This window comes from Nelumbo lutea, chromosome 6, assembly GCF_056320005.1.
Source record: "Nelumbo lutea isolate HS-2025 chromosome 6, American lotus-T2T, whole genome shotgun sequence".
NCBI lineage: Eukaryota > Viridiplantae > Streptophyta > Magnoliopsida > Proteales > Nelumbonaceae > Nelumbo > Nelumbo lutea.
In genome coordinates, this window is record NC_142689.1 from 18,460,529 (window position 1) to 18,532,617 (window position 72,089).

At 38.9% G+C, this 72,089-nt stretch overlaps 3 protein-coding genes across 6 annotated transcripts; 1 reads left to right on the top strand and 2 right to left on the bottom strand.

Moving 5' to 3' along the window:
- Positions 1-414: 414 nt before the first annotated feature.
- Positions 415-47,471, bottom strand: LOC148847699 (mitogen-activated protein kinase kinase kinase 5-like). 2 transcript variants are annotated; one of them, XM_088950300.1, is made up of 11 exons: positions 46,533-47,471; positions 41,044-41,700; positions 40,872-40,959; positions 26,951-27,013; positions 26,314-26,477; positions 19,220-19,295; positions 18,172-18,231; positions 17,964-18,089; positions 1,457-1,666; positions 1,257-1,357; positions 415-1,087 (listed from the first exon to the last, which is right to left on the bottom strand). In XM_088950300.1, exons 1-11 carry the CDS (start codon positions 47,012-47,014, stop codon positions 1,045-1,047), a joined length of 2,070 nt encoding a protein of 689 aa, XP_088806426.1. In that variant the 5' UTR covers positions 47,015-47,471; the 3' UTR covers positions 415-1,044. The 2 variants fall into 2 exon arrangements, with proteins under 2 accessions (XP_088806426.1, XP_088806425.1); XM_088950299.1 differs by having other exon boundaries at positions 415-1,128.
- A 9,903-nt stretch (positions 47,472-57,374) lies between these two features.
- Positions 57,375-63,408, top strand: LOC148847700 (cytochrome c oxidase subunit 6a, mitochondrial-like). Of its 3 annotated transcripts, none has more exons than XM_088951102.1 (4): positions 57,375-57,658; positions 58,083-58,189; positions 58,411-58,453; positions 63,129-63,408. In XM_088951102.1, exons 1-4 carry the CDS (start codon positions 57,550-57,552, stop codon positions 63,167-63,169), a joined length of 300 nt encoding a protein of 99 aa, XP_088807228.1. In that variant the 5' UTR covers positions 57,375-57,549; the 3' UTR covers positions 63,170-63,408. The 3 variants fall into 3 exon arrangements, with proteins under 3 accessions (XP_088807228.1, XP_088807226.1, XP_088807227.1); XM_088951100.1 differs by having other exon boundaries at positions 57,467-57,658; positions 62,764-63,230; XM_088951101.1 differs by lacking the exon at positions 63,129-63,408 and adding an exon at positions 61,635-61,931 and having other exon boundaries at positions 57,467-57,658.
- Positions 63,409-65,723: 2,315 nt separating this feature from the next.
- On the bottom strand, positions 65,724-69,039 carry LOC148847701 (uncharacterized). The gene is made up of 2 exons (XM_088949121.1): positions 68,603-69,039; positions 65,724-67,534 (listed from the first exon to the last, which is right to left on the bottom strand). Exon 2 carries the CDS (start codon positions 67,469-67,471, stop codon positions 65,975-65,977), a length of 1,497 nt encoding a protein of 498 aa, XP_088805247.1. The 5' UTR covers positions 67,472-67,534; positions 68,603-69,039; the 3' UTR covers positions 65,724-65,974.
- Positions 69,040-72,089: the final 3,050 nt, after the last annotated feature.

Consider the following 72,089-nt stretch of genomic DNA (forward strand, 5'->3'; position numbering starts at 1 on the left):
TTCAATAGTGATTTCATTTTTTTATTTTTAAATTTGAGTGTGGTGTAATTATACTTTGTTAACTTTTCCCAATATTTTATACATAATTTTTCATATTTTAGTATTTTCACAATATTTATATTTCTTCCCTATTTTTTTCATATTGCTAAGCAAAATTCTTAAACTTACTCCAAAATTTTCCCCATCCACCAATGACAACATTCTAATACTGAAATTTCAAATATGCATGCCATATGTTTGGCTCATTTTGTTTCAGATTTGCATCTCTTAGTGTCAGATTCTGTGGTCCTTTTTTTTTTTCTTGAGAAACTTTAATAATTGGGTCGGAAAACATGTATGCAAGTGGGGAAATCAAAAGGCAATTATTTCGATTGCCCTTCCTCCTATACACGAACAAGAAGATAAACTGCAAGCTTTTCCACAACTAGACAGACTACCATTAACATTCTAAATATCTACAACAAATTCAATTTGATACCATCATATCATACAAGAAAAGTGGTACAAATGTGAAAATCTTCTCCCCCATATGTATAAAGAACTTTCAGTTTATGCTTAAGATAAATGAACAGGGATGTACAACCTGCTCACCAATCCCATGGCATACTTGATTAAAGGCCAGAGATCGAAATATCAAAGTGTAAGGAGGCCTTGAAGCTTCAAGAGGTTTCAACAATGAGGGTATAGTGAAGAACTTATATTTTATTTCATTTTTTTTTTTTACATATGCTCCTCTTTGTTGTCGACGTCACGTGGGACCTAATGAACATTAAGTGCCAAATGCAAATATCACCATTCTATGCAGTTTCAATGCTGGCTCCTCTACACAATTGTCTTCTAGTCTCCCTGGCTCCACATGAGAAACAAACCACCCTATTTTCTGAATCTGATCAACCTGTTTCAGAAGTATTTGGTTTTCTTCCATGAGCTCTTGCAAAAGCATATCGATGATAGATGTCCCGGGCACTCTGGTCTGCACTGTGAAGGATGTTCGGAGATTGGCTGGAATTATGTATGCTTCTATTTGAGTGTGGAGGAGACAGACTAGGAATAAACTCCAGGGTGGACCGAGGAGAATGCCGAGAAGCTGTTGTGGAGTCGCAAGTTTCAGCATGAGATTTTTTATCACTGGAGCAAAACAATAGTCTTGCATGAAGCCGGATGTGGTGGTCATGCAAAGTAAAAGTACCAATTGGAAAATCGTGATTAGTGCTTGTGACCCGGGAGGGGAAAGGTGATCATCCACAATAACTTACCCATTAGATGGCCCTTTTCCTATTGTAGATTGTGTGCCAGGAGATGTTGGTACTGGGTCGGATTTGTATTTATTCAACTCTTTTGGACTATGTGCTTTATCCTGTAATAGTATATTTTTGTAAAATATTAGATGATCACATAACCAGTCGCTTAGAAGTTTAGATGGGTAATAACAAATTGTTTCATGTCTGAGAGTTACCACTAATTTTGTTGTAGATAATGCTTGCAGACAAGCTGAACATTCCAAATGGGTTGAGTTCCTTAGGAAAGGATGTTCTAACAACTTGCTTGCTGATGGCCTGTCAGCAGGATTTCTTTTAAAGCAGTGCCTGAGGAAATCCTTGCCCTCAGCTGATAATGTTTCCGGTATTGGTGGAGATTCTCTCAAAACCTTAAACATAGCTCCAGCCTGCAATGGCACAAGGTAAAATAACCAATTAAGAAATAGATATTTATGCATTACATTGGGAGTGAGGGGATACAAGGAACGAAACAGAAATGGGGTAGGGGATTGGAATACTGACAAGAAGCACCAGGATGCATCAACCAACTTCGAAGCTGCTATGTACATGGTAGGAGTGTAGGACCAATGAATAGACACAAAGTTGGCCGGTCTTTTTAATGGGTCCCAACATTCTATAGCAATGCACCCTGGATTTCTTGTTAATATTCCTAAATAAAATTTAAGTAAAACAACAAAAGCAAAATATATGTTTCTAATCAGATCTAAGTCATAACAAGGTAGTCCTACATTCAGACCAAAAGTCAAAGCCAATTGGTCCTAATGCATAGTCAGCATACTCATCATCATCATCATCATCCATGCCTTATCCCAACTATATATTTTTTTGATAGTAACATAAAGGAAAGATTTATTAAAAGACCACAAATTACATCAAGGTGTAGGGATTACGCCATCAGACATTACAAAAAGCTAATCCAGATTACATTCTTGGATCTCAAGACCACTCCAAAAGGAGGACCCAAAATCTGATACAGAGGTTTGAGCAAAATCTCAAAGGATGAGCACCCAGCCAGAAATAGCCCTTCCAATAGACTCCACCACCTTCTCTAACTCTCATTGACTATCCTCAAATACTCTTATGTTTCTTTCTCTCCAAATTCACCAACACACAGCAAAAGGAATAAAGCTCCACACAATTCTGGCTTTTTTGCTGCCCTTGTAGGAAGACCATTTGGAAAAGATTTTTGCCGGAGACTCGGGGAGGAACAGCTGCATGCCAAACAGATCTGACTAATAACTCCAGCAGTCTCAGCCATTGAGCACAAGAACAAATGAAGTACTGTTTCCTCACAAGGACCATATGTTCGGCTACATGAATCCTGTTTTGCCAATCAGTTCTATTTAAAGACATCCACTTTTTTTTAGAAGAGGTAAAGTATTGTATACGATTCAAAAGTATAAGGTCCTGTACAAAGAGAATATGTACAAGCATGACCAGAACTAGGAATCCCCAAAAAAAGTCCACCCTCAAAAAAGAACCAGAACTATAAACATCTCTAATACATCAGAAAGAAGTAACCAGCTCCTAAGCTCTTCTATTATAAAATTAATAACCCCAGCCTCAGTCTTGGCTTTTTGCTCAAAATCCTATTGTTTCTGTCCAGCCAGACAGCCCACAACACTGCAGATGGGATGACAGACCACACTTGTTTCCCCTTTTAGACATGCCAGGGACTCTCCATCCAGCTAGCACAGAAGAGACTGATTTTGGCTAGCACCAACTGGTCCAACTCAGATTAATGGCCCTAAGAAAATTTGGCCAAACTCCCGCCAAGAACTTGCAGTGGATAAACAGATGACTTGAAGACTCAGTTTGCTGATTGCACAAGGGGCAAAGCAAGTCCAGTAAGGTGAAGCCTCTTCTCATCAGCATCTGTTCGGTAAAGCTTTCTCCTTGGCATCCACACAAGTCAAAAACTTGACTTGAGAAGTTACTCTCCATATGGCCTTGAAAGGGAAGGGCTGTTGAACTTCACCCAAGAGACCCCAGTAGCAGGATCTGACTGAAAAGCTACCAGATTTTGACCATTTCCAGCATCTAGAGTCCTCGGAATGCAACTCAGGGTGTTGATTATGAAGCAAAGACAAGCTCAGCCACCTGATCCAATTCCCAAACATTGAAATTCTTTCTGAAAACTGGAGACCAAACTAAGCTGTCCCCTTCCTAAACGAGGAAATCAGCCACATAAATCTAAGGATCATCAGCCTCCGCAAACAGAGGAAAACTCTCTTTCAAAACAGTATTACCACACTAAGAATCCAGCCAAAACTTCAGTCTTCTTCAATTTCCAACTCTATAGGAAATGTCATTCATGAAATGAGGGTAAGCTCTAAAATTCCTTTCAAAAAACCCTATAGGAAATGCCATTCATGCTATCTTATGTTTTTTAACATGGTATCAGAGCTATTTTCTGTGTTTAACAGTATTGAACCTTGCTGAATACCCATAGTAATTGTAAAATCTGAAGTCTCTCCCACTGCAAAGCCTAATTGCAACCATATGGGCTGGCTACATGATTCCTGTATTCAACCCTATGATAGAAACAAGACATGATTCCTGCTACATGATTCTTGTGTGTGTGTGTATAGTCTACCAAACCAAGGGTGATATAATGTATTATATATTATCCCTATTATATATATAAGTATCATATTATATAACACAAATTTTATATGCACAAACACATACACACATATATATGCATTGAAGATTTCATATTTTTTGCTTTGAGATGCTTTGAGATTTGGAAACCACCATTACACAAGTACTACTACCAAGATCGCTTCAAGAAAAAACCGCCTGTTTCATTAGATGCCCTAAAATCTTAAAGAAACTTGATCTGGATCCAACTTCTTGTATAAACCTGCATATTTCATCACATTTTTGTGCTATTTTGACATAGTTACACTGCTTCATTAGTTTTCTAAAATTTCCCCTTTCTTATACCCAAGGTTCTTACCCTAATTTTCTATGCCAATCTATATTCTTCATAAATTTCACTAGGAATCACTTTGTTACTTTTTTCAACTAGACTTACTACTATCCCTTTGCAACCCCTTTTTCATCAATTCTCCTAACCTCTCCTACCCATGACTTCTTCAAGACAGGTCAATGAGTGCCTTATGCACCCTAAATCTCTTAGTGAAGTCAATCCCCCCCCACCCCGGTTCTCCCTTTGGCTTTAAACTGGGATTTTGGGTTTCGAAGACGGTTAAGGGATGAAGAATTTCCTTGTGTTTCAAAGCTCTTATTGCTTCTAGACTCAATGTGTTTGGACCAACCCGAATAAAAGGGTTTGGTCTCTAACCCTGGCTGGGTCCTTCACTTGTGCATCTTTCTTTAAATCCCTTTGCTCCAACCCCTCCTTTCAGGTCTTCCCCATTAAAGGGGTTGCAGTGTTCTGTTGGGAAGCCTATTATGGTAAGATCAATACTGTGGAAAACTTGCAAAAAAATAAACCTTATGTGTTTGTCCCCAAATTGGTGCTTTATGTGTAAAGTGAAGGGTGAGGACTGTAACCATTTGCTGATATCGTTCTCTTTTGCTGCCAATATTTGGAACTGGGTTGTTTCATTATTTGGGTGCAGGTGGAACTTGCCCTCCAAAGTAAAGCTATTGTTCACTCCATCTGCCTTTGGCAGATTGACAAAAAGAGGGAAGCTAATGTGGAAATGTATCAGAGCCGCTACCTTGTGAACGTTATGGGAGGAGAGAAATGCTAGAATATTTCAAGAAAAGGAAAGAAGTCTCGCTGAAATCAAGGAGTGCATAATGACAAAGACAGCCTCATGGCTGAAATCTTCACACTTGTTGGTAGATTACTCCTTTGACGACTAAAGGAGAAATTGGGCAGCAGTGGCTTCCACAATCTCCGCAAGGAACAAACCACAAGTTGAATGGAAACCCCCACCGAATGGAGTGGTAAAATTGAATTTTGATGGTAGCTGCCAAGGTAACCCAGGGCCATCTGGAATAGGAGGGATTCTGAGAGACAAAGACAGCAACATGTTGTCTTTATTTTCAGGACCAGTGCGTGTTGGTGATTCTGTAAGGGCCAAGATACTAGCAGCGGTACAAGGTATACACCTGGCCAGTCAACTTGGAGTGAACAATTTGATAGTAGAAGGGGATTCCAAGGTAGTAGTCGGCTGGCTGACAAGTCCAGAAACAGCTTGTTGGGGCTACAGGGATTTGTTAAAGAAAGTCAAATGGCTGACAAGAAATACGACAGTCAGGATTCAGTGGGTCAGCAAATCTGCAAATGCAATGGCTGATTCACTGGCCAAGCAAGGGTGTTAAGAGGAGATCTGTTTCGGGCCACTTTGTAATTGTGTTTCAGGCTTGTGTATGTTTAGTGTTTATGGTTCAGTCCTCGGGGGAGGTAACACCTCGTGCCTCCTCCTAGGCTGACTGTACTTTCTTTATTTGAATTAATAGAAGTACTCTCATTTATCAAAAAAAAAAAAAAGAATATAGGGGCACTTTCTTCATAGTATTGTTGCCTATGATGTATAGAGCTTCCTTTTCTCTCTTCTGGAGCGTGCCATTTGCAGCCCCATTGAGGTGTTTATGGCATGGCCCAAAGTGATTTTTCTTGCCTTTTTAAGTGTTCCAAAATTTTACAACTCTATAAATTAGAAGCTGAGAGCCCTTATTAACTTTCTTGAATTTCATTATTTTCTTACATTTTAATTAAAATGGAAATATTTATGAAATTGTAATTTATTTATTTTTTAAAGGGCAGTAAATTCATTAAAGATTATAATGACGAAAATAGGACTGTGGAGGGAGAGGTCTTCTCAACAGCCTAGTACAATGAGGCAAAAGAAATAGCAAAATACAAAGGCATTACAAAGTAAAGCTATCATCCCACAAAACAGTCTTTGTAGTGTGTTATTTATTTGTTTGTTAATGGGCTTGTCTTTATGGGCCTGTTGCTTTTTTTTATAAGTTTATTTTAAGTTCTTTCTTATCCGGCTGCCAACTGAAGGGCATACTTATAATTAACTTAGATAATGAAGATTAGCAAAAGGATTAGAGAGGGGAGAGAGGAGATTATCGAACTTTTCTTCTTCTTCCTCTTCTTTTCTCCATCTTCTTCCTTTGTACTGCTGTCTTCTACCTTTCTTTTACTTTTCTCTCTAATTTTAATCAAGTTTATATCATTTTTAGAGGACTGATTTACTTCTTGGTATCAAAGCAGGTTCCTCCCTTCTCGTTTTTTCTTTTTCTCTTTTCCCATACACCCTTCGATTAGGAGAGTGTATTGAGAGATAAGTTCCCTACAGTTCAGAGGATCTTTTGCCTAGTTGGTAGAGGGTTTGGAAAGTTAAAGTCTGGCCGAAAACTGCCAAGAAGTGATGCTGTATTTTTTCTGCCCAAAACCCTAGCCGATTAGAGAGTTTTGAAGTTACAAGGAGAAGCTTTTGGTGTGGCGCTCAATGCTTGGGAGGTGTATTTTGACTTCTAGAAGTGTGTGGTTTAGTCTTGAAATAGGTTGGGAAGCTTTGGTAGGAGCGGCTGCATCTTCTCTCTTTCTCCCCAACAGTCGAGTGCAATGAAACCCTAGTTGTCAAGTATCCAGGTACTATTTTAACTTCAAGTAAGTTTATAAAGACTGAAAATCTAGTTTTTTTATTTTTGTTTGATCAATGGAGCAATACAGAAGTGAGTCCAAGCAAATGCCGGTATCCGGGCTTGGCTCAGTAGATTCCGTTTTGACTGGAGGGATCACAATTAACTTGGATGGAACCAATTACCTAGCTTGGGCACAGTCTATACGGATTTATGTCTGTAGTAGAAGTAAATTAGGGTATCTCACAAGTAGTAAGGTGAAAACCGCAAAGACAGACCCTGCATTTGAAAAATGGATGCAGGAGAACTATATAGTAATCGGATGGTTGGTCAACTCTATGCAGCCTCATATAAGTCAGAATTATCTTTGGATGTCTTCAGCCAAGGAGATTTGGGACAGTGTTACGAAAACCTATTCACAGAAGCTGAATGTGGCAAGAGTTTATAAGCTGAAGAGTGATGTGAAGAGTCTGAGACAGGGGGAGAAGAGTGTGGCAATCTACTACTCTATGTTGAAATCTCTATGGCAGGAAATTGATGTTATGGAGACAGTTGTACGGGCGAGTACAAAGGATGCAGAGACTTTTAGGAAATTGGTGGAATGAAATAAGGTGTTTGAGTTTCTTACTGGACTCAACCCTGAGTTCAACATTATTAGGCAGAATATTCTAGCCAAGGATGAGGTCACTCTTGCCCAGGCATATGCTATAGTAAGCAGTGAAGAGAGTAGGCGGTAGGTTCAATTATAGAGTTCACCTACAGAACACTTTGCACATGCTAGAATAAAGCCAAAGGGTCCGACTGAGAAGAAAAAGATTATATGTGAATATTGCAAGAAACCAAGGCATATTAAGGACACTTGCTGGAAGCTTCATCCAAATCTTCTACCGGATAGGTTTAGGAATAACAACAATTTTAAGAAGATTGGTCAGATAGGAAAGCCTAAGAATGCTAGTGTTGCCACAGTTCCCAAAGGAGGGAATAAGGAGAGTGAAGAAAAGTCATCCATGGAACAGTTGGCAGCAATGAAAGCAGAGTTTGAAAAGTATGGAAGGTTATTGAATCACTTGAAAACCACTATCTCAACACCTCACTCTTCAAGCAACACATCATCATCCGCATTTGCTCACTCAGGTATCCGTACTTCTGCAAATCATGCTTCTGTTTCAAGTAATCATAAAATCCCTTGGATCATTGATTCCGGTGCATCAGATCATATGACTAGTTTGTTGATGGGTCTCTTGCTCCCATCTCTGGCAAGGGGGATATCAAGACCTCTATTATGATTCGGCCTACCCTTGAGTTTTGTTAGTTTGATAACAGCCAAGAAGAGAGAAGAAGAAAGAAGAAAGAAAGAGAGAGTAAGGAGGAGAAAAGGAGAGAAGAAAAGTCTAGTTCGAATGAGAGAAAAATTACCTCTTCCATTCGGCCAGACATGTTTTATATTACTAACATAATGGGAAAAACACATGTGCCCTTACTTAAGTGAGGGACACTAGTTCTAATATAATATTACAGATTAGTAACCTCAACATAAGTATAAAGACAGAAATACCCCTACATACTCGACACTAACACTCCCCCTCAAGCTGGTGAGTATATATCATATAGTCCCAGCTTGTTACATATGTAGTCCACTCTTCCCCGACTTAACCCTTTAGTAAATAAATCTGCCCACAGGTTCCCTGTGTTAACATATGCAATGTCTATCACTCCATTTAGCACCTTCTCTCTCACAAAGTGACAGTCAACCTCTATGTGCTTGGTTCTTTCATGAAACACCGGATTAGAAGAAATATGAGCTACAACCTGATTGTCACAGTAGAGCTTCATTGGAGTGTTAATATTGTATCCTATCTCCTGTAGAAGGCTCCTTAGCCACACTAATTCACAAGTAGTATGTGCCATAGCTCTATATTTTGTCTCTGCACTGCTTCTCGCCAAGACTGTCTGCTTCTTACTTTTCCATGTCACCAGATTACCCCCAAGAAAAGTGCAATAGCTTGTGGTAGACCTCCTATCAGACATAGAACCGGCCCAGTCAACATCAGTATATCCTTCTATTTCAAGTTTTCCACCGCTTTTGTACATCAAACCACGACCAGGAGCCCCTTCTAAATACCTCACAATTCTTAGAACCACATCCCAATGAGGAACAAGAAGTTTTTGCATGAACTGACTTACCACACTAACCGCAAATGAAATATCTGGCCGAGTAATGGTTAGGTAGTTCAGTTTACCTACAAGTCGCCGGTATCTGCCAAGGTCTTCAAACACCTCACCCATATCACTACTCAGCTTACTATTTGTTTCCATAGGTGTTTCAACTAGTTTAGCACCTAACAAACTTGTTTCCTCCAGCAAATCAAGCACATATTTCCTTTGACACAAATTAATACCATGCTTAGACCTTGCTACTTCTATCCCCAAGAAATATTTCAATTTACCAAGGTCCTTTGTTTGAAAATGTTCCTGTAGAAAAGTCTTCAACCTGTCAATGCCCGTTTTATCATTCCCGGTAATAACAATATCATCTACTTACCACACTAACCGCAAATGAAATATCTGGCCGAGTAATGGTTAGGTAGTTCAGTTTACCTACAAGTCGCCGGTATCTGCCAAGGTCTTCAAACACCTCACCCATATCACTACTCAGCTTACTATTTGTTTCCATAGGTGTTTCAACTAGTTTAGCACCTAACAAACTTGTTTCCTCTAGCAAATCAAGCACATATTTCCTTTGACACAAATTAATACCATGCTTAGACCTTGCTACTTCCATCCCCAAGAAATATTTCAATTTACCAAGGTCCTTTGTTTGAAAATGTTCCTGTAGAAAAGTCTTCAACCTGTCAATGCCCGTTTTATCATTCCCGGTAATAACAATATCATCTACATACACCACCAATAGGATTTTTCTTGCCTGAGAGTCATAACTAAAAACTGAATGATCAACTTGGCACTGTTTCATACCAAACTTCTTTACCACCTCACAGAACCTATCAAACCATGCTCAAGGAGACTACTTAAGCCCATAAATAGCCTTCTTTAGTCTGCATACCTTACCATCCTCCCCCTGAGCAACAAACCCTAGTGGTTGCTCCATATAGACCTCCTCGAGCAAATCACCATGCAAGAAAGCATTCTTGATATCAAGCTAATAGAGGGGCCAATCATACAAAGCAGAAAGAGATATCACAACACGAACCGAACCTATCTTAGCAACTGGGGAGAAGGTCTATGTGTAGTCAATACCATAGGTTTGGGAGTACCCTTTTGCAACCAATCTAGCTTTCAGGCGCTCTACACTACCATCAGGTAAATACTTAACAGTATAAACCCACTTACAACCGACAGCCTGCTTCACAAGAGGAAGAGTGGTGAGGTCCCAAGTATGATTATGATTTAGAGCTGAGAGTTCTTCTTCCATTGCACGGAACCACCCTGGAGAGGCAAGGGCTTCCTAGACATCCTTAGGGACAACAACTGAGAATAACAAAGAGATAAACTAGCGATGGGAAGCAGAAAAATGAGTAAATGAAACATAATTAGAAATAGGATGAAGGGTACAAGTGCGTTTACCTTTCCGCAAGGCAATGGGAAGACCAAGATCAAATGCTGGGTTTGGGGGTGGTGTGGAGACAACTGTCGGATCTTCGGCGTTGATGGAGCTGGAGTAGAAGCCGATACATGTGGGCGATGTGTATACACTTGACGGATAGGTGGCCGTTCAACAGGTGGTGGCATTGGAGGCAAGGACTTGGTCACAGCTGAAACAAGGGGAACAGAATCCACAACTGAAAGTGGAAAAGAAGGAGGTGATGAGGAGGAACAAACATCACCGGACCCCAAGAAAAACGGAGTAGACTCAAAGAATGTAACATCAGCACACAAAGGAATGTCGAGAACTAGGATGATAACACTTATACCCTTCCTTGATCCAAGAATTGCCAAGGAAGATGCACTCAATGGATCGTGCATCTAACTTGTCCTTCCCAGGGCCCAGATTATAGACAAAGCAAACACACCCAAAAACCCGAGGAGAAAGAGGAAACGGAGACAAGGTGGGAAACAAGGTAGTGAATGGGGAATGACCATCAAGGATAGACGTGGGCATCCGACCAATCAAGAAGCAAGAAGTAAGCACCACACCACTCCAAAAGGGTTTGGGAACATTCATGTGATGCATGACGGATCGAGTTGTTTCCAAAAGATGACGATTCTTTCTCTCAGCCACCCCATTTTGTTGTGAGGTGTAGATACATGAGGTCTGATGTATAATGCCATGTTGGTCCAAGTATTCTTGAAATGATGAAGAGAAATATTCACAGCTATTATCGGAACGAAAAATTTTAATGTGAACACCAAATTGGTTGCGAATCTCAGCATAAAATTTTTGGAAGATGGTAAACAATTCACTCCTTTCTTTCATTAAATAGAGCCATGTCATCCTTGAATAATCATCAACAAAAATGACAAAATATCTATATCCATTGTATGACATCACTTTATAAGGACCCCAAACATCTGAATGAACCAAAGAAAAAGGACTTGACACATGATTATCAACCCTAGGACTAAAGGGAACACGATGATGTTTCCCTAACTGACACGACTCAATCTAAAACAGAAAGTTGACTCAACGAAGGAACCAAAGACTTCAAAACTTTCAGCGAAGGATGACCAAATCGACAGTGCCACTGGAGAGGAGAGAGAGATGACTAGAGAGTTGTTGATGTTCTTCCACCACTGTCAAGATAACACAATCCACTAGCTTCATGCCCTCCACCAATCTTCGTCCCCGTCTTGAGATCCTGAAAAACACACGAAGAAGGGTAAAAAGTAATAGAGCAATTCAGTGACTTGATCAACTTACTAACAGACATAAGGTTAAACGGAAATTTAGGGGCATACAAAACTGAGGATTAAAGATAAGGGGGTCATGTTAACATTGACAACACCACAATCTATTACCCTTGCTAATGGAGGATGTGGAACCATTAGCAAGGGTAACTGATTGTGATGTTGAGCAATGAGAGAGGGAAGAAAACACATCTGGAGTTCCAGTCATATGATCGAAGGCTCCAGAGTCAATAATCCAGGGATTGGGTGTGGATGCCAAACAAGCCATACCTGAGTGTGCGAGAGTAGTCGTGTTCTACTGATATGTGGATTGGACAAACCACTCATACTCATCATGGGGAACACTCACCATCTCCTTCCCGGGAACATCTGTGGATGTAGGAGGCATCTGATCAGCTGAACGACTCTCCTATCTGAAACTGGTGGCACTAATCATGGCATGATTGGCCCAAGTTGGGGGTGGACCATGCAAGTCATAACAATAATTAATGGTATGTCCATCCATACCACAATGAGTACACCTCCTCGGACCCGAGCCACGTCCTCTGCGACGGGCTCCCCCTGAATCTCTACCTCCAGTATGACCACCACCATGGTTATATGTAGGTCCACCACCACCACTCCAGCTATATACCGGACCGCTGCTACCACTACGGCCAGACTAAGCTCCCCGAGCTCCACCTCTAACACCACGGCCCATTGATACTACAAAGGCTGATCTATTAGAAACATTAGAGTTCTCAATAGATCCAATGGAAATCCTTCGAAATCGAGCAAACACCTCTTCTAAGGAAGGGAGAGCTGACCCTCCTAGTATCTGAGCCCGCATTGGTTCATACTTAGATTTCATTCCACCAAAAATTGAGTCACATAAAGATATCTCTGTTGTTGCTGAATTTTGACATTAGAAGTGAGGGGGTGATAAACATTCAACTCATTACGAATGTTTCTCATACTAGTATAGTACTCCTCAAGACTCTGATTGCCCCGTTGCAGATTAAAGTATTCCTGATACAGCTGATATACTCCGGTTGTATTGTCTTGACCAAAATACAACTTCTTAGCATGGTCCCACGCATCTTTGGCAGTGTCAAGAAACATGAAATTTGTACTAATCTTGGGTTCCATACTGTTCCATAACCACGTGATAATATGTGCATCCTCTTGTTCCCAGTCATCATACTCATGAGAATCAATGGAGGGTTTCTCCTTCCTTATGTGTTTCACCTTCTTCTTTGCCTTCAGATAAACTTCTATAGATTTAGCCCAAGGTACATAATTCTCTCCATTCGGTTTAATGGATGTCATTTGAACATTCAGGTAGTCAGTAGGTATCATCACATTAGATTTGCTATCACTGCTATCTCCCATTGTTGAATTCTGTTATTACTGAATTCGGCACACTGCACACTACTTGATCACACTGATCACACTAGTTTCAACACTTGTTATTGCTGAAAATTGCATTCTTTATACCACAAACCCTACCCTACGACTACCTGAAATCTCACCACACTATATGAGGACCACTCCCCCTTCAAATCACACTTAAAACAGCATAAACCCTAACACACTACAATTTGAAACCCCACCATACAATCTGAAACATACTTCTTATTTGATTCATAACAAAAATATGCATAGAAATCTCTTACCTCATCACTCGAAAAACAAACCACACAAAAAAAAATCAGACCACACAAGACACCCACTGCACCACACGAATCAACCCTCTTCTCTTCATCGATTAGGGGAGGGCTTCTTAGAAACCACAGCAACCGACCATGAACAACACAACTAGAGGCATAAAGACCTCCAAGGGAAGAGGGCGACCACTCCTTTCCAGCCCTTTCCCTTATCTCCAATCGATGGCAGAGAAATCAAGAGAAAACCCTAGACTAAGTGTGCAGAAAATAAAAATCTGGGCAGATCCGAGTTGCTTAGTTGAGCTCTGATACCATATTATGATTTGGCCTGCCCTTGAGTTCTATTAGTCTGATAACAGCCAAGAAGAGAGAAGAAGAAAGAAGAAAGAGAGAGAGAGAAACGAGGAGAAAAGGAGAAGAAAAGTCAGGTTCGAATGAGAGAACCAATCTTTTAGCTATTAGCAACTTAACTAAATCCATGAACTGTAGCATAACCTTCTTTCCTACCCATTATGTTTTTCATGACCTAAAATCTCAAAGGATGATTGGGAGTGGCCATGAGGCGAATTCAATATACTTGTTGGACACACCTGATAGGAATCTTGGACCACCTCATGGAGTAGCCTTGGAGTCAATTTTGTCAAAGTTGGTTGATAGAGTCATGTTATGTCATTTCCAATTTGGTCATTTACCTTTTTCTGCTTTGAGTCATTTGTTTACCAATATGTTTAAGGAAGTGTCTTTATCGAGTCTTCATTGTGAGTCTTATGAATTTGCAAAGCATTGTAGACAATCTTATTCAGTAAGCAATAAAAGATCTATTTCTCCTTTTCATATTGTGCACTCTGATGTTTGGGGACCATATCATTTGCCTACTATGGGGGGTTATAAGGACTTTATCCTTTTTATTGATGATTATTCTCGTTACACTTGGATTTATCTCATGAAATCTCGGGAAGAATTACCGACTATTGTGCAAAAACTTCATGAACTTATCCTTACCCAGTTTAACACTTGAGTCAAAATATTTTGTTCTGATAATGCTAAGGAATATTTTGAAAAGAACCTCTCATCCTATTTTCAGACTTTTGGGGTTATTCATCAGAGTTCTTGTTCCTACACAACAGAATGGAGTGGCAGAAAGGAAGAACCGCCATGTGGTTGAGGTTGCTAGATCCATCCTTTTTGCATCTCATGTTCCTATTAAATTTTGGGGAGATGATGTCCTTATTGCTACCTTTTTTATTAATCATACGCCTTCCCGAGTTTTGGGTTTCAAAACCCCATTTAACCTTCTCTTTCCGAATGAAGATCTCTTCTCTCTTCCTCTCCAAGTTTTTGGTTGCACCTGCTATGTACATGCTCATAGCATCAAAGGCAAGTAAGTGTATTTTTCTAGGATATGCCTCCATATAGAAGGGATATTGCTGTTTTGCTCCAGTTAGTGGCACCCGCTTTGTCTCTCGGGATGTCACATTTGCTGAGTCTACTCCTTTCTTTAGTATTTCTCCTAAGGGGGAGCAATTTGAGGAGCCCTTTGCTATTGTCTCCAGTTGTTCCTCTTCTTGTTCCTTTTGAGTCCTTTGCTGAGTTATTCTCTCCTCCCACTGTGTCTACCTCAAGTGTTCCTGCTCCTCCTCCACCTCATCGTCCTATAATTCCCTCACATCCTGTTCCCCAAAGGTGGTACCAAAGACACAGATTCAGGCATTGGAAAGTGGTTTCTACTCCTGCAGAAGAGCCTCTTGCTCCTCCCATCATTACTAAGGTAACAGGTCAGCCTTCCTCTGACCCATCTACTTCCTTCCCAGACCTTAATCTTCCTATTGCCTTTCGCAAAGGCAAGCGAAAGTCTACAGCACATTGTATCTCTAAATAATTGTCTTGTAGCCTTCTATCCCCTACCTATTACTCTTTTCTTGCTTCTATCTCTTCCCATGTGATACCCAAGTTTGTACCAGAAGCCCTATCTAAACCTGAATGGAGGGATGCTATGATGGCTAAACTAAATGCTTTGCATAAGAACCATTCCTGTGATATTGTGGATTTTCCAGAAGGGAAGGAACCAGTAAGCTATAAATGGGTATTTACCATTAAATACAATTTTGATGGCACTATTGAGAGGTTTAAGGCCCGATTGGTTGCTAAAGGCTATACTCAGTTCAAGTTTTGTTGTCTCTAGTTGCTACTTTTGATTGGCCTCTCCACCAATTTTATGTTAAAAATGCCTTCTTAAATGGAGACCTACATGAAGAGGTCTATATGCCTTTGCCTCCGAGGGTGTATGGAAAGGAAATGCAAGGGAAGGTGTGTAAACTGCAGAAATCCATTTATGGCCTCAAATAGTCTCCTCGAGCTTTGTTTGAGAGATTCAGGGCTGCTCTTGTCTCCTTTGGTTACACACAAACTCAATCTGACCATACCTTGTTTTTGAAAAGAAGTAACTCTTTGGTGACTTTTCTGATTGTTTATGTTGATGACAATGTGGTCACGAGTAATGACACCCAAGAAGTGAGTAAACTCAAAAGGTTTCTTAACTTTGAATTTGAGATCAAGGATTTAGGAGATCTCAAGTATTTCTTGGGAATTGAAGCTACTAGATCTAAGGATGGTATCTTCATTTTCTCAATGCAAGTATGTTCTTGACATCCTTGTAGAGACTGGTAAACTTGGTGCTAAACCGGCCTCCACCCCTATAGATCCCAATCATAAGCTTTCTGCTACTAATGGTGAACTTTTGTCTGGTAGGGGAGTGTTTTAGAGACTGCTTAGGAAATTGTTATATCTCTGCATGACTCGATCAGATATTTCCTATGCAGTGAGTGTTATTAATCAGTTTAAGCATTCTCCCAGAGATACACATTTAGCTATTGCAGAAAGAGTTTTGTGTTACTTGAAAGGTACTTCAGGGAAAGGTATTCTATTTGCCAAGCATGAACACATGAAGCTGGAGGCATACACTGATGTTGATTGGGCTGGATGTATTAATGATAGAAGATCCACCTCGGGATAGTGTGCTTTGGTGGCAGGGAGCATTGTCTCATGGAGGAGTAAGAAACAGTCTATAGTTGCCAGATCATCTACTAAAGCAGAGTACATGGTGTGCCCGAATTACTGTGGCTACGATCACTTTTAAAAGAGTTGGGGGTTGACTATGAAAAGCCAATGATGCTCTGTTGTGACAACCAGGCAGTTATCAACATTGCACATAATTCTGTTCAACATGACAAAACTAAGCACATCAAGGTTGATATACATTTTATACGGGAAAGAGTTGCCTCAGGGGAAGTTTGCTTGCCATTTATCTCTTCAGAAGAGCAGTTGGCTGATGTTTTGACCAAGGGATATCCAAGAGGGAAGCTGACACACTATATAAGCAAGATGGGCATGATTGACATCTACGCTCAACTTGAGGGGGAGTGTAGAGAGACTGGGCCGAATGGGCCCTAGTATCTATTCTTTTATTTTTTGTTGTGTTATTTATTTGTTTGTTTATGGGCTTGTCTTTATGAGCCTGTTGCTTCTTTTTATAAGTTTATTTTAAGTTCTTGCTTAGCTGGACACCCACTTAAGGGCATACTTGTAATTAACTTAGATAGTGAAGATTAACAAAAGGATTAGAGAGGGGAGAGAGGAGATTATCGAACTCTTCTTCTTCTTCCTCTTCTTTTCTCCATCTTATTCCTTTGTACTGCTATCTTATACCTTTCTTTCACTTTTCTCTCTAATTTTAATCAAATTTATATCAGTTTTAGAGGACTGATTTTCTTCTTTAGCAAAGTGGTTGACTTTCAGACCCCTAAATTGACTGTTCATAGAAGCCCATTTAAAAAGAATTCTTTCAAAAATTTCTTTAACTAATACTGCAAAGCCCCAATGTTTATTACAATTTAGAACTGGACCATAATGAAAGTACAGTCTGCCAGCAATACTTCCTCTCCTGAGACTCCTCTTGCAATGGTGCCTATCTAACCAATGAAACAAGGAGAAGCCAGGCTTCAATTCGGTGGGATATCCCAAGGCAACAGCCCTTCAATTATTGGAAGAGCATTTCTCAAAACTGATCACTTAGTGACTCCATTTGATATGCAGAATTTAGAAGGTGATTGTTTTTGAAAAAAAAAAAAAAAAACTACTTATGGGATCTGAGATTGCGAAACAAACAAATGTTGCCTTGCTTGTGGTGGAAGAGGACTCTGCAAATGCATAAGGTAGAGCTAAGGATTAGAGAGACACTAAATGAAAATTCAGTGGTTGTCATAGGGATTAGGTAATCGGTGGTGTATGCATTAGCTAGATCAGGGCATGGAAAAGATCTTTCTGTATAGCAACATCTCTTTATCTACCTTTTATGCATGTGTATGTGTATGTGTATGTTGGAGGTTAGATGCTATTGCACATTTTGTACATTGATGAGCATCCACCCATGTGTACCCTCATTTTTTTTATACATGAGTATAAAAAATACCACCCTTTCTCCCTATTAAACTGGATTGTATTATTAATAGAAAACTTTTTTGCATCATAGCCACATCTGAAATTTTTCAGCCCATGACAAAGAATGCATATTGCATAGTGGTTTAAATTGTATTCTCACCCCCTCAAGCTCACTCCAAGGAGGCTTGCCATTCAGCATCTCAATAACAGTACAGCCCAAACTCCAAATGTCGACAGCATAAGCAAGATCACTATTTGTATCTTTCTTCATCATAGAATGTATGACCTGTATCAAAGGAAATAAGTGTCAGAGCAAGGGAGATATGAACTATCTTCAGTATTTTTAAAGAAACAGCCACAGAAGATACCTCTGGGGCCATCCAGTAGGGACTTCCCTTCAAAGAGAGCTGAGCTGCATGTCCATCAAGCTAAATAACAAAACAAATAAAAAAACTATTAGGCAAAAAAGAAAAAGAAACTTACATCAACAAATTTGACTTGAAGAAAAAAAATAAAGATCATAACAACAACAACTTCACAGAAAGGGTAACACCTAAAGTTTCACAATCTCAGATATCAATATGATTCAGTGTTGCAAAATAACTTTAATTAGGAGTCCCAAAGAAATCCATTCACTTCAGATCAGTTGATGGTTAGGCAGACCTTAATATTGTATCTGTCCCTAAGACTGTTTGTTTGAGAAATTTGCACTGGTGTAAATGCATGGGAGTGCAAATGGACTGAATGTATCTAGTTTATTTTTGCCTCAGATTTGACATTATCTGGTTTGTCTGTGAGAAGTAAATTTGGAAGTAAAATGAGGTTATCTCCATTTATTATAAAAGAGAATGGAGAGGAGAAAGGTTATTTATAGGAGTATGACAGGAAGCAAAATGAGGTGGTCCCCATTGCCCACCATATATGAGAGAAAGAAGCTCTTACAAATTCTGTCAGTTTTTTGGATGCAAAATATGCACTGCCAATAAGTGCAAATGAGATAAAAGGTGCAAATCATAGTAAAAAATAAATGGATACAAAACTGAACCGGATACAAAATTTTTATCATCATCCATGCCTTATCCCAACTATATGGGGTCAGATACAAAATTTTTATCCAGTTCAGAATTGCATTGCAAACAAACAGAACATAAGGAAAAAAGAAAAGAACTTTAGTTAATTCAAAATAACAGACCATTCAAGTAGTATCCATGCACAGACTATTATATAGATATGTGACCAAAGATCCCAACCACTGCTATAGCTTTTGACACCAAAAAGGACAAAACTAACAAACATCAAAACACTACTAGTAGGAAGTAATAAAAGAATGTTTCATAAGTCAGCTACCAATCAAGAAAAACAAGGAAATGCATTAAATATATGAACTATTAGATGTTTCAGAAATTTAAAACTTACATGTTTTGCCATCCCAAAATCAGCAAGCTTGACAACACCAGATGCATCAACAAGCAAATTTGCCCCTTTGATATCCCTAAAGTATACACATTAAATTTTGCATATTAAAATGTGTCCAGAAAACAAACAATATAATCACAAAATTCAAAACATAACACAGAAAGGTAAGCACAAGTTTTCTATGGCATTTCATAGAAACAGATTGACAACAAGTCTATAAACTTCCAAACCCCTTACCCTTTTCTACTACCAAAACCAAACGGTTGCCTTCTTTAGCATCCACATAATCACATGAGCCATACAACTACAGGTACCCCACATATGCTTATCCATTTGGACAATGCTCTGTTTTTCAATAAGTTGCAACATCTAGGTTTTATTGAGGAAGAAAACAAGAAGAGGAGAAGAGAAGATAAGGAGAGAAAGAAAGTTTCGAATGGAGAAGAGAGCGTTACTGTTCACTCTCTCAAACTTGAGATTTTATACTATTGAGAGAAATTACAAGTAAGCCCTCATATGGCCGCCCAAATACAAAAGAACAAAAAAGACAAAAATACCCTTGAACCCAAACAATCTAAACACTCCCCCTCAAACTGACCATATATGCCACTCATGCCCAGCTTGTCTAAGTTCTTGGCAAACTTTGGATGATGAAGGCCTTTGGTGAGACAATCAACTAGTTGGTCTTCTGACCTTACAAAGAAAGGATAGGCAAATCTCTCCATTTGTTATCCTCTCTCTGATGAAATTTCTATCCACTTCAATATGTTTTGTATGGTCATGTTGCACAGGATTGTGGGCAATGTTTATGGCTACTTGATTGTCGCAATAGGGTTTCACTGGAGTATCGGCTTGGATACCTATCTCGATCGATAAGGTCTTCAACTAGAGTGACTCTGACACTCTATGGACCATTGCCCTACTAGATCGAGCAACAACTTATTGTTTCTTGCTTCTCCATGAAACAACATTACTTCCAACTAAGGCAGAGCAACCAGATGTAGATCATCTATCATCAATAGACCTTGTCTAGCCTGCATCTGTGTAGGCCTCAACCTTTAGATGCCCATGGTTGGAGTGCAACATCCCTTAATCAGGATATCCCTTCAAATATGTTAGGATTCTATTAACGACCTTCATGTGGGAGGTTCTGGGGTCATGCATATATTGGCTAACCACCCCAACTGCATTAATATATTAGGTCTAGTCAAACAAAGATAAAGAAGACGGCTAACCACTCTCTAAAAGAACCCATTGTCTAGAAAAACATCTCCTTCAGTAGTACTTAACTTGTGATTGGGAGATTGGAGTTTCTGCAAGCTTGTATTCCAATTTCACAACTTCATGGAGCAAATCAAGAACATACTTTCTTTGAGTGGAAGATTCTCTTCTTGGATCTTGCAACTTCAATTACAAGAAAGTACTTGAGATCACCGAGATCCTTAATCTCAAATTCTGAAGCAAGAAAGGACTTTTAACTTAGAGATACCTAAGATGCCATCCTCAATCACAATAATGTCATCAACATATACTATCAACATAGTCAATTGACCATTGAATTGAACTTCCTTATGAACAAGGTATGATCAACCTAAGACTAAGAGAATCCAATCTTCAAAACAGAATTTCTAAATTTGTCAAACCAGGCCCTAGGGGATTGCTTGAGGCCATACAAAGATTTCTTTAGACGACAAATTTTCCCTTCACTGTTAGGGAAGCTTACCCAAAGAGGTAAGTCCATATACACTTCTTGTAGGTCCCCATTAAAAAATGCATTCTTTACATCCATCTGATATAAAAGCCATGAAAAATGGGTAGCAAGTGACATATTCACACAAATAGAATTCATCTTAGTAACAGAAGCAAAGGTTTCTAAATAGTCGATGCCAAAGGTTTGGGTATATCCTTTGGCCACAAGGCAAGCTTTATACCTTCCAATTAAACCATCAGCTCTGTGCTTAATCGTGTCTACTCACTTACACCCAACAAGAACTTTATCCTTGGGACAAGGCACAATCTCCCAAGTTTGGTTCTTTATCATGGCCTCCATCTCTTGGTTCATAGCTTCCTTCCAATGAGGAGACTGCACTACTTTTGTAACATTGCGAGGAATAGAAACAGAGATGGCAGAAATATAGGCTTAATAAGAGGGTGAGAGAGCATCATAGGACACATAATTAGTAATGGGATACTTGATACATGTTTTCTTTCCCTTTCGAAGGCCAATAAGAAGATCAAGATCAGGGTCAGCAATAGAAGTACCAAGAGGTTCAAGATTACCCGAGTCCAGAGTTTAGATTGTGGTGGGCATTCAACTTCAAGAGCCACCCTCTTATTGCGCTTGATGAAGAATTGCTGCCAGGATCGAGGCGGACACATAGGAGGTGGAGGAGGAGGGAAAAGAATGCCCTCATTTCAAGGATGAGAGGAATAAGAACTAGTAGACACAGAAATAGGAACAGGAAGGAAAAATGGAGTCTAATCTTCATTGGCAATCTCCCCCTGAAGAGGCGAACATGATAACTAAAAAAATGATGAGGACTCAAGGAAGGTAACATCCTTTGAAACATACATCCGACCAGATTGAGGATCAAAACATCTATAACCTTTCTGAACAAGAGAGTAACCAAGGAAGACACATTTAATTGACTTAGGATCTTTATGTCTTGAAGAACTCATATCATTAACAAAACAGACACATCTGAAGAACCTGAGTGGTAAACTGAAGGTGGGTCCATTAGGAAGAAGTTGGTGAGGGGACCGAATAATTAGCACCCTTGATGGTAGCCGGTTAATAACACAACAGTCTCGACAACATCTCCCCAAAAACAAGTAGGAACACGAGTCTGGAATAGTAACTCATGAGCAACTTCAACCCCATGTGTATTCTTCCTCTCAGCAACCCCATTTTGTTGTGGAGTATGACTATATGAGCTTTGCTGAATGGTGCCCCGTTCTTCAAGAAACACACAAAGGTGAAGTACTCCTTTGCATTGTCAGATCTTATTATCTTAATTCTTTTCTCAAACTGGATTGTCACCATATTCGTGAAATTTTGAACAATCATAGAAACTTCATCACGTCATTTCATCAAGTAGAGCCATGCATATTGAGTGTAGTCATCAATGAAGAGAATGAAGTATCTATACCACCCATGCACAAAATGGTATATAGACCCCAAACAACAGTATGAATTAAATGGAATGCAACATTACTTCTTCTATTACTCGCAAAATATGTGGTTTTACATTGTTTGGATAAATGACAAATTTCACATTAAGGATTAAAATTGGACACTGAACTGAACAAATTTGGAAACAAAAGTTTTACAGACTTAAAAGACATACGACCAAGACGACAAGGCCACAATTGCAAAAGACTCAATTTCTCATTAGAACAGGACTCATCATGGCTCAACAATCCATATTTTGAAGCTTCATCAAAAAGGTAAATTCCATCGATTTCATGCCCACTTCCAATCATTTTTCTCGTGCTCAAATCCTAAAAAACACAATGGGTAGGAAAAATGGTTATAGAACAATTATGGGATTTGGTAAGAGAACTGACAGATAATAAGTTTTTATGCAATTGAGGAACATGAAGAACAGATCCAAGGGAAAGGTTATGGGTAAGTTTTGACTTCTCCCTAACCCGAGATAAGGGTTTGAGATCCATCTGCAACGATAATCTTGCCCCTCCCAGGGGTTATCTTATATTAAGTAAAGTGTGAAGGCCTACCAGTTATATGGGCACTAGCCCCTGAGTCAACAATCCATGGGTTGGAGGTGGAACAAGCAAGTACAGTACCTATGTTAGCATATGCACTAGATGGATTACCAAAACCAGATGAGGGGGATGCCGCACTCTTTTCCAAGTGCAATAGAAGACTCCAAAGTTTATCCATCATGTCAGAGGAGTCATGAGATTGAATGGTCACATCAAAAGACTGACCCTTGTTACCAATTGTGGTCAAATGAGCATTGCTTTTCCTTTCAGTTTTAAGCTTGTCCAGTTTCAATTGAGGATTGAGTTTCCAACATCTTTCCTTAGTATGCCTTGGCTTCTTGACATATTCACAGATGACATCATTAGACTTCTCAGTAGTAGGATGCTTACTGCCACTTGGTCTAGACTTAAAGGACATAAAGGTAGAGTGTTCAATCACAGAGGGTTGCATCATGGCTGCCCTTCTACTTTCTTTCCCTTGCACAAGAGAGTAAGTAGTAGCTAGAGAGACAATGCCCGCACTCAAGATATGTTGCCTAGCGAAATTAAACTATAGATTCAAGCCAACCAAAAAGTCAAAGACCCTATTATCCTCAATGTATTTCCTGTACTATTTAGCATCTAATAGGATCCTTTCACTCGAAAGATTTCAAATGGTTCATTTCTTCCTAAAGAGATTGTAGAGAGGGGAAATAGATAGCCATTGTTCCCTTCCCCTGGCGCACACTACAAGCTCCCCTCCTAAGTTGATATACTGTAGTAGTATTGTTAACTTGTGAGTAAGTGGTGGCAACCCTGTCCCAAATATATTTATCAGTCGAGAGAAACATGTAGTTACAAGCAATGTAAAGTTGCATTGAACAGACCAGCCAAGACATTACCATTGAGTTATATTGTTCCCACTTTGCAAACTTAAGATCTTCAATTTTCGGCTTCACCTCCTTGCTTGTAATGAATCCCAACTTACTTTCCCTGTGATAGTAAGTTTAGTCGATTGGGACCACTCCAAAAAGTTGGTCCCATCAAGTTTTACAGTGGTTATCAATTTATCGTACCACTGGAAACATCAACATTTCCAGGAAACACATTGGTGCCTATCTATACATCTTTTGGTGATTCCATACCTCACAAACAACTATTTTGACAACCAAGGAGCACCCCAACACCCAACCAAAATACAAACAAACCCAAAAGGAAGGGTCAAACTCAGTTAAAGGCTAGAAAAGAGGCTAAAAAGCTAATAGGCAATAAAATAGAGAGAGAAGAAAACCCCCCCAAAATTTTTTAAGGTTCAGAAAAATACAAGGCCAGTTCCCATCATTCCCAAAATATAAAATGACCTAGAAGAACCAAGTTTTGCAGAATAAAAACCCATCAAATAAGAGAAACAAGCCTCTAAACCAGATTGGAATTTCTGTGATTTTTCACTTGAAAAATCCACAACAAATCATAGAAGCAATAAACCACAACGAGACATATACCAAAATTTATCTAAAGTTAGGGAAAATCAAACCATACAATTTTTAGAGATTTTTGTCACCACCTGTATGGACTACTGATATCATCCGATGGCAGTCTGACGTCAGCAACTCACCCTCAGAACAAAAACCAGTAGAGAAAGACTCTCCCACGACCTTCTAGTTGCTCTAACCAAGTTGCAATATCTAGGTTTTATTGAGAAAGAAAGAGGAGAAGAGAAGAGAAGAAAGGAAATTTTGAATGGAGATGAGAAAGTTATTGTTTTTTTTTTTTTTGAGATTTTATACTAATGAGAGAAATTACAAGTAATCCCTCATATGGGCGCCCAAAAACAAAAGAACAAAAAAGACAAGAATACCCTAGCACCCAAACAATCTCAACACAGTATAAAATAGAATTCATGTTTTTGGATTTCATTGCTTCAATCTTCTTTTGTTTCTTCACGCCACGGTCATCTTCTAGAAAGCTCTTATGACAGGTATAAGTCGATTACTTTTAATTTTTATTTTCTTATTTGGAGTTTAATGGGATGTTTTCTTTTGAATTTTCAACCCCCTAACATTCCATGTTTCACAATTAGTAAATGAAAGAAGAAACCACATTTATTCTCTTTCCTACACTTTTAGATGCATTTTCATTCCTTCTAGCTTATTCTTCAATTTGATACTAATACAGAAAGGATGAAGCAAGAGCAAAGTTCAGACTTCAAAGGTAGCAGAAATACAGAGTACCGGAAAAGCAATTTTAAGAGCTATGCAGGATACACATTGATACAGTGGAAAATTAAGATACACATGGATATGCTAGGGAAACTCAAATAAATCCCAAAAAAAGACATCAATAACACTACATCCAAGTCTTAGAATATTATAAATGAGGTATATAAGCATAAGAAAAACATACTTTGATAGTTCATGTAAAGTGTGGACAGTGAATTATTAGAATACACTTGGAAATGTTGAAAATTCTGTCTGGTTCTTGGCTACAGAAGCAAAACTTTCTGTAGAAGGTGCTAAAGAAGAATGGGAGAGGAGATATGTGATAACTTCAAAAAAAAGAATCCCCAGTTTGGAAACATATTTTGAAAGATGTGACAGAGAAGCTTGCAATAAACAGAGTGGTTCTCTTTAAACCTTTTGCAGGTTTGGAAGTTTCAAATGTTGAGACAGAGAGGGTGTAGTGGAGTTAAACAGGTGGTGCCCCCTGTCAAATGAGATTCCGACCTTCGGTGGTGCCTTCATCCTCAACTTATGTGGTCTGCCTTTCCATTTATGGAAGGAAACCATTTTTCATAAATGTGCTCTTGCATTGGGAGGTCTGATGTTGGCTTTCAACGTCAAGAACCTGAGTGCTGCAAAGTTAAAAGTGGTCGGAGTTTTGCCGGATCAGATACCAAGATTGTTAAAATCTGAAGGTGTGTGGTATAAGGTGTGGCTCGCTTCGGAAGTTGAAGCATCTTTCAGGGAAGGGAGGAGAAAGGAAGATGATGAAGGTGAGGTGGACAGTTGGGTGACATGTGGAGGGGCAGTGTTGGCCAAGAGGAATGGCTTGGAGGATAGGTGCCACATGGAGTCAAATAGGTCAAAGGAGGTTCTAAACAGGTATCTTGAAGTGGAATCCCAATTGCTGATGGGGAGAAAAAGAGCTGCTACAAGATATTTTCTTGGATTAAATTTTCTAATTTTTGTGATAGTAGAAACATAATATTTGTTCTTAAATGGGTGGTATACATATGTTGTAAAATACTGATAAAAAGAATAGTTGCGAATGAATTTAAACATCTATAATTGATGATACCTCTTTCTTTTTGTTATCAAATGCTATCCTTTATTTATCATAACTGAAAAAAAAAGAAAAATTAAAAGAATATCAAGCATAGGGTCATGTACCTATGGATTGTCTTTTTGCTATGCAAGTAGGCCAACCCAGAGAGAATATGGCGGGTAAAGTTACGAACAACAGATTCTGTAATTGCTCCACAATGCTCACGGATGAATTTATTAATTGAACCAGGAAAAACATACTCCAAATATATGTAGAAACTTTCTTCAATCTGCATCCATTAAGCAGTAGCCTGCAAATTAGTTAACTTTTCAAATGGTGTAGAGAACATTAATGTGGTCCCCACTATGTTATTTATGTGGTCCCCACTGTGTTTGTTTATTTATGATGGTAGTTAGTTTCAGTCAGCAGTTATTTCAGTTGGTAGTTATTATTGCTTTTATTATTTCTTTTGCCATGTAAGCAGTAGGGGTAATTCAGCCCTTTTACTCTGTATTTGATTATTAATATAAATAGTTGAGTGGGGCGACAATCCTAGTCGACACACTCTTTCTGAATTCCTCTCTTCGTGTTCTCCTTCTCTTCTTCTCCTCTTCTTCTTCTTATTTCCCTCTCAATCTGTTTTCTTTGTTTATTACACATTATACCTAGGATCGACTGCAGTTCTATTCGACTACTAATGGTATAATGGAATTAAAACACTGAAAAAACATGGAAATAACACCAAACTGGAGAAGTACTCACTATTTCACTACCATAATATTGCACTATATTTGGATGCTTTAATTGGCTAAGAACTTTAATTTCCTGCAATGATAAAACGAATATAAATAACCAGTAGATATATTCTTAGATCAAATCAAATATAATGTTAAAACGTGCTGAAACCTACATGAATGCATGTACATGTATTATCAATCTAGATGAAGCATAAGGAGATGGATGGGATAGGCCTATGACTATTACATTAATGATGATGATGATGATTTACAAGCATGGGAGTCGTGGGATGGTTCAGCATAAAATTATGAGAACTTGTAAATATAGATAAATACCATAAGTGAAGTTTGGAAGTTGGCAGCTGAACTAAATGTCACCTTCCATTGGACATATCAGAGCGCCAATTCCATGGAGGGTGCCTTGGCTCAACAGGGAGCCCACAGGCATCAATTATTTTGGGAGCAAACAGAATCGGGGAGTAAGTTGTAAACAGTCCTTAAAAACAAGGGGTAGGCAGGTAGCTAGTCAACAAAAAATGGATGCTTGGCACATTTCTGCCGAATAAAATTCTTTTAAAAATCTAATAAAAACTTGATTGTTCATTGATCAACAAAATAAGGACAAAAGAAGCCAGGAGCGGGCCGAGCAGCCCAAGGACAAGAAAATGGGCTCCTGTTTATAAATTATTAAGTGAAAAATACAATCAACTCAACAGAGAAGGACACAAAAACAACTCATTCCTCGTTACAACCCCTTCCTAAGGTTTAAGTAGCTGATTTGATGAATCTTGGAACCAACTTGAAGGGATTCAATCTGAAGACCAGAAACCATGCCTCTTTCATATGATAAAGAAAGTCTCATAAGGCCACTGAACAAGTCTCCAATCCATTCTATCACAACCTAAGAATCTGCTTTAACGATAAGGCTCTCAGACCTAAGAGGAAAAAAGGAAGCTTCTAGATCAACTTTACCGACCTACTTAATATAAGAGACGATGATTATGCCATTACCATCTCAAAACACTTTAACGAAACCATCAAAGTTCAACTTGACCTCAATTGGACTCTCTCTTACTCAACACGTTATAGTCTACACTGTACTTAATCAATATCATCTGATGTATGGTGATATTACAGAGAAGCATAGTTATTAAGGCATCACTTAGGTGACAAGGCCTTTTCTGTGGTTTGGGGGGAAGGGGGCAAGGCAGAGGCACACCTAAGGAATCTTACATGAGGCACTAACCTAGAGCATAAGCTATCCTCCTAGGTTCCAAAAACTGCAAAGAGCACCTTTTGTCATGTATTTTTGTGGTCTGTACAGAATTTGATCTAGGTGTATCCGAACATATCAACTTCTAAAAAAACAAATGAAGGGGAAAAACTAAGGGTTTACGGATAGGTTTTCACATAAAACAAGGTCTTAGAAGGGCTTTAGCAGTCACAAGTCCAATGCATGCTTCAGCATCTGCTCAGAACTATTCTCCCAGTAACATCTGATTGTAAGTTGCAACGGATTAAATGAATTACAATTACAATGTGGCCATTGACCCAAGATAATGCAATAGCAAATAATTGCATGGACATGGACATTGGAGTTGAATTCTACATGTGTCAAAGACTCTGACTTCGCAAGATGAGAATTTGGGAGCTGATTTGTGGAAGACATTGGATGGAGTTCGAGTAGCTAAGGGGGAGGCTGACAGAATTTGGGAGCTGATTTGTACAATGATGGAGGAAAAAAAAATGGACTCTTAGAAAGATGCTGTAGCCAAAATAAGTGTGAGCAGGGTAAAATTCTTCCTCAGACATTGGCTGGAAAGGATGGAGAAAAGAAAAAGGATGATTGTTGTATTAGGAAAGGGGGGGGGAACAAATAAGAAAAAAGATCTGAAGTCTGAAGTGGAAAGGCTAATTTCAGACATTGAGGGGGATTTAGAATTCAGTGGTAGAGGGGATAGGAGAAAGGGCCTAAAATGAGGAGACTATGGCCTTTTCATGGGTTTTTTGCTATTTTGTCTCGATGAAAATTATTAGCTGGAATGTAAGAGGGTTAGGGAGTGCAAGAAAGAGAAGGGTGATCAAAGACCTACTCCAAAGGGAAAAACCCGATATTGTGTTGTTACAAGAATCCAAAATGATGGAATTAGATGGGAGATGGGTGAGGAGTTTTTGGAGATGTAGAGGTTTAGGTTGGAGCTTGTCTCCTTCTTGGGGAGCCTCGGGGGGGATCGTAACACTGTGGAGGGAGGATGTGGTGGAAGTAGTGGAAGAATTGATAGGCAGATTCTCAATTTCCATTAAGTGTAAGAATGTAGAGAATGGGTGTGTATGGGTCTTAACCAATGTTTATGGCCCTAATTCCTATAGAGAGAGGCTATGGTGTCTCCCTATTCTCCATTAAGTGTAAGGGGCTATGGGGTGGCCCTTGGTGCCTGGGCGAGGATTTTAATGTCATTAGATTCTCTGATGAAACCAGTAATCCCCAACAGGTAATTTCAACAAGCATGAGGAAATTTAATGGTTTTATTGAAGAATGTGAACTGAAGGAAATACCTCTGCTGCAAGCCAGTTACACTTGGTCCAACCTTCAGGAAACCCCTTTGTGTTCGAAGCTGGACAGATTCTTATTTAACCTTGCCTGGGAGAATAGCTTGGAAAACTTGGTTGCTAGAGCGTTACCCAAGGTCACCTCCGATCACTGTCCTATCCAAATAGGTACTGAGTCATTTTCTATAGGTATGTGGCTCACCCATCCAGATTTTGTGAAAAAAGTGAAGGAATGGTGGGGTGAGGAGGAGAGGGGGGTAAGATGGAAGGGGATCAAGTTACATAAGAAATTAAAAAGGCTGAGAGCCAAAATAAAAGAGTGGAATAGAAATCAGTTTGGTAGAATTGAGGAGCAAAAATTGTGCCTAATTTCTCGCATAGAGAACTTGGATGTAAAGGAATCTCAAAATGGGCTGACCGAGGAGGGCAGAGTGTTAAGGAGACAATTGAAAAAGGATTTGGAAGAGGTGTTATTGAGGGAAGAAATCAGTTGGAGACAAAAATCTAGACACAAGTGAATTAAGGAAGGCGATGAGAACACTAGATTCTTCCACGATTTGGAAAATGGGAGACGAAGAAAGAATCTTGTGACCAAGCTAGAGATAGGAGAGGAGGTAATTACCAACCAGGATGACATAGCCAGAAAATTTGTGGACCACTTCAAATCGATTTATACAAAACCTTTGAGTGAGAGAATAGTCATGGAAAGGGTGGATTGGCCAAGAATTGATGACGGAGTGGTAAGGTGGCTGGAAAGGGATTTCGAGGAAGAAGAGATTAAGAAAGTTGTCTTTCTAATGGATAGATCCAAGGCTCCGGGTCCAGATGGCTTTACAATGGGCTTTCATCAAGAGTGTTGGGAGGTGGTGAAAGAGGATTTAGTTGAAGTCTTTAAGGAATTTGCAAGCAATCACACTATAAGCCTTGGAATTAATGCCACCTTTTTGGCCTTGATACCTAAGAAGATTGATGCCAACCACCCAAAATATTTTAGGCCTATTAGTCAGGTCACAAGCATCTATAAAATTCTGGCTAAAGTGCTCTCATTGAGGATCAAAATAGTCATCCCTTCTATCATTAGAGAAACACAGGGGGCTTTCATTCAAGGGCGACAAATAACAGATCAGATCTTAATTGCAAATGAGTGTGTGGAGGAAATGAAAAGGTTTAGTAAGAGATGATTCATTTGTAAATTGGATCTTGAAAAGGCCTATGATTTGGTGGACTGGAAGTTTCTATTAGAGGTTATGCAAAACTGTGGGTTTGGGGACAAGTGGTGTAATTGGATCTGTGGGTGTACCAGTACTTGTCACTACTCTATTCTGGTAAATGGTATTGTGAGGGACTTTTTTCAAGCTTGCAAGGGTGTCGGGCAAGGGGATCCACTCTCACCCTTCCTTTTTACCTTAGTAGTTGATGTGATTAGTATGATCATTACTAAGGCTGACAGCGAAGATGCCATTAGGGGTTGGAGAATAGGGAGACACCAAGTTCCCGTCACCCACCTTCAGTTTGCAGATGACCTAATGATCTTTTGTGAAGGAGGTCTTAGCAAAAAGGTAGCAAACCTAAAGGAGCTATTAAAAGGTTTTAAAAGTATCTCTAATTTGAGAATAAATCTGGAAAAGAGCTACATAGCGGGTATAAATTTGGAGGTAGGGGAGGTCGAAGCTATTGCAGAGTGTATTGAGTGTTCCACCTCTGCTTGGCCTATGTCATATTTAGGGCTTCCTTTAGGGGCAAATCCTAGGGAGAGTAGATTTTGGACCCCAATGATAGAAAAGTTTGAGAAGAGATTAACCTCATGGAAGAGGAATTATATCTCTTCAGGAGGGAGAATTACCCTAATAAGAGCTACCTTGGCTAACTTACCTACCTATTATTTGTCAGTTTTTAGGATACCAGTTAGGGAAGCTAGGAAACTAGAGAAGTTGATGAAAGATTTCTTATGGGAGCTGGGACAAGAAAAAAATGATCACTTGGTTAATTAGGAAATTGTGTGCAGAAGTAAAGAAGAGGGGGGTTTGGGACTTGGGAGGGTAACTAGAAAAAATCAAACTTTGTTAGGGAAATGGTTGTGGCGATGGCCTTTGGAAAGAGAGAGATTGTGGCATGAGGTGGTGGGAAGCATTCATGGGAGGTCAGAGAATGGATGGGATGTTGGTGTATCGAGGCAAGCTAACCTAGCAGAACCTTGGAAGGCTATTCACAACACCCTTCCTCAATTCCTCAATTTTATCAAGTATGAAGTTTGTTCTAGCAACTCTGTCCATTTTCGGGAGGATATTTGGGTAGGAAACACACCGTTAAAGGATTTGTTCCCTTCACTATTTTCTATTTCTTTGTACAAAAAAGAGGTGGTCTCAAAATTTGTCTCACCTTTGAGAACACCCTTAGATCCTACTTGAGATTTTGGGTTTCGTAGAGGACTTAGGGATGATGAAATTGATTCTCTTTCTGCTTTGCTTGGTTGTCTTAATTAGGTTTGTTTGGATCCCTCCAAGCCAGATAAGAGGGTTTGGACTCCTAGACCCAATGGAACCTTCACTTGTGCTTTTTTTTTTTTGATCAATAAAATCAACTTCATTAAATTAAGAGAATAGAGGGAAAAGAATACAAAGGGAGATAAAATAACTTAGCTCCCCAAAAAACAGAAAGCACAGGGAATGCAAAGAAAATTAAAAACTAGCCCAAAAACAGCCTCCCTATTCACTCCTTGCTTGGCCAACCCATCCGCACTCCATTTCACCCAGTTGTATTGAATCTCAATGTCCCTACCCAGCCATAAGAACAGTTTTTTCTCATAGTTAAAGTTCCACAAACCACTGTCCTCTGTCTTCAACCAATTAACCACCACCTTCGAGTCACCTTCCAGAATCAAACGGCTAATATTTAGATCTTTTGCTCTTCGAATTCCTTCAAGCGCTGCAAGGATCTCAGCCCTAAGAGAGTCACCTTCTCCAATAGGGTTAGAGAATAAAGCAATAACAATCCCTTCCTCATTCCTGAAGACTCCTCCAATCCCAAAGGGCCCTGGATTCCTTACACTGCTGCCATCAAAATTCAGCTTTATAAAGCCCAAGGGGGGAGGGGACCAAGACGGACAAAGAATCCTCTTGCATCTAGCAGTGAAAGCAATCACTTTCCAGTTTCTTAGTAAGTCATCCATAGGACAATCTGAAAACAACTCCAAAGATTTTAGCTAGTGGACCGCTCTTATGAGGATTCGATCTAACAAATCTTCCGAAGTTTTTTCCTTGTCAGAAAATATGTGTGAGTTTCTTTATTCCCAGCAAACCACTGCCCTAATACACCTCCACATAGTCTTCCCTCGCTTCTTAGGACAACTGAAAAAAGGAGAAAACAAACCTTGGACAGTCTCCAAAGGATACCAAGAACGCCCAAAGCGGGAGAAAACCCACTCCCAAACAGATTTAGCAACCTTACAAGAGACCATGAGGTGGTAGCCAGATTCCCCATCAGCTTTACAGAGAGCACATCTATTAGGAAGTAGACAATAGTTGGGTCTCTTTCTTTGGAGTAAGTCTAAAGTGTTGATTATTTCCAGGAAAATTTCCCAACAAAAAAACCCCACCCGAGGAGGAATAGGTCTGCTCCAAATTTCCTTAACTGGAAATGACAACCCCAGGGGGGTAGGAGGCTGAGTTAAGGTTTCAAAGAAAGAAGCACAAGAAAAGGTACCAGAGCTAGAAAGGGTCCAAAATCCGGTGTCTTCCTTTGCAGGGTTTAGGAAGACACCCTCAAGGGAGGCTAGCAGAGCTACCAGGCTATCCAAGTCCGTATCCCTATTTGCCCTATGCAGGCCAAGGTTCCAACCAAAGCCCGAAGTGGAAGCTGAAGGGACTAAGAAGGAAGAAATGGGTTCATTTTTCAAGTCTGAAAGAGCATACAAGGAAGGAACTTGTCTTTCAGAGGAGAATCCCCGACCCAAAGATGTTCCCAGAAATTTATTCGGTTACCAGAGTTTAGATCATACCTGATCCAAGGGGAGAAAACTGGAAGCAGATTGTGGATGGATTTCCAAGGAGAAGCAGCTGAAGCCCTTGCCAAGATTCCAGGATCCCAGCCATTGTCTTCCAGCCCATGAATGCTAGCCACAATCTTAGTCCACAATTTATCCTTTTCCAAAGAGAACCTCCACAACCACTTCCCCAGAAGAGCCATGTTCCTTTTCTTGAAATTACCAATCCCAAGACCTTGTGTTTTACACCTAGAGACTACCTCCCAACTCACCCTATGATCTCTCTTCTCCTCTTCAGGCTCCCAGAGAAAGTTCCTTATTAATTTTTCCAAAAGATTTGAAACCTTTGAGGGGATCTTAAACACTGACAGAAAGCAAACAGGAAGGTTGGCTAGGGTAGATCTAATGAGAGAGACTCTTCCACCTAAAGAAAGATAACTCCTCTTCCAGGCCGCTAGCCTCTTCTCAAACCTCTCCACTACCGGAGCCCAAAAGCTAACACTCTTAGGATTATTTCCTAAAGGGAGGCCCAAATAAGTCAAGGGCCAAACCTTAAAAGCACAACCTAGCTCGTCTACAAATTCCCTTAGATCTCTTTCGTTCACATTCACTCCCGCCACACAACTCTTGTCAAAGTTTACCTTTAGGTTAGATATCTGCTCAAAAAATTGTAAAGTCAGCTTTAGATTCCGGATCCAACTGAGGTTCCCTCCTTCACAGAAAAGGATAGTATCATCTGCAAATTGTAGAAGAGTCAAGGGAACCTCCTCCCTTCCTACTCTCCACCCTCTTATCAGATTCCTCGAGTCTGCTCTATGGATTAATCGCCCAAACACATCAACAATAAGGGTGAAAAGAAAAGGGGAAAGAGGATCTCCTTGTCTTAGACCTCTCAACGCCGGAAAGAAGTCAACCACAGTCCCGTTCACCAGGATAGAATAATGGCAAGTCCTAACACAGCGCCAAATCCACTTGCACCACCTATCACCAAAACCAAAACTCCTCAACACCTCCATCAAGAAAGACCAATCAACCTAGTCGAAAGCCTTCTCCAAATCCAATTTGCAGACCACTCCCTTCTTCTTTGACTTTCTAAAGCTCTCCAAGCTCTCATTTGCAATGAGGATCTGATTGGTGATCTGTCTTCCCTCCACAAAAGCACTTTGGTTGGGTGCAATAATAGAAGGGAGCACCTTCTTTATCCTGAGAGACAGCACCTTTGCAATGATTTTGTACAAGCTAGTCACCAGACTGATAGATCTAAAATCTTTTGGTTGAGAAACATCTTTCTTCTTTGGGACTAAGGCAATGAAAGTTGAGTTCAAGCCCGGGTTTATTACTCCCCTCCTGTGGAACTCCTCAAAGACCGAAGCAAGATCATTCTCCAAAATATTCCAGTAATCCTGGTAAAAGGCCATTGTGAACCCATCTGGAACCGGAGCTTTTGTCCTATCCATAGAGAATACTGCTTCCATTACCTCCTCCATATCAAACCTTTTTTCTAGCCTCTCTTCTCTGCACTCGACCAATCCAAACCCTCCAACCATACTCTCTCATTCAAAGGCCTTCTAAAAATAGATTTGAAGTGGTTTACTAGGGCCTCTGCAATTTCAGCCGAGTGAGACAATACTGCTCCAACAACTTCCAAGTTAGAGATGTAGTTCTTTCTCCTTCCATCTACTACTGAATGGAAAAACCTTGTGTTTCTGTCTCCCTCCTTTAGCCACTTACACCTAGATTTTTGCCTCCAACTGATTTCCTCCTTGATCAGGATGTCCTCCATCTGCCTCCTTAAAACCCATCTCAACTTCCTTTCTTCCTCTCCAAAGGGGCCTCTCTCTTCCTTCAGGTCCAAATCCTCATTTGCTCCACCAGAACTTGCTTTCTCTCTTCTAATCTTCCAAACTCCAGCCTATTCCACTCCTTTAATTGAGATTTTAGGTATTGGAGTTTCTTGTGGAACCTCATTCCCTCCCAATCAACTACCAAATTAGCTTGCTCCCACCACTCTCTGATTTTCTCAGTAAAACTCGGATGAGACAACCACATATTTTCAAACTTGAAAGGGGTAGGCCCTACTCCTGTTAATTCCTCCTTGACCAAAACTATTGGCCAATGGTTTGAAGTAAGTCTAGGGAGATCCCTGGAAGTAATATTGCCCCAATGTTCCTCCCAATCTATTGAGAACAAAAATCTGTCCAACTTAGAGCAAATTGGCCAAGATTGAAGGTTGGACCAAGTGAAGTTATTATTTAGGAAAGGAAGTTCTTTGAGATTAAAAGAGTCCACAAATTGGTTGAACTTCCTCATACTTGTTGTCACTCTCTGTCTAGGGTTGTTGGTTTCCTCCATAAATCTCACTACATTAAAGTCCCCTCCCACGCACCAGGGTCCATCCCAAAGGCATCTAATGTCACTCAATTCTTCCCATAATTTTTCCCTTTGCCTATAGTCATTGGGGCCATACACATTTGTTAGTACCCATTCATACCCATTGGCCACCTGTTTGAACTTCAGAGAGACAAAGTGATCTCCAATTAGCTCCTCCACACCTAAGAGTATCTCTTCTTTCCACATGATCACAATCCCTCCCGAGGAACCCCACGAAGGAGCAGCCACCCACTTAATACCTCTAGAACTCCACACACTCCTTGCCCAGCTGCAATCAAAATCCATTCTTTTGGACTCCTGAAGCATAACCACATCGGGATTAAAATTCTTAATTACCTCTTTGATTGTTGCTCTCTTCCTAATGCTGCCCAACCCCCTCACATTCCAACTTAGGATTCTCATTGAAAACTATAAGCTTTAACCCTAACTCCTCCAAGAACTATTTAGACCATTTTCTTCTAATCCCTTTCACTTCAAACTTCTTGTCCCCCTCAATATCTTTTTTTAATCTCTCTACTTCACTCAGCCTTCTAAACTTCATCTTGTTGTCCTCTTTATTTTGCATGTAGGCTTTTAGATCATTCGAGTTCTTCAGATTGCACCCCAACTTTTTCACAAACTCTACAACTGACTCTTCCCCAAAAGTTTCCTCTTTTTCTAAAGAAGCACTCTGCTCACTCCTAAGAAGCTTCTTGTTCCTTCTCACATTACCTCCAACCACAGCCCTGTCTGTCCCCTCCAGGCTCCCTCTCTGCAAGTCCTTCCTTTCCACTTCACCCAAGAGGCTTTCTAAGATTTCCCAAATTATTGTCTTTCTGCAAGTTTCCTCACCCGCTTCCCTCCCTTGTAGACTCACAATGGCTTTCAGACCAAGGGCTTCCGACTCTTGGTTGGGAAGAGAATCTATTACATGAGATAAAAAGCGCTCATCAGTATCCAAAATTGAATTGACAAAGTCGAGGGATTTACCGGAGGTAGAGAAGTGAGGAGAGAGCAAAGGTGAAGGAGAGGTAGTCACTTTCTTTTTTGAGAAAATAGAGCACTCTGTCTCCCAGAGATGGGGGAGGGAAATCCTTGTCGTTGTATCAACACAAAGACCCCTTTCTGTACCCAAGTATGTACCTCTCTGTGGAGTACCCTTGTTCTGCTCTGAGAACAAGTATTGGGTTAAAATCAAACACCCGCTCCTCCCCCTCCACCTTTACTTCCCCCACCGAATCCCCTAAGAACAAACAGTCCAGGCTAAATGAATCCATGTTCTAACCTTTAGAAAGAGCTTCAACTGCCGCACTGCCTAAACTCCCACAGGCATCTGAATTTTCATCATGATCAGAATCTGAACCGCAACTCAACCAACCTCGATTAGCCTCGTCTTTCTCTTCTAGTCTGTCTCTCGAATAGCGCGGGTTCGGGCGATCAGAAATGCTGAGATTTTGCTCGTCGTCGGCTGCATGTCGGACCCAGCACAGAGGCCGGCGTTCTCCAACCTTGTTCGCTAACTTCGCCCCTCCACAGTCGAGAGGGTGAGACTTAGACGATGATAGATGAAAGTTGTCATCTATCATCGCCCCATGCCTGCCCCACCCCACATGATGACTTAAGTTGTCACGTCGGCTTTTAAAACCGAAAGAATGCTCAACCACTGGCCCGACTGGCTCGACCTTTCTTAAAGCCGGTTCGAAGAGAGACTTAGAGCACAAACGACTCTTTCCCAACTTAGCCACGTCAGCAAAGGACGGGCCACCCTCTTTTCCCAACTTAGCACAAACGACTCTTCAACCTCTGGTCGTCTTCCCCAAAGCAAGGCTTCAACTTCTGAAGCTAACCAAACCTTGTACCAAGCACCTTCTGAGAGAACTTCGAAGAACCGCGACAAGTTCTCCGGTTTGATCCCAGCAACCTTAAGTTCCACCGCTCTCAAGTTTCCTAAGTTAGCCTCCAACAAAACTCCACCCAACGCTCTAGTAATATTCCCCTGAATAAGATCATTCCAAAGGTTGAATGGAAGACCGAGAAGTTTAATCAAAAAACCGCCGGCTCTGGGTTCAACTTCATTGCAATCTGGAACCCAGTTCTGGAACTTAAACAAACTTCCTTCTACAAGGAAAGAACTGAAGAACAGATTCTTATCTCCAATATCTAGTAAGGCTTTCCTTTCAGCAAAAGGCAGCAACATTATATCTTCCTCTAATCCCAACCTCTCTGCTAAATCTTCTAAAACTTTCGTCCAATCTTCCATCACCCTTTCTTCCACTAAGACCACCCTCTTCTCCCAGCTCCCACTCCCTTCTTCCACTGCTACTCGTCGGAGAACAGACGAGCTGAACACCAAGACTTCAGGGTAAAGCTTTGGGCAGGGCACAGAACAAACCTTCGAGCCAGGGGCTTCTTCTACTCTACCTTCGACCTCCAAGAGAAAAGCCTGAAGATTAGAAGCAAAAGAAGCCCACCCTCTCCGCTTCAGGCCTTCTGGAATACACATCACTTGCTTTTTGTTAATACCAAAGAGTTCGGTGACCATTATGAACCACCCTTTTCCATTCCTTTTTAGTACAGATTCGAACCTCTTGTTCTCACAGGTCATCGAGTTTCTCCAACCTTCTTCCCGAAAGGAATTTACAGCTCCATCTACAAAACCTTTCAACCACACACAGGCCTCCTCTGGTAGGAGAATCGACGCCCTGCTCCCTTCTCTGATTTTCAAGAGAGCCTTCCCCTTTGTCCTTCCCTGCTCAAACAGGAAAGGGTTTGCTTCAATGGACAATTCCAATCTCCATTTCCCCGCCAGCTTGAACTTCCTCTCCTCTCCCATAATCATCCACTACTTTCCCGAATTTAGGATCTCAATTTGGTCTATTCCAAAAACTATTTAGTTGTCATTGCAATCTTCATCAAGTCTGTTTTGAATCTTTCTGCATCACCCCAGAACAAGAGAATACATGAGATTTCATAAACTTCTATCAAATGGACCTCTTTTCTTAAATTCTCCAATTTTGTTCTCAAGATTTCATGGACTCCTTCCCATGCAAAGGCTTATAAGTTCAATATATCCCCATGACAAACCATACTCTGATCTTGGTTCCTCAACCAATGCCTAAAAAAAGCTAGCTTTCTTGAGGGGAGAAAAGTGACAGTACCGCAACTGCTTTCATTGCCCCTGCTTCAATTTGTTTGAAAATAACCTTCACTTGTGCTTCTTTCTTCAAGTCCATCTCTCAACTTTCTACTTACCAACCCTTTCCGTCAAAAGAAATTTGGTGTAGGCCAGTTCCCCCAAAAATTATGGCATTTTGTTGGGAAGTATTCCATGGGAAAGTAAACACTTTAGATAACCTACAAAAGAGAAGACATTTCCTCTGTATTTCTCCTAATTGGTGCATCCTCTGTAGAGTTCACGGTGAGGATTGTTACCATCTATGAATATCTTGTCCCTTTTCTGCAGACCTTTGGGCTTGACTACTTTCATTGTTTGGGGGTAGTTGGAGTCTACCAGCAGAAGTTCACATGCTCTTCAACCATTCTACCTTTTATTGGCCTACAAAAATAGGGAGAATTATGTGGAGATGTGCTCGTGCTACCTTGATTTGGACTCTTTGGGAAGAAAGAAATCTTAGAATCTTTCAAGAAAAGGAAAGGAGCAGCCAGGATTTGAAAGATTGTGTGTTAAATAGGGCAATACATTGGCTGAAGACCTTGGAAATCTTTCATCAATTCTCCTTTAATGACCTTTGGAGAAATTGGTCAGCAGTAGCGAGGTGTTCATCTCTAAAGGATAAATCAATTACAAGCTGGTCTCCTCCATCCAAAGGCTCACTAAAGTTGAACTTTGATGGAAGTAGCATGGGTAATCCAGGTTTATCCGGAATGAGGAGTGATTTGAGAAATGAGAAGGGAGAGATTTTGTTGCTTTACTCAGGTCCCTTGGGATTTGGGAACTCCATCAGCAGAACTTTTAGCTATTGTACAAGGGATGCAATTTGCAAATCAGCTAGGGGTACAACAACTAATAATCGAGGGGGATTCCAAAGTGGTGGTGGGTTGATTGAAAAATTCTGAAGAGGCTATGTGGCGATACAAGAATGAAATGAAGAAATTTAGTTGGTTGACAAGGAATATGTTGGTCACTGTACAGTGGGTGGGGAGATCAGCAAATACTTTTGTCAGATATGTTAGCTAAGCAAGGGGTAAATAGGGAAGAATTATTTTGGGCTCAGTTGTGATTCTTGTTTTTCTTTCCTAGTTTACTTGTGAGATTCAAGGAGGGGTTGCAGCTCGCACCTCTCGCTGGGATGATGTATGAACTGACTCTAAATTTGCTTCTTAATCAATAAATTTATTATTATTCATCAAAAAAAAATGAGAAAATATGGACTCAAGAGTACATCTATGGAAAAGTGTGTACTATTAAAAAAGTTTATATTTTTTGAATCCTAACATTATATACCTGCAAAAGGGGGCTAAGATGTTGGCTTTGATACTGAGTAACATTTATACAAAAAAATGGCATTCATCTTGTACATTAGCTGTTTATTATGTCACATAAACTGGGAGATAAAAAGAAAATGTTACATAGAAGTGTCCTCAAGAATCCATGGGCTGTCAAACTCTGATGATTGTCTGACACAGACAAGTTGTCCATTTAGGAGAGTCCATAAAACACTGAGCAAATTATCACCTCACCATCAGCATTTTTCCGGAGACATGCAACTGAATGATGGTCAGTATGACATGGAACGCATTTGTTTCCTTCTTCACATTTATAATCAGACTTAAAGAAAACTTTACTCTTCTTCACATATAATGGCAAAACAATCAAACACTCAGTCCTCTCAATAACCAAATTCCAATAAGTGAATAATTTCACATTTCTGAAGGTCAGCATGGCCATTATGCTGTTATCATAATTATCACCTAAACCTTATCCCAACTATATGGGGTCAGCTGCACGAATCTAAGTATGCTTGAATACAACATTAATATAGTGAGTTGGCTAGGAGACTGTACAGGTTTCTAGAAAAATAACCTGCTCCAATTGTTTTATACACTCCGCAGATTTGGGATCATCAGGAATCAAATTAACTTCTTTCATTGCACATGAAGCTCCAGTTTCCCTATTATACAAAAGCAAGTGTCAGTTTTCACTGCAAAGAAAAAAAAAAAAAAAACAAAATAGAAACTACAGAGTAGTTGCATACCTGTTTGTGGCAACATAAACGCTTCCAAATGTACCACTTCCAATAAGCTTTCCTTTCTGCCATTGACCAGCCTTCGATGATACCTCTGGTTTAGTTGTAGTTTGATGAAAAGAAGTTGATAGAGGAGGTAGTATGGCTCCTGGAGGAAGAGGTAATGGATGGACATTGGAATGACCATTATTGTCATGCCATGCTGCTGGATGTAATGTAGATACAGCTCCACTAAAACTTCTGCGGCTTTGACTGGAACAGCTCACTCTAGGACTCTTGATCTTTAAGCCAGGACTATTTACTGTAGGACTTTGAATTGGAGAATGATCAGGACTAGACACAATTTTATCTGGTGAAGCCCGTGGAGAGAACCCAACAAGCATATCGAAGTTTGGAAATTCTGGAGCAGACCAGGTCTGGAAACCTTGAGATTGAATGGAGGAATAAAGAAAAGCATCACAATTACTAAATCTTCGAGGACTAAGTGTTGGACTTGAGAAGCCACTGGTTGGAGCACTCTTAGGGGAAAGATTCAACATGGATTTAAATTGAACATTATCAACAGTAATTTGTTCATGAAGCACCTCCCTCATGCAATCCCTTGGAAATCTAACTGAAGGTGTATTGACATGCTCTGGACTCTTGTGGACAGCTTGATAAGAAGACCTGCTACAGTAAGGGAAATTGTTAGACCTAGATATCTAGTCAACTTAGTTCTCTAATAATAAAACATAGATATTAGAACACAAAGTATATAATGTAAAACACAAGCGTGCCATATATCAGTCAATTGCCAAAAGTTGTGAATGCAAATTAAAGCACCAACATTTCAGTGACCTAAACGAAGAGACAGAAAAACCAAAGAATGACTAAAGTTGAAATTATGGAAAGAGAGCATACAAAACAAGAGATGTTTGATCATCTCTTTATTGATTTTCAATCATATGTACTCAAAACAGTATGCCACCTAAAAACAAGATCTTGATGCTTAAACTCCTTAAAAATCACCAAGAGCTAGAGCCGAAATAATAACAAGTCATCGATGTCCATGCAAAGGTGCACCAATGGCCTCTCTCAGCTATCAACCATTCCCCTCTATCTTTGTTTCCAAATTTCCCAGAATATGGCAAAAAGAACCACAGCCAAAGAGAATTCTTTACTGCCTGAAGGCAATTGAAACAAGATAAGATGACTTGAGAAGATGGACAGATTCAAGGCATTTAAAAAAGAAAGCTATAGAACTCCTAAACGAAGGAGGTCCATGACAAAAACGGAATAAGTAGTTCAAACACTCCTCATATGGCTTGCACATAGTGCATCCGCTATTGACCTGCACTCCTCAGTGATTCAGATGGTCAATCAAAAAGATGATAGTCTTCCAAACGATTTTGCCTTCCTTGCTTAGACCCTTAAGCTTCCAGTCTTTGATAAAATCTTCTACAGTTACTGCTTTGCAGCCAGCAACCCCAAAAAATGCTTTTCACCCATTGCAACAACAAATCAACTACCTTGCAATGAATGAGCAGATTATCATTGTTCTCACATCCACATTACAAAGAATGCATGTCTCACCATTCAACCCCATACGCCTCACAGTCAATTTTTCTTTTGTCAGACATTTATAAAGAGCTGTTGTCCAAACCATAAACAACACTCTTGAGGGCACTAAAGTGTGTCAAATCTTCTCTGCTGAGAAACAACCATCCATTAACCTTGCCATAAAATTTACCAGATTTCCCCCATCTCCAAATCCTCCTATCCCACTGAGAAGGATTGACATCCACCCTATTCAAGCTTTTGAGAAGTTCCAACATCTCTAGAATCTCCCAATCATTTAAATTCCTTCTAAACAGGGGCCTCCACACTGACTATATTGTTACTAAACATTTCATAGTTATCTCTAACAAGGTCACTTCTGTTTCTAGAAATTCAATAAAGCTGCAGAAATCTCACCTTTAGAGGGCTATCATCAGACCAAAATCTAACTCCGCTGCCATCCTCAATTTTGCATGAGCTTTATCAATCCCCTTCAATAAGGAATACCCATAAGAGGAGGTTACCTTCCTAGTTTCCCATCACCTATCTCATCTACCATAGCTAGCTTCAATTACTTCCTCCCACAACCCATCATCCTATTCACCAAATTCCAACAACCATTTATCAACCCCTCATTGATCTTCCATGTTCCCAACCCCGCCCCCAGCTTTAGATTTGCAAATTTTCTCCCACCTGACTTGATGATTTTTTGAATCTTTCCCCCATCCACTCCAAAAAAAAACCCTCATCTTCCTCTCAATGCACTTAGCCACCTTAGACGGAACGGGAACAATAAGAGATAGTAGGTAGCCAAAGAAGATAGGATTCTCTCAATAAGAGTTAATTTGCCCCCCTTTAGATGGGTAATTTCCTTTCTAGGAAGATAATCTCTTGTCAATTCTCTCTAAAACAGGGCCGCAAATAGAGTCAGATATATATTTTGCTCCAAGTGGAAGGTCAAGGTACTTAGTAGACAGCTAGCGCATGCACACCCATCCCCTGGCTCCCAGCCAATTTTACTTTTATGCGAGTTGATTTTCAGACCAGATGCCATTTCAAACTCAATCAGCACCTCTGTCAATGTTTCCACCTGCTCTCTGGAATTATTACACACAAAAAAGAGTATCATCAGCAAATTGTAATAAGGCCACCTCCCCTTCCATCCTCTCTGTTTTAAAGCCTTGCTATGGGTTGTCATCCACTACCTTTTTGAGCCAGCAAATTCAATGCTTCAGTAATACAAATAAATAAGAAAGGAGACAGAGGGTCCTCTTGCCTCACACCCCTTGAGCTCACAAACGATCCATTAGCACTACCATTAATAAGGATAGAAAATAGAGGAGCAGTGATGCACACCTTAATCCCAATTACGCCATTTGGATCCAATATTCGTCCTCATGAGCACAAAACAAAAATAATAAAAAAATAATAAAAAAAACAGTTAACATGATCATATGCTTTCTACATATCCACCTTACATAGACTACGTGCTTCTCTACTCCTCAACCTAGAATCAATGAGCCCATTAGCTACTAACACATCGCCCAGTATTTTCCTAGTAAGAGCTTTGCACAAAGGTCAAACCAAAAATTAATTTGCGCTTGTGCTCTTCCTTCCATAAAATTTCATCTCTTTTGTCCAATAAGAGACAAGGATACCCTCAGGCTTTTAGAGGAGAATTAAGCATGTAGAGATTCCCTTGCTCAAAAGATATTTAAAAAATAATGTGGCTTATTCAAAATCACCAAACTGCCTTGAATAGAGAAAAAGCCTTATGTTTTCTTTGAATTCATAAAGGTAAGGGATTTACTTGTCTAAAGTATCGTTTCATTTGATCTTTTGTCCCTACTTCACCCTGACAGTTATGCCATGACGCCTTTAGCTTAAGGATAATATGTGATGATAATACTCCAACAACCATGCCATATTGGCTTATTTGAACATAAATGGAATAGTCAATTCCATGAAAGAGGTCTTTTACACAAGGTACAACTAGCAATTCTTATTTATCTATTACAAAATTGACCATGGATCAATTCCCTCACTTAGAGAGAAAGACTTTATTTGAGGAAAGAAAGTTAGCAATCTCACAAAATATGATCTTAGAGCCATCCCCAACCTTGAATTGGGCAATGGAGCAGATGTGTAATAGACTTCCGGAAATTTTTTCCACAAGTTGACACCAAAAGAGGAAGACACTGATCTAGAATTTCATCCTTTAGTTGGCTATCCATACTTTGCCGATGCCACTCTCCATTCTTTGCATGGTATTCAAAAAAAGAATTATATGGTTTTTGGACATACATGCACCTCCAAGAGGAGGTGATGCAAGGTTTTGCCTCCCAGTACCAAACACAGTTAAATTATATTTTGATAGGGTAATCAATAAGGAATGCAAGTCCTAAGGGATTGGGGGTGTTTCCAAAGGTAGCGATGGAGACATGGAGTGTTTCTTTAAGTAAATAATAAAAAGAGAAAATGATGAAGTATGTCACTCAAGCAGCTTCAAAAGGCTTAGACTTGTATCTCCCATAAGCTCCAAGAGACTATGATTGAGGGTAATCCTCAGATTTATTATTGAATGGATGAGGAGTTTCCCTGGTAAGTCTTGAAGTTCAAGTCATATTAAAGAGGATAGATTCTTGACATTCAGAATGAAAGCTTACTTAAATAGGTCCCAAGATGCCAAGATCTGCTAGTTACTTGAAGGATAAAGTAACGCTTCTCCAGTGGTGGTTAAATCATTAGTATCTACAAAGCATACTAAAAGGTAAGCAGGTGTTCTTTGTGCATCTTTCCCCCTTAGCATCTACTTTGCCTACATATGCTAGGTTGCTAATTAGTCCAAATTCTTCGAACAAAAATTAGATTCTAAATCTAAAGCCTTATCAGATAATGAATTATATCAAGTTAACAGGGAAAAGGTTGTATTCTTCTATCATTATCTTTTATTTTCTCTACAGCAATCTCCACTCTCATATAAAATAAGTCATCTCCCTTCTTTACCTACTGCATACACTACAGTTGGATTTTTCTCCTTTCATCCAACGTAACCTACCAAAAAAAAAATAGTAAAAAACAAAAAGAAAAAGATAACCAATACATAGTACCACTATGTGGAGGCATACCATGGTTAAAAAGGATTTTTCATGGTTTCTACCTAGGCCAGATAAACATTTTCTGATTCCTTCCTTTTGGCTATTAAATCCTTTCAAAACTGTTCAGATTGACTGGACTTAGCATCTATTAGATGCATTCCTTTATGTTCCACCAAGAAGTCAATACTTCAACAGTAATCAAAATAAATCTACATCATCTCCATCATGATGTCAGGATTTTCCTGCTGCATCAAGCAGACACTAAATGATTAACATATTGAAGAATCAACTTTCTCCATGTTCCCTTATTCGAACAGTAAAGGGCCAATATTCTGTTGGAAAGGGGAACCATGGGTTTAATCAAGATCATTCTGATTGTAGCAACATAAATATTATGGATTGTGGTATAACAACAAGGATGGGTTGGGGCCAATCAGAAAAACAAGGATGGATTGAGATAGACTTGCAGATGAGAAATTTTGTGGATGCCCACAGGTTTATAAGGACTATAGGTTTAACTGTCACACATACCATGCATACTCTTAAACAAAAGGTATTAACTTTTCCTGGATTCTCCATGATCCATCATGTGTGGGGGTGTTCAACTAGCATACTGCTTGAGTTTACTTGTTAATCTAAATACCTTATCTTTGAGGCCTTGGTGTCTAATAACTAGACCGAAACAAACTTGATAGAAACAAGGCCCACAACAGAGAGATGATCACAATCGGCTGTTAAGAGAAGAAAATATGGGATAAATTGGTCTTCTGTCGTCCTTTCGTATCAAGGGGGAAAATGTTCCAAATGCTCGGAATTTAGTAAATCGACATTAATTATCAAACAAAAAGAAAAGAAGAATATTACCTTCCGATTGTAGAACTAGCAGGGATCCCCTCCCCTTTTACATCGCCAATTAAGCAATCCTTTCTATCTCCATTCTCTCCCTCACCTCTGCTCGGTGTCTCCTTAGGCGAAGGAAGAGGTAAGTCCACGTGATTCGGAGACGAGAACCCGGATTCCCGACGTTTAAGCGCAGACACGTCCGGACGCGGCAAAGGCTGAGGTACCCCGGAGAAGTGGTCGAGGTTGCTGGGCGACCGCGAGACGGGCACCGATTTAGGGATATCCGAGGAACTGATATTGGTGTTCAAGGACAAACGGCTGATATCGACGTCGCTGAGATGACGAAGCTTGCGCTGTCGCGTGAGACGGGGCTGAGAGCGGGACGCTCGATGGTTCCTGAAGAAATTAAGGTCCCTGACATTACGTCTCATTCGGGAACCGATGGAGGACGATTTAGGGGAAGATGACGACGAAGAAGAGAAGGCGATCTGCCACCAATGCATCTCTGAGATTCGGAAAACATGGTATGTTCGTATTGACTCTTTAATTCGGAGAGAAGGATCCTGAAGCTAGCGGCAATAGGGGGCTGTCCGCCATTAGAGATGGAAATCTAACCTAACCTAAAAGCTGCTGGTGCTGCTGCTGAAGAAGGAGAACCATGATGATCGACCGCGGAGGACGATGGAGTAGAGACTCCCGGCCACGCGGTTCGCATTTTTCCACTCCGAACGGGAATCTTGTCTTCATTTCCTGAGGTCAACCTGTTACACCCCTCCTTAACCAAAGTCAACATGACTCGTTAATAGTTCTACAAAATTAAAAACCTGTTGTATTTTCAAAATCACGAGTAGGATAAAAATTTCTTCCTTCATATTTAAATTTATTTATAAAAAAATAAATACAAATAGATTAATTTGTTATTGATATTAAATTAATTAAAAAGTAATTTTAAGATATTAAATCCATTCAATTCTCTCTCACTAAATTATATAATTTAAAATATTTTTGTTTTTTTATTATTAAATTTTATTAATTAAATCCATACATAATAAATTAATAATTCCAATAACATAAGAACTTGTATTTTCAAAATCTACTAAGATGGGCCAAATGAGTCAATTCATGTTGTCACAATTAAATAATAAAATTCAAAATTAAAATAGATAAAATGCAAAAAATATAGAAATTAAAAAAAAACGGGAACATTTTTAACATCGTATGTTTGGCATATTAAACAATAATAAGTATGATAAATAATAAATATTTTTATTAATGATAAAAATGGAATATAAAATTAAAACCAATTAGAAATAAAACTATTTTCTTATTCTTTCTTATTAAAACTTATATCTAATGTTTCATTAAATCATATATTTAAAATATATTTTTTTCATCATTAAATTATATTAATTAAATCCATAATATTAATTTTAATAGTATAAAAATAAATATTTTGAAAAATACTTTAAAAACAAAAGCATTTTCTTCCCTCCCAATGGTGGGTGAGCAATTCAACTATTTGGGGTCAAATGGATTAATAAACAATACCAAAATTAAATAATAAAAATTTTAAAATAAATGCAATATATAATACAACAAAAAAAGGAATTGGGATATCTCTAATATTATATATTCATTATGCTAAATAACAATAAGTGTGTAATGTAAGAAGTATTTTTATTAACCATAAAAATGGAATGCCAAATTTAAAGTCAACCTATAAATGAAATGATGTCATAGTCAAATAATAAAATTTTAAAAAGATAGCATACAAAGAATCACAAAAATAAAAAATAGATAAAATTTTAGACACATACCTAATGCTATATGTTTATAAAAATAAAATATCAAGTACATCTCTAATATTATAAATTCATTATATTGAATACAAATAAGTTTTATACATAAGAAATAATTTTACCAATGATGAAAATGTAATACAAAATTTAATGTCAGCCTAGAAATCAAAATATTTTCCTTTTTGAGTCGTGGGTTAGTGGTTTGGGTCAAACAGATTAATTAATGATATGATGATTAAATAATTAATCATTAAAAAAAGTATAAATAACCAAAAGAATATATAAAAAATTATATATTAATTATGTCAAACAAAAATTAAGTGTGATAAGTAAAAATTATTTATATAATGTAGATGAAATATATAATTTAGAATTGATTTAAAAGCGAAGCTATTTTTCTATCTAGATGGCGGATCAATGATCAAACTTTTCAAAAGATTCATGAAGTCATAATTGAATAAAAAATATTTAGAAAAATATGAAACACAAAAAATGAAAAAAAAATAAAAATTTTGTCAAAAAAATTGGGAATATTTCTAATGTTATATGTTTATCATATTTTAACAATTATTTTTATTTATGACAGAAATGGAATATAAAATTTAATTATAATAATAATAATAATTTGTTATTATAATTTAAAATTTTCACATGCAATGCACATGCACATTTACTACAAGCATTTAAGTTTATTTTTAATCATATTGTTACTTTTGTAATTTTTTAATTTCTATCTTAACTATGATATTTATAAAATTCAAGTAATTAATATGAAGAAAATTTTCCGCGTGCTTAATTACTAGTTAAAATTAAAATGGAGCTAATGAGCTATTGGAAGAAGAGAAGATATATATATAGTTATAAAATTTATGCAGCTACAGCTAGTCAGCTATTATTTTTCTTTTGTGAATTCACATTGGCCCCCACAAGGGGGCGCCCGCCATGCCCCACAGCATATCCCAGTCATGGGAACATTTCCCGATGATGTTTTTTATTACCATCGAGAGATGTTCCCAATACACGGCTGGGATGTGATGTCTATTGTTGTGGGGTGCCATTTTAGGGGGCTAATGTGACCTCTTCTTCTATTTGCCCTATGTATATTAACAAGATGGAACCCACATGGCTAAAAATTAAAGAGAAATTATCTAAAACTTACCATGATTTTTCACAAATTCTCTTAAACTCACCATAATTTTTCAAAACATTCAAAACTCACCATGTCGGTAAGATAACATTAACTTGACTAACGGATGTCGCTAATTTACTATTTTACCCTCTCTTATGTTCGACCCATTTACAATATCCCAAAATTACCCCTATCATTTTTCAATCCAAAACCCTAATAGTTTGAACGAAAGAGAACACCATTGCCACTGTTTCTTTCACCGTTTGAGAAAGGGAAAACCATTGCCATTTGCCACTGATTCTTCTCCTGTCTGAGAAAAGGAAAATGATTGCCACTGATTCTTCCACTTTATGAAAACTTGAAAAACAATTGCCGTTGCTTTTTCCACCATATGAGAAAGGGAAACCATTGTCGTTGAGACATCCGACAGCGGTTATCTAATCAGTGTTTGGGTATGAATGAAACTAATTAAAGAGGGTTTTTCAGCAGAAGTGATTGATTAAAGAAATTTACTGGAAAACTGTTCTTGCTTCATCCACATGGAATGATGGTGTGGCCAAACCAATATAGATAAGAAGAATGATGCTCTTTATTTACTTTATATCATATTTTTTTAGCATATTAGACCTAACTTCATCTTCTGATTTTATAGTTAATTTGCATCTTTAGTGAGAGAGATAGAGAGAGAAGGAGAACCAAAATATCATTCCAAGTTGCTATCCGGGTGATCCCCTGAACTCTGTGTTTATTCGATGTTCAAGAGCCTAAACCACAATGCCAGTAGAGATGAATGCTACAAATCGTTAGTTACAGATCTCAAGTCAATGACTTCAAAAAAACAAAAAAATCCAAGTACCATTCTTATGATCATCTTTGATTGGCATCACCATAGATTCTCTTGATTCAGTGTAAGGTAAAGTAAAATCCACATACAATAATGATCAATTTGCCATGATTGTTACATCTCCCACCACAACATCAAATTCCTCTTCATTCTAAAATGAATCCACTAACTTCTCAATCCTAAAACATGAAACTTCTCCACCACAATTTTTTTTTCAAAATGAATAAATAACAAAGTTTTTCTAATGGAGAACCAATCAATTAAGTTGTTCGTTTTAGAATTTAGAACCACCCCCACGCTTAATGGAAAAAACGAGTGCCCTAATTAAGCAAAAAATGAAGGTGAAATAACTTGTTAGAGGTTCCTTGGACGTTGAGAGTAAGAAGACTCTTTCTTGGACGTTGAGAGCAAAGACTTCTCCTTGGATGTTGGGAGCAAGAAAGACTCTCGTCTCAACAAGCAGAAATCTTATATATTAAAAAGCTTGGGTGCTTAAGGGCACTTCAGTCAAAAAAAATTGTTTAACAAGCTAATTCATATTCAAGGACAGTTTGGTCATGAAACTTGCATTTAGGTTGTAGGTTGATGTGGACAACTTGTGTCAATGAATTTTAACGCTGTTTTAATATATAGTGAATTTTAGAAAATAAAAATTAATTGACAGGATGAATTTTAGACATTTTGAAAAGTTTTGATGAGTTTAAGATAATTTGTAAAAAATCACGATGAATTTTAAACAATTTCCCAAAATTAAAAGGGATAAATTGATTGCACTCCCCCTCAAATTCTGAATTCAAACAATTCGAAATTATAAATACCTCAACTTATAACACCCATTCCTGTCCATGAATTGACATCAATTCAGGCACCTACCCCAACCGTGAGAGTAAGATTTCTAGGGATTGACTGAACATTAAAAACCCCAAATTAAAAGAGAAAATTAAAATACCGTTCAATCCAAGTGACTATCACGATTGATGGATTCTATTAAAAATAGAACCTGATCTGTTGAATAATGGCTCAGATCAGATCTGCTATGTTTGTCTATGTACTAGCCACGTAGACTACGGGTGACTCAGCCGCGGGTGCGCTCGGTTTGACTGGGTCCAAAATCAAAGATGAGCGCATGGTGATAATTAAAAAGTTGATGCCTCCACGCTTCACGCCTCCACCAAGGCCCATTAGCTCGTTCATTACCTTTGATTTTTTATTTTAACTATTGGCGCGTCGCGTGATAAATGGGCGAAGCAACTCGCTTTAGTTGGAAAAACTCGAAATCCACTCGGCCGAGGCACCGGGTCGACTGTTTTCTCTCTTTTTTCTTTCATCATTTCTTTTTTATAAAATAAAAAAATATATTCTGTGGAAAAAACATGATACCGAAAAAGTTTTGACTAATCACAATATCACACCCTAAGGGCCAATTTGTTTATTCTAAGGTCTGACATCTAAAAGTGCAATAATTACATTAAGAGGTATATTAGTATTGGTGAATTTTTCTTTCCTCTAAACGAAAAATGATCAAATATCTATTTTGAATCTATATATTTAAATTTTTTTTTGTCTTTTTGAAAGCATCATTGAAAAATAAAAATTCGTATGATTGCACTTTAAGATATAAGAGATAAGAGGAAACAAATAATCATTTTTCTTTTAAAATTAAAATATTCATCTTAAGATATAAGAGTTAAGAGGAAACGAACATGCCACCAGTTGCTAACTAAACCATGGTTCCTTCATCGCCAATATGTTCTTATTGGTTTTTAACATTTTTAAAAGCAATTTCATTCCTATTTTGTCATATATAGTAACTAATCAAGACCTATAGATGCATAGCTTTTACTAAGCAAGATTGAAGTATAAGAAACTCTGTAATATTCACAATTGGGTTAAGCCTTTGATGGTTTCATAATTCTTTTTTCTTTTTCACCTAATCTTTTTTTTTTTTATTTTTGTTATCTTCGAGGTTTCTTAGTAGACAAGTTTCTAATGTATTTTATTAGGTTTATATTATGATGGAAAGTGCTGCCTTTGTTGTAATGCCAGAAGTTCATGGATGGATGAATGGAGTTTCCACACTTGGGAGAGAATGGATTAATTGAACTTAGGGCCTATTCGTTTGCTCTAAAGTCATAGTGCAATAATTACATTAAGAGGTATATTGGCATTGGTGGACTTTTCTTTTCTTTGAACTCTGAATGCGCAGAATGTTGTTATGAATTATGAAAATTATCAAATATCTATTTTGACTCCATATATGATAGTTTTTGTTTGTCTTTTTGGGGGGTATCATTAGAAAATAAAAAGTTGTATGATTGCACCTTGTGAGATGAGAAATAAGAGGAAATGAACAACCATTTTTCTCTTAAATTTAAAATATTCCTTTGAAGAGATAAGAGTTAAGAGGAAATGAACAAACTTGTGTAAATGATTGGTGCAAATTTTGATTTAATTTTGCATACAAATGAAATAAAATAAGACATGAAACAAAATAAAGTAAAACCCAAAACAAATTAAACTAAGTATTGCTTTATTTTTATTTGTACTTCCATGCATTTGTGCATTTGTATTAGTGCAAATTTAACTAAACCTTAACCTTTATGTTACATGAGTATCATTGTGTCAGAGTCATATAAGAGGCTTAACTTGCCACGTGGAATGTAAAAGAATGTGTGGAAAATCTGAACCTTAAAGCTATGTTTGGTTTGAAGGAGAAAAAAGGGAAAGGCAAGGAAACCTTTACAAATTTTGTATAGGTTTTCATACCTTTCCCTTCCTTTCCTTACCATTTCCTTGAAACCAAACATGGCCTTACTTGAAAGGAGTCTTATGAATGGAAAAAAAAAATGCATGGCCCTAGGAATGCAAATTATTAGACAAATTGATTGCCCCAAATCAGGCTGCTTTCATCAAGGGCAGGCAGTGTGTGGATAGGGTGACATTGGCGCAGGAAATCACCACCAAAATGAGGAAACATAAAAAGGGAAAAGGATGGATACTTTTCAAACTGGACATGTCAAATGCATTATGCATATGATCGGACAAGACACTATTTTATTATTGAGGTTTTAAAGGAAATGGGTTTCCCAAAACTATGGTGTAAAATGGTGTATTGAAACGCCTAAGCTTTCAATCAAGATAAATGGAACTCAAAAAGGAATTTTTTACACACAAGAATGGGCTTCAATAGGGGGATCCATTATCACCTTACTTATTTATAATCAACAAGAATATCAGTGGCATTCAACTGAATTGAGGTGAAACCTCTACCGCTCACCACCTTTTATTTGTTGATGATTGTTTGGTGATCTGCAAAAAGGAGAAACACCAAGTGCAAAAAATACTTCATATTCTAAAAGATTTGGGGATTTGTTGGGTCAGTTGATCAAAGAAGTTAAATCTGGATCTCAATTCAGCTCAGGTGTCCATAGATGGCTAAGGAAGGCTTTCCTTCAACATTAGACTTCAAACATCTAAAAATAGTTGAAAGGTACCTAGAGGCTCAACTATGCTTTGGAAAAAAAAAGCAAAAATCAAAACCAGTTAGAGATCATGAGTAAAATGCAAACAAGACTGGCTTTATGAAAAGCCAAACTACTATCCCAAGCTGGTCACACCACCATGGATTGACAGGAAATTCAGGTCTGTGGTCACCGGTTATTAGAGAAAAGTATGTTACAAGGAAATCCATATTTCAGCTCAAGATTCAAAATGGTGGAAACAAGTTGTTTCTTTTTTGAACCAAATCAAGGGAAGCCTAACTTAGCAAATAGGAGATAGAAGGTCAATCCATCTGATTGACTCATGAGTTTCCTCCTTAGCTCCAAAATTACTAGGGGTGCTGGGATTTTCAAAAAACTGAACCCACTCTGTACAAATAGATGTGTAAGTCACATCCTTCAAATCCAATTATCAAATTCTGGATCTGCAAAAAAATTGCTCTGGAAAAGAACCAAGTCTTGTATTAATAATGTTAAATCCGGTTACAGGCTATTTATGGACCTATCTCCCTCGGCCTCTAGTCCACCTATACTGTGGAACCTCATTTGGAGGGTTAAAATTCCTTTGCGATCTCAACTACTCATGTGGAAGGCATGGTGGTGTGGTATAAAAACTAAAAAGAAAAATGCAAATATGTAGAGTGCAAAACCTTGTATTTTATATGTATTTGCACCATACATATTTACATTTGTGCTCTTTCCAAATTGAGCCTAATGTAATTCAGCTATTGAGTCTTGGCAGCATTAATTTTTCACTTGTCGTTATGCTAGAGCAGTTTGGCTTACTGCACAAATAGGCATTAATCCAGAAGCAGCTCAGAACAAAATGATGTACACACTTTACGTGAATGGGTTGAAATCAAACTAAAACCACTGCCAAGGGAGGAGCAGTTTCCTAGCTAAATTCTTCATTCTTTCTTTTTATACTGATCATCTGGGACGTAAGGAATGCAAAGATACACAGACAGAATTCAGAGGTGTGACACTCATCCACTCTATCTACAACACCATCTCTTCCTCAAAATTTCATATGTATATGGATGGATCCTTTATTCAAGGAAGGGATATGGCAGGAACAGGTTTCAATATTTATATTGCTGAACAAAAATTCATATGTGCAGGAAGCCAGCGGGTTACAGCCTCTTCCCCTCTCCAAGCTGAATGGTGGGCCTTACTTCATGGACTACAACAAGCTCAACAACTCATTGTAAATACCCTTGCAAATTTTTCTGACTCAGAAAGCATGGTGGCCGGTTTTTACACTTATGGTGCTGAGGGCTGGACTATTAGACCTATCAAGGAAAAAGCTACCTACTTATTATCCTTTTTTGGTATTGTATGTACAAACAGTTGGCTTTTAATCTCATGAGAGATTAAATCCAATGGGTTTGATTGATCAATTACATGAGAAATTGCACCTGCACACTTGATTGAAAAAATCAGTTTTTCTCTTACAAAACTCAGTTTTGAACTTGTCCCACATTGGAAAATTATAAATTTTGTTTTCAGTATTTCAATAGGAGTTGATTTACACTCCTTAGAATTAGTAGAGAAGAGTATGGGGATTCAATATCACGCAACGCGTGTGCACACGTGTGTGTGGCGATGGGTGGCTCTAGTTTTGGTGCTTTGATCACCGTTGATGAGATCAACGGTAATGATTCGATCGGGTGCGATCAAGAGGCACAATTCAAAGTTAACAGTCACCAACTGTTAGCTACCTTTTAAACGGTCACAATGTTTGAAATTGTGACTGTTCAAGGTGCCTTCTCTAAACCAACACCTACCTTTTTCTTCATACCTCTTCACAAATTATTTAAGGAGCATGAACCAGACTCCAAAACACACAATTTTGAAATTTACTCTATCTCTCTCTCTTAGTCCGGTCTGCGAATGTTTCTTTGGAGACTCTTCAACTTTGCTAGTTACAGACTCTCGCCCAAGGCTCTATTGTATCCTATGAACGAATTTGCCTGTAACTCATCAGCAAACTCAGTAAAACTGAGTGGGGGCAAATAACCTTCTAAAGACAGTGTCTTCAGACGCGCCTCAAAGATTCTCCTCCAAAGTTACAATGACCCCATCTTCTCCAACACAAACTATATAAATAGAAACCTGAATCGCGTTGCTCATGAATTAGGCTTGTAAATATAACAAAACTCTACGGTACAGGGCAGCCAACCTCCTTTCTATATGTCTCAAGTGCTTATCAATGAAAATGAAAGCTTTATGGGTTTCTTTTTCTTGAACAAAAAAGAGATCTTCCAGCGGTGCATGGGAGATGATCCCAAATCCCAATACATGGATGGAAGTGTTGTGAGAGCTCGAATCTTCTCCTCACACCAACTTTACATTAGCTGAACGCCTTAACTGTTCAGCGGACTGTGGAACCAATGACGAGGTTCCACACCAACAATAAATTCATGGGTCTCATTGTAAAAAGTGTGAATCCCATGTATTTAAATACTGGCATGCTTGGAACCTTATCATTGGTTCCACATCATGTTGGTTCAGCTAAACCTTGCTCCCATAAAACAACATCTCCATGTATTGGGAATGTCTCCCCTTGAATGAGAAGAAGATATTCTTTGAATTTGGATTTATTCCTCACAAAGCAACCACACCACATTTCAGGGGTGCATTGAGAACATCCCCCATGAATAAAAATTTACAATTAGGAAAATGTTACATATGCATGGCTAAAACATGTTGTGAGGAGCGCTCCATGAGGAGCACATCCCAACTCATATTCCCTACACTTGTAGTGTTCTATGGGTAGGTATGTCGTATGTGAAAACAACTTATGGATAGCAGATCGAGTCTAGATCTGCTGCATGATACATTGTTGGCCACGCACATCTAGCTATACATCCAGAATATTGGCATTTTTAAATACAATCAATGCTCCTTATGTGTGACAGGATGCATGTGGCCAAAAATGTGTTGTGGTCAGCAGATCCAAGCCCATGTGCTGTCGTTTGGTCATTTACGTGAGATGTTTTTAATGCGCGGCTGAGATGTGATGAGAGATGTTTTGAATACACGACTGTGATGTGATGAGCGTTTTGTGTCTTGCAAATCTGATTTCATAAGTTTGTAGGGCCATTTATAGGGATGGCAATTTCCCCGACCCTAAGAAAGTCCTTGACCATAAACAAAGACAGGGTGGGGGATGGGGAAAATAATTTTTTCCTGAATCGGGTACGGGGCGAGGATAGGTTTTGTATATAATTCCCCGAACCCGCCCCAAACCCGAAGGTAGATTAGTAAAATATCTCCAAGTTTAATATTGATATTTAAAATATCTTTAAGTTTTCCCTAAATTTTAAAAATCCTAGGATCCCATAATTTTATTTTTGAATTACCCGTAAAGTATTATAATTCAATTCTAAAATACCCCAAAATTCCTATATCCTATGTATAAATTGTCTATAAAATAAACAATTTTTAAATAATTGCTTTAGAGCGAGTAAAATTCAAGAATTTCCCTTTCCCGATGGAGAATGGATGCCCTCCCCCGAACCCACCCCGCCACCGGGGATGGGGCAAGGTATCATGACTTAGGGGCGGGGACGGGTAGGGGGTGCCCCGCCCCAAACCCGCCCCGTTGTCATTCCAATTACGACTTGCATTGATTTGCCACGTGGAATATCTCTTGTTCGATCGGCCATCTTCGCTGAGCGGTCCGCTTAGAATACCCGCTCGCACTTCGCATATATTTAAGCGGCGAGGAGGGGGGAGGATCTGGATTTTAGATAGAGAAACGATGGCGATGGCTATGATGAGGTCTGGTCTTCAGGCAGCACTTCGCAGGGGTGGACGCAACGCTCCTCCGAAGCGGAGCTTCGCTTCCTCTGCTCATCACGACGACGCCTGTAAGTCATCTTTTATTTTTTATTTTTTTTTCTGGGTTGCTCCTTTGATAATTTGTAAAAGAGAACATCAAAATTCAATGGTAATATAGTTGACTTTTGTTTCTACATGGAACATCGATACCATCTGATGGATTAGGGTTTTATTTCATGTGCGAAGGCTTTTGAACTTGAATTTGGGTTTTAGTTTTTTGTATTGCTTTCTTGTGCATTCCAGGTTTTAGGTTTCCCCTTTCTTTGGATAATTGCTTGAATCAGTTTTAATGAAAGATGCCGTTTTTTTCTTATTCCATTACATTGATATACACTAAAATTTCATCATTTGCGTTTCTTACGTTCCTAATCGATGTTGATATGTCTGTAACTTTTTATTTTTGCCTCCTGTATGCAACTCGATGGCTCAACTGAATATGCCATTGTTTCTCAGATGAGACAGCAAAATGGGAAAAGATAACATATGCAGGCATTGCTACTTGTACCATTTTGGCGTTTTACAACCTATCAAAGGGTCATCCCCACCACGAAGAGACCCCTGTAAGATTTTGTTGCCTCGTTTCAACTACCTTCTTCATTCTTCTATTTTTGTGTGTCTGTGGGTGTTCTTTGTCCCGGAGCGCCTGGTTTGTGACATTAAATTGATTGTAGCAAGCAAGATACTGGGACTCTCTCTCTCATTTCTTTTTTATATTTATACTTGAGACTTTCTTACTTATTAAGGTTCCTGAGAATTTTGTTTCCTGTCTCTATGTTTCCAGCCATACTCATATTTGCACATTCGTAACAAGGAGTTCCCATGGGGTATGTTTCATTCTATCCACAATATCTTGATAATAGAGTTGCATTCTAGGGCACAAAAGATCAATCCCAAATTAAAGGATTCGGTATTCTGCTTTTTTTTTTTTTTTTTAATGTGACATCATAATTCTTTGGCATGCCAATCAGCTGCAGAAGGCGATAAAGCCATAATATGTACTAATTATTTCAGTGATTATTCTTCATGACTTATCTTTACATTTGAAGACTAAAGTGGTTTTAGTATGAAGCACTTTAGAGGTTTGTTGACTGGTTATTTGGTATCTATCCAACTAGACCAGTCAAAGCTTTGCTCATTTTTTCCTTGCCAACTTTGAGAAAGGAATTTTCTTTAGTGGACAGAAGAGGATCTAGCTGACACCCAGAAGGGTCTTTGAGAACATCATGGATCATCAACACCGCAATCGTCTTATTTTTGGATTGGAACTCCACATCCACAATCTTGTACATTAAGAACTTTATGGATCCAGATTTCAGATGGCAAAAGATGACCCAATAAATATTTCTTTGAATTAGAATGCTGTTTCCATCCCCCCTCCTGTGGCACTTTTGAGGCCTTCCATTGAAAAATTTAGACCTGTCTATGACTCAACAGAGCTAAAAAGTATCAGGTTGCTCTGCAACCTATTGAAAAGGATAGACTTTATTAAACTACTTCTGGGTATAATTGAAATACTATTTTTTTAAGTATGTCTGAATATGGTTGTTAAACTAACTATGATATGCTAGAGGAATTATCTTCAAAAGAAAGTAAGCCATTCTCGATAATTGCTGTTTGATACTCTTGCAGCAAACCAGAACCAGTGTAGCAAAAAATTCCATGTTTTGAGTCAGACATTGGATGGCAGACATTAAAACCTCCAAAATCTAGAAAAAGTAAAATGGCTATACATGTCACCAACTTCTGGTGGAAAGTGTAACTGCTGTGGTCTTCAGGATGCCCTTCTGGGCCTGATCCCAGCTTGTAAGTTTTTGAGTTGAATAAAATTACTTTACCTTTTCCTAAAAAAAATACATGTCACCAACTTCTTAGGTATATATTTAAAAGTGGTCAATAAAATTCAACATAAGATATTGGCAAGGATCAAAGACAAGAATACAGCCTTAAGCATCTGACTTGGTTCTCATTTCCTGAGACTATACTTTATCTCCTGTCATGAAAAATAAACTGATCTTCAATTATAAAAAAAAAGATCCTGAAACTTGAAAATTGTGCCTTTACGAATAAAAAATCTATGGAATCTGGTTATTAGTCAGGCACAATTTACAGTCTTATTTTGAGCATCTATTCTAGCAGATTTAATTTCTCATATTGTATGTGCTTTTTGAAAATTATGCACTTTTTTGTTTTTTTTTTTGAACCTAACGGCTGGGCCCGGCCCAGCCAACCATGCCCCTCAAGGCAAGCCCAAACAAGTCCATGTCAGGGTCTTAAATTCTTAACTTTCACACAAAAAATAATGCTTTTATAATTTTAATTGCCTTTTAAGAAGATATTTTATTAATGTTGTTCATTCATTCATCTTAATAAAATATTTTCTATTTGCTAATGTTGTTGTTCATTCATTCATCCGTATAAAAGAGATCTTAAAAGGCAATTAAAATTATACAATCATTATTTTTTCTTGTGTGAAAATTAAGAATTTAAGACCCTAACATGGACTTGTTTGGGCTTGCCTTGAGGGGCGTGGCACAAAGGCGGTTCGTAGAATCAAGACTGTAATATGTTTTACATTACATTAGCTACTTGAAATAATGCAATTGAGGAAAAAAAGAGATTGTAGGTTTTACATGCTTGAAAATGTTTTATATGCTTGATTTTATTTTAAATTTTCATTTGGATATGCTTTACATGTTATGTTTATGTATTTTAATTTTAGATAATAGGTTTTTTAAAACATTTATTTTAAAATTCAAGTTTATAGTTTTTATTAATATTATGCTTAATATATATTTTTTGATTTCTTTTTTGTTTTTTTTTTGAAATTTCTGACTTTTTTATTTTTTATTTTTTAGCATGTTTTTTGTATTTTGTGCGCTTGCTTCAAAAAGGCATGAGCCTCACCTTGTGCCTTGCGCTTTTAAAACACATTAGAGTTGATCTTAGTTGTTGTTTGAATTCAATGATATAGTCTCCATACATCTTGCTGCCTTGGCTTTATGTGCCTTTTCGTCCAAAATTGGACCAAGAAACACCTAGATAATCAGTTAGCTGATGTGAGGGAGTTGAGACAGATGGGTGGCAGGCTATAAAAAAGTAAAGTAGGAACTAATGCACCTGAGGTTGGGAGTAGATCAATAAGCATTAAAGCTAGTTTACCTAGATGTCTTATACAATTGATGATGACAGTTATTGAGTTGTTAAAACTTGGGGATAGGGGGATTTCAAAAAGAATATTGGTTAAAAGTTACTAGGAAAAATAAAACGAGTAGCTAGGAAAAAATAGATATTTTAATGGACACCCTTAGTTGACAAAAGTATAGAGTTGCAATGATCAAGGCGGAAAAGGCATCGTTCATAGAGTAAAAAATGTCACTTTCCATTTTGAAGTCTGTCTTCTTTGAAAGAACCGGGGGGGGGGGGGGGTTGTGTGTGTGTGTGTTATCCTCCAAGCAGCCTTGAACATCTTTTTTGATTAAAATAAATTTCCTGTTTTTGTGGTTATTGCTAGCAATATGAAGTTGTGTAACACTGATAAAGAAATCATGTATCACTGAAGCTTGTCAAACCTAACTAGGCAAGCATTGCTGTTCATAGATAATTGGAAGTAGAATCTATTGAGGTTGTGTCCTCCAAGCAGCCTTGAACATCTTTTTTGATTAAAATAAATTTCCTGTTTTTATGGTTATTGCTAGCATATGAAGTTGTGTAACACTGATAAAGAAATCATGTATCACTGAAGCTTGTCAAACCTAACTAGGCAAGCATTGCCGTTCATAGATAATTGGAAGTAGAATCTATTGAGGTTGTGTCCCAAAATAATAGGGTGCCCATCATACATGCACCTGTTATCCTTAAACAGTCAACTATTAGTTCCTGGAAATAAATTGCTGATTTGATTTGGGTTTGAACTACTCTGATTTGGGTTTGAACAACTAATACTTCCTGATTGTGGCAGCCAACTTGGTTATATTTTATCTATTATCTGAACTAGTTTCATGGCAGGATTTGTCACCAATCAATTGGCGGTTGTCTTTTTCAAGCCACTGCTTACTGTTTTGGGAATATTTGCAGCTCCAGGATTAATGGATGTGTATTAGGATTGCTTTTGCACTACTCTAGGGCTTCAATTTGAATATTTTTATTAGGAATTAATTTGATTTGACAATTCATGTTCATCCGAGACCAGTAATTAGGGAAATCCAACCTAAGGCTCAACCCTTTTGTATTGATTTGTAATTCACCACTGATCTACATCAATCTGCTTCCTGGATGAATTTGATTGTGGAGTAATTTTCTCAACAGTTCCTTCTTGGATAGGCTTTAGATGTTTCCTTTTTTGGTAGGTAACTGTGCCAATTGGACATTCAGCATAAAGCCGTTTCTTTATATTTTTAGTGAAACCTGATGTTATATATAATGATTATTTACGTTATATTAGATAGACTTGAAGGAAAATAAAAATTATCTGACCAACTCCAAATAGTTGGGGACAGTTTAGATAAGGAATTGTATTAAATCTCTTGAAGTCTGTTTATTTGGAAATACAATGTTAAATATATGAGGTTAAACCCATCTTTAGGTTTTTAAAGATTTATGCTTGTGGGCTTCTGAGGAAAGATAGTATTTGCTTGAGTACATAACTGAATGATATTATTGAGTTTGGTTTAACAGCGTCTTGGACCAAGTAATAGATGGAGTATGCTGCTCCAGTAATCTTAGACATTTGTAGACGCTGATTTCCCAGATCTTGAACCGGTACTGTGTGAAGGACAGATGTAGATTTGATAACTGAATTGGGAATTCTTGTATCAAGCAGTTTCTTTTGCCTGTGCATTGCACTGCAGATTCAAATGGTCTGCTTAAGTAGTATTTTAAGGTTCATTTAAATGGTGGTCAGGGTAAATCTTTTGAGATAACCGGTGAGCTTTGTTGCACCTATTGTTGAGCTTTGGCTTTCTTATTATGTTAAGGTCGTTAATTGTTAGTTAATACATATATAGGTATTATTGAGAGGGCCAGTTTTTCTTTTTTTTTTTTTTTTATTCCTTTTTCTTTTTTAATGCTATGTAAACCATCCGTGGGAACTACATATATAGGTTAGTTAATACATATATAGTTAATACATATATAGGTAAGGAGCCAGGTCCGTGGGAACTACAGCCACGAACTTTGATGCCAAACTGGAACTGTGGAACTCCTAAGTGGTTAGTCGAGCTGAAGGGTGTATCATTATTGGGTTGTGCTATTTTTCATCATTGCTTCTGGAGCTTTCCTGGGCATGATCTGCAGCAAAAATGTGCTCTACTAGTATTTTGCTATATTTTCTATTGGTACTCAATCTTCTAGTTATACTTTGAATTAGTTCACAACTCAAAATATCTGTGTCAAGTCAGTTCTATCTTGAATCGGTTCTTAATCTAACATATGATTAAGTTTTTTGATTGATTACTGTCTGATGGTGGTAATATTTATTCTTGGTCTTTGACTACTATCCAGGTCCCGATGGCCTTTTTGAGAAGAAACACGCTGACCATTGATTAACGAATCTGTGATGGACGTTTCTGGACATTGATGTTCAATTAGCACATTCCCGTCTTATGAGACTGCCTGTGGCGAGTTATTTTCAGTTTTCTGTTGTTGCATCTCTCCTAATAAAGATTGATGGATACTTTAAAAAGACTGCTTTGTGTTCCTTAAAGCAAAATTGCCCAGAATTTCATTCTTTTGTTGGTCGACGGTTTTAATATATTGGGGTCGCTTCTGACTGTCTATTGTATATCCAAGGGCCAATATGCTAGAGTTGGGTGAGTTGGAATTAATTAATTTGGGAGAACGAAGAGGCATGGATGCTGTAACTGCTGATGAAAGTCGTTAGGCTTCAAGCGTTTCAACTTAGAGCGGAGGACTTGCCAGTTGCCAGTTGACTGATGCGATTGATATTAAGAATGCAAATCAAATTTGTTATGGATCTCATCTATCTATTTTAATATATGGATAGGATGATGGAGAATATGCTGGGCTCTGTCAGGCCTCTAGGCACGAATTTCCGCATGGACTATACAACCAAACATTTTTATTTTTGGCAATACAATCGGTTCCATCCATTCAAATCTGAGGCATAACTGGCTTTCGTTGTTACCCAATGCATGGTTTATGTTTCAACATTCTGACATCTAAGGCGTCGGGGAATGCTATTTAAAAAGATCGTACGTAACAGAGTTGGGCGGCGTCACTCGAGCATATTTCTCATTTCTCGTGTGCATCATGTATGCCTTCATGTGTGTAATCGCTTGATCCCAAGTCTACAATCACTATCAGAAATTTTTATCCTTATTTGAGAAGCAGACCAATGAGTTCGGTTTCAGTACTCACAGAACCGTTCTCAGACTGTCCCCACAGCCTTTTTTACATCCGTGCATTGGGAACAATAAGTTGTATATTTATTTTTGTGAGACATTTCCAATACACGGCAGCAAGGGGATGTGCGAATGGTGTGAGCCCGGTCTAGTGAGGACCAAATCCATTTTAGTTGGTGGTGTCCATAAACCTACCGTTATCTTATGTCCTTGTTGTGTTCTGGCCTTCTGGGTAGTCTTTATTGGTGTTTTCGATGCTTCTCGTTTCTATCGCCCTCCACGAGGAGGGAGCCGCATTTTGCATTCATTGATCAGAGGCATCATCACATTCACACCACTATAGTGATTGGGTGAGGATAAATATGTAAGTGCAAAATCTTGTATTTTATATTATATTTTATATACATTTGTATTAAATATATTTTTTCTTTCCAAACTGAGCCTTATCTATAGACTTGACCTCGTACTGTATTCGTATTCTGACATGAGTCCAGGTATTTGTCAACGATATACACTCCAACACCCTCCCAAAATGATCTGACACCGAACATCTCATGCATGATCATGGTGGATCTCCCGGTCTGAGTTTGAGGATGTGCCGATCTGAACTCAGTTGACACCGGAGGTTTGGAACAAACGCCTCGTTTAAGAAAAGATATTTAATTCGACCACTAGTTCAACTAGAGGGGCAGTTGGCACTGGTACCACTCCTTCCCAACCTGGTTTTTCTTCATCCACGCCACGTCAGATTAAGGAGAGCCATCACCTTTTAACGGAAGTAAATGTTTTACCAGATGCTTCTCAAAACAGGACATATTCAGGCTTCAGCAGCTGCTTCTCCGGCGTCATCATCGAGTTGGCAACGTTTCCCTCCCAACTCCGACCCAAAAAGGTTTGTCTTGCTCATAAATTGATACCCAAGAACATAGCTTGTATTCCCAATTTCCCAGGAATTAAACCGGCAGCATGTACACGGGTCCGTGTGAATCTCGCTTTCAACTTTGAATTCCAGTTAGTATATAAATTTATGATACAATGTCCATGCCCAAATATGTCATTTCATTACCCCCACCCCCCGATAGGTACTTCCCGGTCTCATATGAGTTATATACTTGTATTTAACCTGCATATGGTTGATATTTCTTTCTTTTATACAATCTTTACTGCTTATGCTCTAGAGCAAGAGTTAGTTTTGAGAAGAAGCTATGCTTTGTCAAGTTTAGTTCTTCCCCAGTGCAGTCTTAACCGTGCCGGAGAAGAATTTGCTGAAGGTGCCCTGCTTTGAGAAGAAGCTGGGGTTTGCCAAGTTGACTTCCGTTGTTGACATTTGCTTCCATTAGAGAGTAATGGCTCTACTTAATCTCATATATCACTCATGATAAATGAAAAAGGAAACAAAGTCTATGGTTCGAATGTTTCAGCAATGCAGTATAGGATGACTTGTTACTGTTTTTTAGTGGATTAAATGATCAAATAATACATTATTTAAGGGTACAGTAGTCCATTCAACTTCAGCTTCAGCCATAAGGAATTCACAACATCCTTAGATATATTCACTAGTATAGATTTCCATGTACAACTCACATATTCCATACTTGAGAAAAATGTGCCGATTTTTACATTCTTATTCAAAATCTAGAAATAAGTGTATGATACATGTATTTACCATGTTCCAACTTCTAAGCTAAAACCTCTTAAGAGTTGATTCATCCACCCGGTAAAGCAACAATGCATGTATGATGAGAAACAACATCTCATGGGAAATTTAAATCAATTACAGAATTACATACCTTACTTCTCAACCTGCCAATATTTTTTTCTCTGCCAACTTTGACAATATTGCATGACAGAGTAGAAACAAACAAGAAAATTACAGTTGATTATTTACCTAGCAACCAAATTAAAGAAGAAAAACAGAAGTGGGAAAATTATATTACGAGCAATGTGTCGAGAGAGATAAGGCTTGCAACTGTTTTGTCAGAGCTTTTACTCTGCTGCTACTTCACTATTTTTTCCTTCAGTTTCAATCTCTGGCAAGGTACCAAGATCTGTACGAGCCTCTTTCTCTTCTTGTGGAATGGAAGAATCCCCATGTTCACTTTGAGCTCCATTTGTATTCTCATTTGTAGTTGAAGACACAGAACTATCCTCTGCTTCCTCTGTTGCACCATTTATCTCAGTTTTCTCACTCTCCCATGAAGATCCAGAGCCATCCTCTGCTCCAGCAGTTGTGTTGGACTTAATAACCTCTTCTTCCGGCACAGCACGCTCTTGAGCACCAGAAGCATCTCTGGATTCTTCCATGGTTACACCAGCACTTTGATTTGTTGTGTTTGTTCCGACACTTATATTAGAGTTGTCAACTTGTTGCAGTACAAGGTCCTGCAGGTTGGAGCCATCTCCATTTACAGTTCCACTGTCCGCAGTTGCATTTTGATCTTCAGTCAACTCCTTAATAATATCTTCACCACCTTGCATGACTGAAGCTGGACTTTTTGCACCCTCAGACGTGTTGTTGTTTGCTTCTGGTTGATTATTAGGTTCTGTGGTTGTTGAATTAGGTTGAGACACATTCTCTGATACAGACACAGTAATCTCAGCGCTCTTCTCCTCATTGGTGGTAGAATTCACATGAAGGTCACCTTCAATGGTTTCACCTCCTTCCTTCGAACCTGAGTCATTTTGATCAGCAGCAGCAGCTTCCTGTGTGCCTTCAGTTTTATCTTCCTGCTCTGTCTCGTGTATTTCTGTGTTCTGCACTTGCTCTTCCTGTGTATCAGTTTTATTTTCCTGCTCCTTCTCTTGCATTTCTGGCTTCTCCACTTTCTCTTCCTCATTTGAGCCTTCAGAACCTCCATTTTCAGTTTCAGAGATTATAAGTTGGGTATCTCGTACAACGGCACTGGAAGCATCATCCCCCTTGTAATTCTCCTCCCGTGCTTCTTGAGTATTCCTATCGCTTCCATCATGATCCTGATCCTCCATTGAACCTGAATTGTCAATATGATCTTCATTCTCTTTTTCTTCCCTATCCTTCTCCTCTTCATCAATAAAATCCTCCCCTCGTTCAGCTTCCTCTTCGACTTTTTCTTGATCATGTTCATCTATTTCATCATCTCCACCCCCTCTGCCTTCATCCTCGGTCTCCTCAGGTTTGTTTTCATCATCTTCTTCTTCTTCTTCTTCCTCTTCAGGCTTGTTTTCTTCTTCACTTGCTTCTTCATTGCCATGCTGAATCTCAAAACCTGGCCTTTCCAGGTGTGGATTGAGGTCCTTCCTCCCCAGTTTTAAGATTCCATTTCCAATCTCTACATTTTCTGAGATTCTAGCAGTGCTCTCATCAAATGCCTTCTTTTTGTCATGGGAGTGTTTGACTTGGTAAAGCAACCATATGCAAACTCCAAGCAATAAGCATATCTGAAGAGCATGCTTTACCTTGAAGCCTTTGGACCTTTGGTTTCTACTAGGCGATTGCCTGAACATGATTGATTTCAGTAAACTCCAACTAACACTTCTCCTCCCAATATTAATGGAACGCACCAAAACCTAACAAAACCAAACGTGTATAATTGGCACAAGAGAATCAAGGAATGATATAAAAGATGAGAAATGTCTCAAGCTAAGTACCCTCCTAAAAAGGTTGAACGAGATAGAGATATCATAGAAAAAAAGTGCAATATTGATGAGGAATCGCAATAAATGACTCCGACAAGGCAAAACACTACCATTAGCCATAACCAACTATAAATTTGATTTCATAAAACAAAGAAGATATGAAAACCACAGATGCTGCAAAATGAACCAGAACCACAAGTTGGTTGTTGTTTAAGAATAAGTGAAATCAGCAGCAAATATAACAAATCAAGAATGCCTGGGGATTTGAGTGCATTAGTTCCCAGAAAAGAGGACTCTTATAGACGGCAAATAACAAATAAAGAATGCATAATGTGAGACAGAATGAAGAAAACATTCTTCAATCAATCCACAGCTCGATCTAAAAAGAAACGCATAATTTAAGCTAGAGTAGCCAGCCCTTTTCCTTGAAGAGCTGAACTAAATAGGAGATGGATAAAACCAATAACAGAACGAAAACAAATTACAGTTTCTTCAGTATCTCTAGTATTCAATGATCGAAGACGATCTGTAATGAAATGCGCTTTTACAAACCAAAACCCAGATTCAGTTAATGCTGGGACTAAGCAACCGACTAAAAAAATCACATATTTAAGTTGAGGAAAGAAACCCATCTTGTAAAGAAAATTTGGATGGGACTGGGACCCCAAGATCAAAGCCCCAAAACCCAACTGGTTCTCAACCAAAACATACTGAACCACAGCCCCTGAATTTGACAACTCCCACAAAAACAACAAGCTGTTTTCCCTATTTCGAACTGTCGCATCTTTACATAAAGCAAAGGGCATCAAATATACAAACATACAAGGTCTCCACAGTCTCTGTTACAGGAATGCTTGTGGAAAAGCTAAGAAACAGAAGATAGAAGAACACCAAACAAAACCTAGTATAAAAAGAGAGAGAGAGAGAGAGAGAGAGAGAAAAGAAGAAGAATTGTAGATCCAAAATCATCGGGGAAGAGAAAGAGAAAGAGAAACGAACCTGAAGAAAGCGAGGCGGCAGATCTCAAGTAGTAACGGGAAAAGTTTGCGCCTTTCACAAGGGTTTTGTACAAGTGAGCGAGTGGTGGTTAGGAAGTGCAAAGGGCACGCGTGTGCGTTGGGAGAGGCTTTCCTTCCACTTTTCTCAGTTTCTCAGATCAGATCTGACAACGAGAGGGAGAGAAGAGAAAGAAACAAGCAGAAGATAGAAAGTACTGAAACATAGGCCTAACTTCAACAGCTACTACACCAACACAGTGACTGTGCGGCCGGCATTTTATCTTTTCCCCAGGCCCCGGCTAATAATGTTTTATTTTTTGGGCAATAAGTCCCCCCGACTAATGGTGGTTGAAGACCTGAGGTTAGTTGCTCTAATCTAAAATTTATTTCGCATTATTTACCTAATGGCTACTTCTTTCTCTCTATTCTCGATCATCCACGACCTATTTGCGTCTTCTCGCTCACGTGCATTCTACTCGTTTTTTTTATCCTAAAAAAATTTCCTAATTTGGTTAATTCAGTATTCAAATTTTTAAAATGTGATAATCTATTACTTGTGGCTCTTAATCATCCTTTAAGTGACATTTGAAAAAGACATAAATGTCCTTTAGGTGTGATTTAATTTTCTTTATCAGTCATCTAAACATTTACAAAAAATTAGTAGTCCTAAACCTTTGTCTTTTTCATTCAATAAAATTGGGGTCATCTTTGAGTGCACATTTTGGTGACCCCAACTTTCTTGAATAGAAGAGACAAGGATTTGAGACGGTTAATTTTTTGTCAATGTTTTGATAGTTGATAAAGAAAATTAGATGACACTTGAAGGGCGATTTGTCTTTTTCAAATGCCACTTAATAGTTGGTTAATAACTAGTAATAACATGTACTGGATTGTCATGTTTTGAAAATTTTGGTACTGAATTGTTGCATTTTAAAGTTTGGGGACTAAAGTGAAACTAGACCCAAAGTATAGGGTACTAATCGAGAATTTTTCCTTTTATTTTAATTTTTTATTTTTCCTCTCTGGCTATCTCCCTCTTTGCATGATTCTACACGTTTTTAAATCAAAAGTGAAATCAATCAACTAGGTCATCATAACCGTCCATTTGGTAGATTGCACGAATTCATTGCCCTTATCTATTTGTTAAAAAACTAGACATATAACACAACTTAATAATAATTGACGTGTCCAGTTCTGATTGGTTATTCCTTATTTCCTTGGACTCTTGAGGAGGAAGACTCTGGGCTTGTTCGTTTTCTCTTTACGCTTACCTCTTAAGAAGAATCTTGCAACTTTAAGGCTATGTTTGGTTTGAAGGAAAAGGTAGGGAAAGGAAGGTGATGCTGCTCAATCCGAGGTGGTGCATGAGCCGAGGAGGGCAATCAAATAGTCCTTGCTGGCAGGGAGGGGCCGGGCTACAAGGACGAGGCCGTGCTTCAAGACCTGTGATCAAGGAAACATAAGTCAAAGGCCCGAGGAGTTATCCTCGGGTAAGAACTCTGACACTTAAGTCAGTAGGAGGTGATAGGATAGTCGGGCCGAGATATAAGGATGTCGATCCGAGCTAAGTAGCGGTGTAGGTCTCAGAAATTGGATCCCTTACCTCGAGCATGGAGTACCTTTTTATAGCCGAAGATCCGTGTCCTGGTCGAACAGGGCTTCCGGGGTCGTCAGGATGAAGTTAGCTACCGAGGTATTCGGGATAGAGTCCCATTCCCCACCAGAGTCGTCTTCCTTACTCCTCGTTACCCGTAGTTATGCTCATCCATATGACGTGCAGTTGACGTGGCTGGAAGGATAAGATGGAGTTCCATAGTAATAGCGTAGCCTGGTCGAGCTAGGTCGACGTGGCCAAGCTATGCCGACCCGACCGAGTTAGGATGACATGGTAGGGCGATAGTTGGGCGGCCACGTGTCTCATAGGGCCATCTCATCCATGACTCAAACACCACTCCCCCAATTCTGAAGTCGAGGAATGAAGTTTTCTAGGTTTGTTGCCCGACTGAGGAACTTCTAAGCATGCGTATCGTCCATGCCGTGTTGGTCATTGACGAGGAGTCCTCTGATAGTTGGTTGCAAAACTTAAATAAGAATCGAAATTTCAGTTCCCAAACCACTCCCCTAGTTTTGTTGTCGAGGAGGGGGAATGCTCGACCAGACTATTGTGCGGCCTTGTGGCCGTAAGCTGCCTAGTCCAAGGATTTGAGTAGCCTAGTCGAGGATTTGCGTCGAAGGCTGGACCAGCACGGTGGGTCTCCGCGTTGAAGGTTGGACTAGTATAGTAGCTGAACTGGCGCAATTAATGGGCTCAACCACTGCCTGTCGAGGGTGCCGCTTTGGTTTTTGAGGCTTCCTGTCGTACGTTATTGGTCGTGTCGGTTGGCCTTCTGAGGCGTTGTCAGTGGTGCTTCATCTGCATCGTTGATCTCTCCTCGTTCTGTGCCCCTGATAGTTATAAAAGGGTAAAGGGGTTCCCCCTTCCCTATCCTCAGTATTGCTTGCAAGAGTTTGGCATCCACTGCTCGGCAGATTCGTTGGTCACATAGTTCGTCAGATAGCTCGGTAGACAACTTGGCGGATAGCTCGGTAGATAGCTCGACGGGTAGCAGATTGTTCAGCTTCACAAATTGCCTGGTATGTCCTCTTCATCTCATCGGTCCTCTTCCTCATCCAAGTCCTCCAGTAGTTCTGGTTCTAGCTCTTCTCGCGGCTCGACCTACGAGCCTGAGCTGAGAGACTTCATGGTTGCTGAAATTGAGGAAGCTGAGGCTGGTCCCTCAGGGATGGAGACAGAGCTTCCTCTTCGGGCAGGTCGCCGGTTCGGTACCACGCCCAGGGATATGTCTCAGATTTGAGCTACATATGCCATTCCCACGAAATACCAGATAAGGTGTCTGTCGCCCAGGGAGATGGCCACTGATGCTCAACCCGGTGAGTTGTGTGTTTACAAACATAGCTTGGAGGCTGGGTTGAGGTTCTTGTTGAGCAAGGGATTTGCCCAGGTGCTAAATTGGTACAAGGTGTTGCCAGTGCAGCTGATGCCAAACTCCTTTTGGTTTTTGCTCAGCCTTATGTCCTATTGCGCCGTCTGCGATATTGAACTGACCCTGGGGATGGTGAGCTTTATGTTCTAACTCAAACACCACCAGCAGGGGTACTACTACTTCTCCATCGGTGGAACATTCGGTCATTGGTCGGAGCCCTTTCTTTTGTGAAGCACTGGAAGGAGTCGTTCTTCTTTGTGCGAATCCTTGGGGATCTCCCTTTTCCTGTCGAGCTGTGGGGGCTGAGGACGTCTTTGCCGCAGCCCCAATGGTCGGCGCTTACTTGGGAGGAGAGGTCGGCCCTGAGCATGATCCACGAAATCGAAGTTATCACATATACACATGCCCGGAGATGCTGATGCTCACTGGGCCGATGGAAAGGGTGGCCGGTCTATTTCCTTTTACTTTTGTTTGCCGAATTGACTTTATCTTGTCTGCTTTGTA

Bases quoted from the DNA above. Each gene is read 5' to 3' on its own strand.
- LOC148847699 (XM_088950299.1), bottom strand. From the start codon at position 47,014: ATGCATTGGTGGCAGATCGCCTTCTCTTCTTCGTCGTCATCTTCCCCT. The intron at 41,701-46,532 runs GTAATATTCTTC...TTACTGTAGCAG, and splicing joins GCTAGTTCTACAATCGGAAG to GTCTTCTTATCAAGCTGTCC. The intron at 18,232-19,219 runs GTAAGTTTTAAA...TTTGTTATTTAG, and splicing joins ATTTTGGGATGGCAAAACAT to CTTGATGGACATGCAGCTCA.
- LOC148847700 (XM_088951100.1), top strand. From the start codon at position 57,550: ATGGCGATGGCTATGATGAGGTCTGGTCTTCAGGCAGCACTTCGCAGG. The intron at 57,659-58,082 runs GTAAGTCATCTT...ATTGTTTCTCAG, and splicing joins TGCTCATCACGACGACGCCT to ATGAGACAGCAAAATGGGAA. The intron at 58,190-58,410 runs GTAAGATTTTGT...CTATGTTTCCAG, and splicing joins CCCACCACGAAGAGACCCCT to CCATACTCATATTTGCACAT.
- LOC148847701 (XM_088949121.1), bottom strand. From the start codon at position 67,471: ATGTTCAGGCAATCGCCTAGTAGAAACCAAAGGTCCAAAGGCTTCAAG.